Source organism: Cetorhinus maximus, chromosome 3 (assembly GCF_964194155.1).
Source record: "Cetorhinus maximus chromosome 3, sCetMax3.hap1.1, whole genome shotgun sequence".
NCBI classification, from domain to species: domain Eukaryota; kingdom Metazoa; phylum Chordata; class Chondrichthyes; order Lamniformes; family Cetorhinidae; genus Cetorhinus; species Cetorhinus maximus.
This window is the reverse complement of record NC_135881.1, coordinates 157,642,134-157,714,222: the sequence shown is the minus strand read 5'-3', so window position 1 is coordinate 157,714,222 and position 72,089 is coordinate 157,642,134.

The following is a 72,089-nucleotide window of genomic DNA, read 5'->3' as shown; positions in this document are numbered from 1 at the left end:
ACGGACATTGGCATTATGAACAGAGCAAGATGCTTGTGAGGTACTTTGCTGCTAACACTGGGACTTTATAGTCAGTCAGCTAAGCCAGAACCATGGGGAGTGGCCAGCTGTGCAGGTGTTGGTCACTAGAGATTTGATAATGGAAAATGACTTCCATGGGTCCTTCCAAAGCACCTTCCAAACCCATGACCTCCAACATCTAGAAGGGCAATGGCAGCAAATAGATGGGAACACTGCCACCTGCAAGTTTCCCTCCAAGTCACACACCATCCTGACTTGGAACGACACACCGTTGCCAGGTCAAAATCCTGGAACTCCCTCCCTAACAGCACTGTGGGTGTTCCTACAACACATAGACTGCAGTGGTTAAAGAAGGCAGCTTAACACCACCTTAAAGGGCAATTGGGAATGGGCAATAAATGTTGGCCTGGCCAGTGGTGCCCACATCCCATGAATGAATATTAAAAAATGGGTAAGCTAAGCCAACAGCAGCCTCAGGAAGGACACTAAATCCAGGGTAGGAAGCAAGAGAGGGGAGAAAAATATCTTTTTTATAATCATTTACATAACTGAGGAAAATAAGGAAGCTTTTGAGGAGAAAAGTGTAGAATAAACAAATAAAGTACTTGGGTCTTAAACAAAGACTCCAAATCCATTATTCGTGGTAGCACAAAATTAATATTGTGGAATGTAGATAACTGAAAATAGGAGGTTTTGGGGAGGGAACAAAGTTACTTGCATCTTAAACAAGTTTTACAAATAGATAGATAATTTAGTATCAATAAGGTGAGTAATATTTTTATTGGTGTCGGATATGTTGTTCCAGTAAATTTGCTGTATTACTGGCATATGTAAGGCACTGTCGCACTATATTGAGACGATAAAGAAACCCTGTCCTTGATCCATAACTGCCCATGAGCATTGAGATCGACTGGTAAAATACTTTAAAAGTATTGTTTTCTTAATGGGAAGTAAGTGTTCCTCAGGCCATCAAGCCAGTGCTACAAAATATTTCAATGATCTAAGGGGACAGGGTAAAAGAACTTCCTCTCACTGCCACGGTACCCTCAAACTGAACTCCCTCACTTCTTAAATGGAATGCATGGGTAAAGTACGGTTTGGCTATGCTACTGAACTTGTAATCTCAAGATATGCATTCAAATCCTACCATGGCAGTTTGAAAGCTTGATTTTCTTCTAAAATATCAGTAAATAAAAATCTGGTATCAGTAAAAGTGATCAAAAAAGTTACATTATTGCAAAAACCCAATGGTTCTCCTATGCCCTTGAAGGATGGAAATCTGTCATCCTTTCCCTGTCTGGGCTATTTGTGAATCCAGGCCCACACCAATGTGGTTGACACTGAAGTGGCCTGGAAAGACACAAAGTTATACTGAACTGCTGCTGTAGTAGTTGAAGAAGGCCTTCTCCAGGGAATTGGGGATGGACAATAAATGCTGGCTCTGCCAGTGACACCCATATTCTGAGAATTATCTTTTTCAAAATATCACCCTGCACAATGACCATGATTGGATTAGCTGAGTTGCTCTTGCAGAGAACCAGCACAGACATAATAAGCCAAATGGCCTCCTTTTCTGTAATCATTATAGCCATAAAGCCGTATGAGTATGATCCTATGATTTTATGGCTCTTTAACTTTACCACATGGCAAAGTCGCTTGCCAATTGTATTGGGGCTTACAATTCTGAAGACTCACTCTGCTAAGTATGGCAGAGCAGAATTCCTAGGTCAGCCATGGAGCCCAGCATAGATCTCCCAATTTGCAGAGTGGGACATCCTATCAGTGCCTGTACAGGTGCATCAGTGGCATCACCAAAATTGAGGCCAAGAAAGTTGAAGCAGTGGCATGGTGTACTTAACTAGAAAAGAAGGACTGGGCAATGGCCTCCCTGATATAAAGAGGCTCAACTCTGCAGCTGTCGAAGGAATGGTTGGGCTCTAAAGTACCTCTTTTCTGCAACTCTAGGCCTTTAAGAGGCCCATAATAGAACTTATGATTAGTTTGGACAGGCATAGATTTTGTTGGACCTGGTAAAGACATGCTACCAGAATTCTCCAGCGAAACAATGTCCTGTTTAAGAAGGTAAGCAGAACAGAAGTTCCACCTCTCCCCATAATGTCAGAAATTCCAATCATTCTCCCTTTTATAAGCACCCCCCCACCCCCCGACTACCTACATATGCTGGAGTTGAGGCTGGGGCTTGACTGAGATTTCTGTCTCTTTTTTCTTGATTGTGAGATGTGATTGGTTCTGTGAGCTATTTTTCTTTTTGTGGAGTAGTCTTCCATCTTTGCATTTTCAACATAGTTCCTTCCAGTACTTTGATTCATAATTTTTGTTTCCTTCTGCCATTTAAAATGCATTAAAATTAGGGAAAATGGCCCATAGGAAAATTGATAGGCAGGGTGTACTGGAAAGTCTGGCTATGCCTAGGGTGGATAATTCACCAGGTCCAGATAGTTTGAATGTCAGCTTGCTAAAGGAAGTGGGAATGGAGATAGCAAAAGAGCTTGTCATAATCTTCTAATCTTCCCCAGATATGAATGAGCTGCCAGAAGATTAGAGAGTGGCAAATTTGGCAGCCTGTTCAAGAAACAGTGTAAGGGCATTTCTAGTAACTACAGTAACTGTCAGTGCAACATGAGGGGAAAAAATTAACAGGCACTTGGAGAGATTAGATTAAGGAGAGCCAGCAGGGATATTTAAAAGGCAGATTGTGTTTGACTAATCTAATTGAATTTTTTGACAAATTAGGAGAAAGGTTGATAAAGAGAATGCAATGGATATTGTCTACACTGGTTTTAAGAAAATGTTTGAGAAAGGGCTATATTAAAGGCTGGTTAAAAAAATGATGTTCATAGAATATAATGTCAGCATGGATTTTAAAAAATGGCTTAATGGCAGAAAACAGCAAGTAACTGGTTATTTTTCAGAGTGGAAGATGGCAGATAGTGGTGTTGTCCACTGGGTCAGTGTTGGCTTTTTGGTTCATATAAATAACTTGGATTTTGGGATACAGAATAAAATTTCAAAATTTGCCAATGATACCAAACTCAGAGGAGTGGCAAACAATGTGGATGATACTAATCAACTACAACAGGACATATACAGGCAGCAAAACAGGTGCACATGTGGCAAATGGAATTTAGTTTCGAAAAATGTGGGGTGATCAATTTTGGCAGCAAAGATATGAAAAGGCAATCTGAATTTAATGGCACAGTTCTAAAGAACGTGCAATGAGAAAGGGACCTTGGAGTTCATGCACATAGATCTTTGAAGACAAAGAGACAGATATATTGAGAGAGTAATTAGCAAAGCACATGTGATCTTGGGCTTCATAAATAGAGGTAATGAGTACAAAGGCAGGGAAGTTATGCTGAACATTTATAAAGCTATTTATAGAACACTCTTCATGGACCTGTTCTCTGCAAACAAAAGGAATATGTTCAAGCCTTGCAACTTTTTGAATTACCGAGGAGCTTGGAGAACCTATAGTTCCTTGTTGATTTTTCCAGGGTAATGCCTCAGTCAATCAGAGTCGACTTGCCAACCAATTAGCACTCTTTTCTCCTGCAGTATAAATTGCTGTGATTGTTTGAAATTTGGTATTCTTGAGTTTGTCCTGATAAGTGCAAGACAAAAGAAGCTTTGGAAACATATCTCTCTTTCAGCAATATTCAAGGGCAGAATTTGACATCCTGCAGGCGGGCACGCGCCCGACCCAATCGGGCATAAAATAGTCCGCGATGGTATAGGGTGAATGTCTCAACGTCTTTGCGCACTCGCACAATATTACGTTCGGTAGGCACGAGTGGGTGCCAGAGCCACACCCGTCATTAATTAATAGGCCACTTAAGGCCATTAAAAAGCCAACTGACAGCGATTTTACATTGCCCATGCAATTTTGTGCTTGCCACATGGGCAAAATGGGCAAACGGGCAGCCCACAATTTCAAAAACCTTATCTGAGGTTGGGATAAAAAGGATCAGCAGCATAGCCAGTGTGAGTAGTGAGGAGTTTAGTTGATAGTTTGCTTATTGGTACTTGGCAGCTTCATCTCTGTTCAGGGCTTCATTCTTAGCATTTCCAGGCTTCATTTCAGGAATCCTGGGTGTCTCCAAAGGCCCCAGGCAGATTCAGATTGTGTGGACCCTTCCAGGTATCAGACAGCCTTCCCTTACCCTAGTAATGGGGATTGTGGTCTCCGCTGGTGGCACCTCCTCTGATGAGGAACAGGGGGGCAGAAGGGAGAAGAGGCCAGGTGTCCTAATGCAGCTTCCAGGGTAGGGAGCTGTGGGAGGAGAGGCGCAGGCATAACGGGCGCAGAGCCTACAGGAAGTCCAAAGCGGAAGGGGCCGCAGAAGACACCACTATCCTGCTGCCAGGGTTTACAGGTGGCGATACAGCTACCTCAATATGTCTGAGGTGCAATGCCGAAGGAAGCTCCGCCTCTCAAGGGAGACTGTGACCTCCATTTGTCAGATGATCGGGCCTGAGATCAGCTCCGACTATACGTGTGGACATTCCATGCCAGTGACTCTGAAGGTCACAGCGGCCCTCAACTTCTATGCCTCCAGCTCTTTCTGGGGGTCAGTGGGGGATCTGTGTGGAGTCTCCCAATCAGCTGTCCACAGTTGCGTCAATCTGGTGACAGAAGCTCTGTTCAGGCTTTATTCATTTCCGTACGGATGAAGCCAGCCAGGCTGAGCGAGCCAGAGGCTTCGCAGTGATTGCTGTGTTCCCCCGCATCCAGGGTGCCATCGACTGCACACATGTGTCCATCAAGGCGCCAGTGGGTCAGCCGGGTGCCTTCGTCAACAGGAAGGGATTCCACTCCACGAACATGCAGATAGTGTGTGACCACAGGATGCAGATTCTGCAAGTCTGTGCAAGGTACCCTGGCAGCTCCCATGACGCTTACATCCTGAGACATTCCCAGGTCCCGAGGCTCTTCAGTGCTCCAGCCCGACTGGATGGATGGCTGCTGGGTGACAAGGACTATCCATTGAAGAGGTGGTTCATGTTGCCTCTCCACTACCCAAGAACAGAGGCAGAGAAGTGTTACAATACGAGTTATGCCTTCACAAGGGCAGTGGTAGAGAGGACCTTGGGTCTTCTCAAGATGTGCTTCCGATGCCTGGACTGTTCAGGGGGAGCATTACAATACCCCCCAGAGCGGGTGTCACTGATAGTGGTTGCATGCTGCGCTCTCCACAATCTGGCACAGGCAAGGGGGGACCCACTGGAGAAAGAGGATCTTGACGCAGCTGTACAGGTCACAGATGGCGAATCCAGTAGTGAGTCAGGTGCGGAGAACGCTGAGGGCATGGAGGCAGACCTCGGTAACCTACAGGGACACAGGAAACACAGGGACGCCTTGATCCAATGCTCCTTCAGCTAGGCTACCAATGATCAGCTTCAACCTCATCCCAGGGCTGCCACCTCCATCCCGGATGTCTGAAATTACCCTTTCATTTGCGCCCAAAGTCCACTCAGTGCCTGTGCAATAAAGTTTTGAGCCACACGCATGCAGCTTTATGTACTGGTGTACCCTGCACCACATTATTTAAAAAAGGTGAAGTATACTCAGGCCATTACAACAAAAGAAAATTTATCTCATTTTGACACTTATAACAAATTAACAGAACCTTCTCTGGTCTTCAACACCAGACCAGTTAAAATAAACAAAACATTACACAACAGAAGATCACCTGGAACCAGTCCCTCTTGTGCTCATGGTGCCTTAAACTTACGTTTGTGACTGCTACATCTCAGTGCTCCCCGTCGCTGGCACCGGCATTGGAGACAGCCTGCTGACTCTGCTGTCTTATTAGCCTTGATGACCTTGGCGGACATCTTCTGGCCAGTGGAGCCTGTGCTGGCCCTGCCTGGGAGCATCATCAGATGCTACGGTTAATGGCAGAGGGCAGATGAGCTGCGCCATCATCCAGAGCGCCCTGAGAGGAGCCCACAGAGATGACAAGCAGCTCATGCACCAATGTGATGTCACTCTGGACCTCCCTGCTCGCCATTGATGGACAGGCACCTAGCTGGGATACTGACTGCCTCATCCATCTCCCACATGGACACTGACCACCTGAGGTGTGAGGGCTTACAGGTCCAAGTGCAACCCCAGGAACCCCTGACTCTGTCCGTGTAGCTGCCTCTCCATGAGGGTCACCACTCTCTCAATGGAGGAGGCAGTGCGATCAGCTATGAGGGTCAACACAGTGCTCATGGTCTGCATGGACTCCTCCATAACGGAGACCATGGCACATATACCCTCGTGGATCTCCGCCAGGTCCTCCCGGACACCTCGGTGGACATCCAGCACCTGTCGCCTAATGGACAATTCTAGGGGCTCATCATTTGCCTTCGACTCAGCACCGTCCTGGTCCCCAGCAGTCCTCTGACTGCCAGAGCCCTGGGCACTCTCTGCCTCTGCCTGCACCTCAAGCTACTGTGAAGTCCCCTCACCTGTGTGCACTGACACTTTAGCCAAAAATGTAACGCCCACTGAGATGCTGGTAGCTGCGTGGTGCCTGGTTCAGAGAGCTGGTGCGATGCAGGTGCTTCTGGAGCCTAGTGGGCCTCTGGCGCCAGGGATGGGTTCTCGGGGTCCTGTGATTGGGTGCATGGTGGCAAACCTAAGGGGGAACAATGACATGTTATAGGTTTAAGTCATCACACTGTCATGGTACATGCCAGGCACCCTGGTGAGACCATGCAGATCTGCATCATGATGCCATCCTCTTTCAATGATCAATGGGGAATGCAGTTTCGAGGCTCCCATCAATGATGGGACTACACAAGAATGTTTGCAGCATCTGAAACTCTCTGACAACCCAGCCTCTACGTGGCTGGTTGACCGATGTGTGTGGCACCTCTCCAGGTCCAAGGCGTCTTGCTTGTATCTGGAAAGGATTAGGTGGTTAGCTGGGCCTCCGCTGGTCCGTGACCTTTCAATGTTGTTATGGGTGGTCTTCTCCTGAAAGGAGAGAGGAGCATAGATTAATCCCCTCTCTACCTGCAGCGCCATTGCAGCCTGACCAACCTGAGGAACATCTTGCAGGGTACACCTGAATTGTGGCCCTCAAGCAGAAGGCGCTTAGTCCAAGCAGCCAGTGCTCTCCTCCTTGGCCAGCCCCTGCATCATTGATAATTCACACTCAGGCTCTAACACTCTTGAGTTCCACGGGGGGAGGGCCAGGCCTTAATATTTCACCACACTGATCCATGCCAACATGGTACTCATCCTTCCTGAGCGCAGCAGGTCGTTAAACCTCTTGCAGCATTGGACCCAGGTGCGCCGCACCACATCATGGCTACTGACCAGTGCTGCCTCCTCCTCCCAAGCTCTTTTCATTCGCTGTGGTGGCACCCTTCTTCCATCCCTGGGGACAAGGATGTCCCTCCTGACAGCCACCTCCTCCATGAGGACCGTGAGGCGCTCCTCAGAAAACTTGGGAGTTGAGTGCTCACCCAACCTGTCCTCCCGCCTGGCATCTGCAGCCACATTACTCTCCATAATTTATACTCGCCTGCCCATCTCGTTGTCAGCAGCCTTCCAGGGCCTGACTGTGCCGGTTTTAAACTGGCCGCCAGGTCGCCATTGGACACGGCGGTTGACAGGCCCCTGCTCCCACCTGCCGCTTGCTGACCAGTGAAGAGCCACATTTTATGCTGGGCAGGCCTTAATTGTGCCAAATTGTGGAGCATGCAGCAAACAGCTATGATCCTAGAAACCCTGGTAGGTGAGTACTGGAGTTCTCCTCCAGGGAAGTTAAGGCATCCAAACTGCATCTTCAGAATTGCAATAACCTGCTCAATGAGTTCCTGGCCTGGCCATAGCTGCTATTTTATTGACAATGGGGCTCTATCTCCATTTGTCTCATGGGGATCAGCAGCCACCTCCTTAAGGGGTACCCTTTACCCCCCAAAAGCCAACCACAGAGCTGTGGTTGGACTGGAATAACACAGGCAGCCCTAAATTCCTCAGGATGAAAGCGTCATGGCAGCTGCCTGGAAGACATGCACATACGAGTCTTGTTGGTGCATTTCCAGAAACAAGGAATTCCTTGGTGTGGTCAAACATCACTTCGACGTTGATTGAGTGAAAAGATTTCCTGTTTACAAAGCTTTTTGGCTGCTGACTTGGTGCCCTTATAGCCATGTGTGTACATAGAGTCATAGAGTTATACAGCACAGAAGCAGGCCCTTCAGACCATCATGTCCGTGCTGGCCACAGCACCTATCTATTCTAATCCCATTTTCCAGCACTTGGCCCATAGCCCTCTATGCTATGCCGTTTCAAGTGATAATCTAAATACTTCTTAAATGTTGTGAGGGTTCGTACCTCTACCACCCACTCAGGCAGTGAGTTCCAGATTCCAACCACCATCTGGGTGAAAAACGTTTCCCCAGATCCTCTCTAAACCTCCTGCCCCTCACCTTAAATCTATGCCCCCTGGTTATTGACACCTCGACTAAGGTCCCCCCTCAGCCTTCTCTGCTCTAAAGAAAACAACCCTAGCCTATCCAGTTTCTCTTCATAGCTGAAACACTCCAGCCCAGGCAACATCCTGGTGAATCTCCTCTGCAACTTCTCCAATGTGATTACATCCTTCCTATATTGTGGCGACCAGAACTGCACACAGTACTCCAGCTGTGGCCTAACTAGCATTTTATACAGTTCCAGCATAACCTCCCTGCTCTTATACTCTATGCCTCGGTTAATAAAAGCAAGTATCCCATATGTCTTCTTAACCACCTTATCTACCTGTGCTGTTGCCTTCAGGGATCTATGGACATGTACACCAAGGTCCCTCTGATCCTCTGTACTTCCTAGGGTCCTACCATTCATTGTGTATTCCCTTGCCGTGTTAGCCCTCCCAAAATGCATCACCTCACACTTCTCAGGATTAAATTCCATTTGCCACTGCTCTGCCCATTTTACCAGCCCATCTATATCATCCTGTAATCTAAGGCTTTCCTCCTCACTATTTATGACACCACCAATTTTTACGTAATCTGCGAACTTAGTGATCCTACCTCCTATAATCACGTCTAAATCATTAATGTACATTACAAACAGCAAGGGTCCCAGCACTGATCCCTGTGTACACCACAGGCTTCCAATCGCAAAAACAACCTTCGACTACCACCCTCTGCCTCCTGCCCCTAGGCCAATTTTTGGATCCAATTTGCCAAATTGCCCTGGTTCCCATGGGCTCTTACCTTTTTGACCATTCTCCCATGCGGGACCTTGTCAAAAGCCCTACTGAAGTCCATGTAGACTACATCAACTGCACTACCCTCATCTACACAACTAGTCACCTCCTCGAAAAATTCAATCAAATTTATTAGACATGATCTCCCACTGACAAAGCCATGCTGGCTATCCCTGATTAATCCCTGCCCCTGCAAGTGGAGATTAATCCTGTCCCTCAGAATGTTTTCCAAAAGTTTCCCTACCATTGATGTTAGATTCACTACCCTTCTTGAACAATGGTACCACATTCACTGTTCTCCAGTCCTCTGGCACTTCTCCTGTGGCCAGAGAGGGTTTGAAAATTAGTGTCAGAGCCCCTGCAATCTCCTCCCTTGCCTCACATAGCAGCCTGGGATACATCTCATCTGGGCCTGGGGATTTATTCACTTTTAAACCTGTTAAAACCGCTAATACCTCCTCCTTTTCAATGCTAATTTGTTTAAGCATATCACGGTCCCCCTCCTTGATTTCTTTACCTACATCATCAATCTCCATAGTGAACAAAGATGAAAAGTTATCATTTAAAACCTCACCTGTCCTCCAGTTGCCACTTTGGTCCCTAATGGGCCCGACTTTTTCCCTGGTTATCCTCTTGTCCTTAAAATATTTATAAAATACCTTGGGATTTTCCATTATCTTGCCTGCCTGTGTTTCTTCATGCCCCCACTTCGCTCTCCCAATTACTTTTTTAAGTACCCGCTACACTTCCTATACTCCTCTAAGGCTTCCGCTGTTTTTAGCCCTCTGTATCTGCCATAAGCCTCCTTTTTTTTCCTTAGCCAATCCTCTATATTCCTTGACATCCAGGGTTCCCTGGACTTGTTGGTCCTACCCTTCACCTTTATGGGAGTATGTTGGCCCTGAGCTCTCACTATTTCCTTTTTGAATGACTCCCAATGGTCCGATGTAGACTTTCCTACAAGTAGCTGCTCCCAGTCCACTTTGGCCAGATACTGTCTTATCATATTGAAATCGGCCTTCCCCCAGTTCAGGACCTTTATTTATTTCAGTCCATCTTTGTCCTTTTCCAAAACTACCTTAAATCTTACAGAGTTATGGTCACTATCTCCGAAATGCTCCCCGACCACTCCCTGAACTTATAGGATGCCAGCCGTGTCTGTGATGCCACATCTGTTGGAAAGCTGATGTGATCCCTCAACCGATCAAACAGTGCATGTGTGATGGTGGAAATGCACTGGTGGGCGGCTGATTGGGAAATGCCGCAGAGGTCTGGGGCAGACCCTTGGAAGGAGGCATCCACATAGAAATTGAGGATCATGCTAACCTTCAGTGCAACTGGCAGGGCATGGGGATCAGTTGAGCGTGGTGCTAGATCTTGCTTCACCATGGCACATATCTTTCCAGCCATTTCTCTTGAGAGTTGGGCCTTTTGCCTGCACTGGGTCTTAATCATGCCGAGATAGGACCTTCTGAGATGGTAGACCCTTATCTCAGGGCAGTATCTCATGATATCTCATGCTCCTCCTTCCTGCTGCACTCTGTGTTGACTCTGCTAACTCCTGGCTGTGTCCCCTGGCTCTGGTCAGACATTGCTGATGCTGCCTTGCCTCCATGACCCATATTTGGGATGGTGCCTCGCCCATTTTTTCGACTTTTATTGTTCATTACACATTCTTAGCCCAACTAGACTGGTAGTCTATCCTGCCTCCTACCTTTCAGGAAGACCCATTGTTTCATCCTGTTCTTGCCCCACTGAACTTATTTCTTCCTACCTTGACTCTATGTTTTCTCTCCTTGTCCAGTATCTTCCCATCTACATTTGTGATTCTTCTGATACCCTACATCATTTCAACAATTTCTAGTTTCCTGCCCCTAACCATCTCCTCTCCACTATGGATGTCCAATCCCTGTACACCTCCATCCCTCACCAGGACAGTCTGAGGGCTTTCCGCTTTCTCCTTGAATGGAGGCCTGAACAATCCACCACCCTCCTCCAACTGGATGAACTTATTCTCCCATTGAATAACTTTAACTTGTCTCATTTCCTCCAAATTAAAGGTATGGCTATGGGCACCTGCATGGGCCCTGGTTATGGGCCCTATCTTTTTTGTGGAGTATGTGGAACATTTCCTGTTCCAGTCCTACTCAGGTCCCCTCCCACAACTCTTTTTATGATACATAGATGACTGTATCACTGCCGCTTCCTGCTCTCATCCGAAACTGGAAAAATTAATCAATTTTGCTTTCAATTTCCACCCCTCCCTCACCTTCACATGGTCCACTTCCTTTCCCTTCCTTGACTTCTGTCTCTATTTCTACCTATACGTTGTTTACCAATATTCACCAACTCCCACAGCTGCCTCAACTACATCTCCTAACACCCTGTTTCCTGTGAAGACCTCATTAAATTCTCCCAGTTTTTAAAAAAATCATCCATGAGATGTGGGCGTCGCTGGCTAGGCCAGCCTTTATTGCACATTCTTAATTGCCCTTGAGTAGGGCATCCATCTCTTTCACTACCTTTCACAATGTCTTCCTTACTCCCCAACTGAGGACTCACCCACACTGCGGTTGAGAGCCCTCAACCCTGTTTGACCTATTTCCTGCACTTCTGCCCTCACACCTTCCCCTCCCTTCCAGAACCATGATAGGGTTCCCCTTGTCCTCCCTTGCCACCTCACCAGCCCTTGCATTCAAAGGATTCTCCACTGCCATTTTCGCCATCCCCAGCATGATGCCACCACCATACACATCTTCCCCCCAACTCCCCTGTCAGCATTCCAAAGGGACCATTCTCTCCTCGACACCCTGTCCACTCCTTATCACCCCCAACACTTCAACACCTACCCACGGCATCTGCCCATGCAATCGCAGGTGGCATAACACCTGCCCCTTTACCTTCTCCCTCCTCATTGTACAAGGTCCCAAACACTTCTTCCAGGTGAAGCAGTGATTTATTTGTACTTTTTTACAATTTAGTCTACTGTATTTGCTGCTCACAATCTAGTCTTCTCTAAATTGGGAGACAAAACAGAGATTGGGTGACCCTTTTGCAGAACACCTTCACTCAGTCCGCAAGCATGACCCCGACATTCCAGTCGCTTGCCATTTCAATTCACCATCTTGCTTTCATGTTCACATTTCTGTCCTTGGCCTGCTACAATGTTCCAGTGAAGCCCAACACAAGCTGGAGGAACAGAACCTCATCTTCTGAATAGGCACTTTACAGCCTTCTGGACTGAACACTGAGCTCAACAACTCTAGACCATGAGCTATGTCCCTCATTGTATATTCTTTTCCCCTGGTGCGAGTCTGTAACTTGTTCTCATGTTTTGTTTTCAGGCAGCGCTGATCTTTATTCCGCTGTTAACACCTACTCTGGACCAATGTTTTGTTCCTTTGCTACTGCCATTAACCATGCTCTTTGCCTTTTGTTCTGTAGCAATTTTGTGATTTACTCTCCCCTGCTGTCTAACCTATCTGTGAATTCCCTTTCGCTCCACCTGGCCCTCCCTCTTTTTCAACAGCATTTAACCCATCACATCTCTACCTCCCTCAGTTCCGCAATGTTAACTCTGTTTCTCTCTCCACAGATGCTGGCAGACTTGCTGGGTTTTTCCAGCACTTTCTGTTTTTATTTCAGATCTCCAGAATGTGCAGTATTTTGCTTTTATTTCTGGTGATATTTCTTCTCTTCTGAGATCCAATCTTAAGGCAACCAAGCCTTAACCCATCCTGATCTGATTTTTGATATCTTAAATATGTAGAAAATAAAATCTCAATGTAAATACAACGAACAAACCCTTTCCTGCTGGTAGGTTAGAAAGTGTGTGTGCTCACTAAGTAGTTACTGGTATACTTACCTGATGTTTAATGATTCCCATGAATTCCTGTTGTGTTCTCATCATGGTTTCAATGGCATCTTCCAGGAAGCCTGGGAAATCAATGAATGTGCCATTATGTTTGAAACTAGATTAAAATATTGCTGCAATTGACCGATTAACATACTTAAATCTATTCCCTCACAGCCAGCATGAGTCAAGACTGAAAACGGTATCCCATGTCTCCTATAAAGAATCCTTAAGTCTGGATCCTGGTAGGAAGAGAAATGGAATGCTGCCATAGTATTAAAGCATCATGGCAACTCCCAGAGACCCTAGTGTATATTTGCATGAACTTGTGGTTGTATAGCAGAGGTGCATTTAGAGGTACTAATCACTAAATTCTATGTGATGTTATAAAACAAGGAGACTCAACAACTTAATATTTTGTCAAACACCCATGTGCATATCCTTGATGAATTGTATTATTTTTCTTTTGGGCGTGGTGCCACAATATATTAGCAATATAAATTATTCATATGGGTCACAGATCAAAGGGGCTATTTTGAAGGTAAGATAATTCATTGGCATCCCTGTATGGAATATCACAAGCACGCCATGTTGCCTTGGAGATGGGCTGTGGGGTTAGAAGGTTGAATTTATCTGTGTGTTTCTCACAGGAGGCAGTTGCAGATTTGGTCTTGTTTACATTGCAGCTCACTTGCAGTTCATAAGGGGAAAGAAGCTGGAAGATTTGCCTAGCTTGGAGCTAGAGGAAGAAATCTCCAATGACCCTCACAATGAAAGGCAATTAGTCTTGTGGCTGAAAACAACCAGCTTGAACAGTTAGCTTAGAAATAGCTAAAAAGAATCTGTGGAATTGGACTTGAAAAAACCAGTCTGTCTGTCCAAAATCAGGGCAAGAAGGCAGTGGAATCCTTGTAGAGAGGCAGAGCTCTGGGAGTCTGAGGAAAAATCAAAGGGCTGTGGCATACCTTTGGGTTAGTCCCTGAAGAAGTAAATGAACCTTCAAGATTTCAAAAGATAAGGGAAATCTTGGTGTAAGTAAAAGTAAAAGTAGATTCATAGCATACCTAGTTATAAACTATAGTGCTAAGTTAGTAGTACTTGCTTTCTTTAAGTTATTTTATACAACAATAAAGCTTGTTTTTGTTTAGCAACATGAAATCTTGTGGGGTGGTTCTTTTGGTTAATTCAGGGTGTTTGGATTTCTCTTTAAACATTAATGGTCCATACTGGGATTGTAAAAGAAGTTGCCCAGCTGGGAAAGTTAAAAGGAAGCAAACCATCAGGAGTTGAGAATAATTTGACTGGCTTCTGACGGATGAATTGTCCAATGAAGGGATGGTGTAATGGATAACTGTAGTGGGAGTCTTTGGTTATGTTAAGAGTTAAATGGGGAATCTCTTTTCTGAGTTTTAAAGCTTACTTTGCCTACAAAAAGAAAATAACATTTGTAAAAGAAGTGTTTTTTAGTCATTTGTTACAGTTAGCGTTTTAAATGTAAAATCTTGACCTTTCATTCTTTTAGCTATCAATTAGAAGTTCATATTTCTCTTTAGAAATTATCAATCTCTACAGGGATTGTAACATGGTGCATGGGAATTCCAGCACCTACTAGTTTTCCACCAAGTGACATATCATCCTGACCTAGAACTATGTCACCATTCCTTCATCATCTCTGGGGCAAAATCTTAGAACTGGCAAGCTAACAGCACTGTGGGTGTACTTACACCACATGGACTGCCGCAGTTCAAGAAGGCAGCTCACCACCACCTTCTAAAGGGCAAATAGGGATGGGCAATAAATGCTGGCCTTGCCAGCGCCCACATCCCAAGAATGGATTTAAAATAAACGAGTCAACATGTCAGGTACTGTCTGAGGTAGTGCAATAGGTGAGAAATTCCCACTTCCATGTCCCCTTTCAGCATCAATCTTCTCCTGGGTCAGAGCCACATCAGTCCCACCACTCTGCTGGAAAGCGGCTTGGCAGAAATCAATGCAACATTGTAAGGCCACAGATAAAGTATCTGTCATCCTCTTTAAGGCACCAGATATCTCTTGCATTGGCCATGGTCATGGTCTGCATAGACACATTTGGGAGCTTTGCTTGAAGATCCAAGGAGGCAGGTACTCTCTCAATGGCAGACATTCTTACAATTATTGGTGGCACCAATCCACTACTGTTGTACTTGGATTCCTCTATCCTCTCTGCAATTGTGGAGAGTGTGCATGACACATTGATCAGTACCTCACAAAGTTGCTCCTTTGCTCTATCATTCTCCTCAACAATAGCCCCTAGGATCCAGCATGTGTGTCCAGCTGAGCAGAGTTTAAAGAGGATTGAATCTCCCAGCAAGGATTTCCACAGCTGTGGCTGCCCTATGGCTGCTTGTGCTCACTTGTGAATTGTGAAACACCAGATCAAAACCCAACAAACTGTTCAACTGAATCTGTATGAGCATTTACACGGGGGCATGGCTGTATGTCCTGTGATTGTGCACCCTCAAAGAATGAGGCCTTCGATTGAATCAATATTAAGTCTCAACATTATTTCTCTATGCATGTAGGCCCTGGAAGATAAAATAAATGGATATGAATTAGTCATGGTAAAGTAACGTTCTTGACAAACATCGTACTCAAGCTTCTCATAGTTCATTGATGAAATAATGTAAGCATATTTGTCAGAGATATTTTGAATTTTGTCACTAAGTATCTCCAAGTTCCCATCTCTCACTGACATTGCACTCTCTTCTCCTTCAAGAGGTAAAATAAAAGACCTGTGGCTCAGCTGGTAGCGTGCTCACCTCTGATTCACAAGGTCCTGAGTTCAAGTCTCACCTGTGGGCTTCAGCGTAAAAATAAAAGCTGACACTCTAGTGCAGTATTGAAGGGCTGTCAGATGTGCTGTCTTTCAGATGAGACGTTAGACCAAAGCCCCATCTGTCTGATTGAGTGGATGTAAAGGATCCCACGGCACTATTTCAAGTAGAGCAGGGAAGATCTCCCTGGTATACCTGGCAATATCTATCCCTTAACCAACATCACAAAGAACATATTATCTGGTCATTATCACATTGCTGTTTGTGGGAGTTTGCTGTGCACAAATTAGCTGTCATGTTTCCTACATTATAACAGGGACTGCACTTCAAAAAGTACCTCATTAGCTGCAAAGTGCTTTGAGACATCTGGTGGTCACGAAAAATGCTATAAAAATGCAAGTCTTTCTCTCTGTGAGTGATTGAAGATCATGAATTAATTTGATGGATGCAGTGCATTTAGTGAGGCTGACAGTTAGACAAATGACATTGCATAAGGATTGAAGTGAGTGGCAGCAGTGAATACATAAATGGGGAGGTCAAGAAGTGCATGGAAAGTGAAGGATGAGTGCTGTTGAAATTTAGGTGATGTGCTGGACTATTCTTGACAGGACAGATTGGGTGTGTGGTTGTAGTGCTGTAGTGCTGTACACCACAGAACATTGGTAAATCATTAACTGTATTTTCTTTTCTTAACCAGGTTACGTTAATAAACCACTTCCTGCACTGCATCCCTTTTGTCCCATTGGGCCTGCTCCACCATTCAATAAGATCATTGCTGATCGACTCTACTTTTCTGCCTGGCCCCTATAACCCTTGACTCCATTGTCGATCAAATATTTGTCTAACTCAGCCCTGAACATATTCAATGATGCAGCCTCCACTGCTCTCTATAGAAGAAAATTCCAAAGATTAACATTTCTCTGAGAGAAGAAATTCCTCTTCATTTCCATCTTATTTTTAAATTGTACCCTCAAGTTCTAGATTCCACAGATATCCACAGTGCATATCCACAGATCCCTAAAGGTAGCAGGACAGGTAGATAAAGTAGTTAAGAAGGGATACTTGCCTTTATTAGCTGAGGCATAGAATACAAAAGCAGGGAGGTTATGCTGGAACTGTATAAAATGCTCGTTCGACCACAACGGGAGTACTGCATGCAGTTCTGGTCACCACACAATAGGAAGGATGTGATTGCACTGGAGAGGGTGCAGAGGAGATTTACCAGGATGCTGTCTGGGTTGGAGGGTCTGAGCTACGAAGAAAGATTGGATAGGCTGGGGTTGTTTTCCTAGGAGTAGCGAAGGTTGAGAGGGGACCTGATAGAGATGTATAAGATTATGAGGGGCATAGATAGGGTGGATAGTAAGGCACTTTTTTCATTACTGGAGGGGTCAATAACCAGGGGGCATAGATTTAAGATAACAGGTAGAAGGCTAAGAGGAGAGTTGAGGAGAAATGTTTTCGCCCAGAGGGTGGCAGGAGTCTGGAACTCATTGCCTGAAAGGATGGTTGAGTCAGAAACTTTTAGATATTCACTTGCGTTGCCATAGCCTCCAGGGCTATGGGCCAAGCGCTGCAAAATGGGATTAGTGTAGTCAGGCCTTTGTTGACCAGCATGGACATGATGGGCTGAATTCTGTGCTGTGAACATCCATGAGTCTTAGAATAACCTCACTGATGCTCAGTTTGGCTTCCTCCAGGGTCACTCAGCTTCTAACCTCATTACAGCCTTGGTTCAAACATGGACAAAAGAGCTGAACTCCAAAGGTGAGGTGAGAGTGACTGCCCTTGGATTAGCCGGCTGCTCCAGCAGTCCCAACAGTGCCAAGAGGGCATTAGTGAGCACTACTCGGACTACAAGTGGGTAGGAAGAAAAGGGGGTATTATCTTAGGGAGGCTGTCCCCCAATGCACAAAGTATGCCCTTCCAAAGAGAGTACCCCTTTTCCTCCCCATCCTTTTAAAAAGTTTTTTCAAAAAATGGCCCACCTCCAACACTCCCGCCAACTACCCCTCAACCCCCGACCAACCCCGACCCCCAGACCACCCCATGACTACCCTCCTGATCGCCTGACTACCCTCCCAACTCCTGTCTATCCCAAAACCACCCCCATACCTCCACCCCTTAGCTACGCCCGACTATCCCCCCACTACCCTGACTGACCACCCAACCTAACAGATCCTACCCCTCCTAACCCATCCTAGCCCCAACCCATCCTATCTCCTCCCCTGAGCCATCCGAGCTCCCTCCCCTCTGACCCATACTGCCCCTCTCCAACCCATCCTGACCCACCCCCATCCATTCTATCCCCTTAGCTTACACACTTAGCTTTTCCCAAGCTTCTCTAAGTGGTTGGGACCTTTAAACATACCTGCTTTATGGCAGCCAGTGCTGTAAAAATGGGGTGCGACTTCAATTGCACTGATGCTGCTGCCCTGCACTGAAGCGTCCCAGGAGCTGGTATGCAGCACATATCTCACCAGGCACGAGTCAGAAGCTTGGGCGAGAAATGTACAGCTCCAGACTAAGATATGTAAAAGGAAGTGGAGTGTCAATCCAACTGTGATTGCCACTCCTTAGAAGTTTTGTCCCATATATCTTTGCAGACACTCTGGATGGAATTCTCCCACAACGGCTGCGGCAGGTTTAATAGTGGGCGGGAGCGGAGAATTTAGCGGGAGGCCATAAATCAGAAACCCGCTGGCATTGAAGTAGCTTGTGATTTTCTCAATGGCGGGTTGGGTGTCCCGCTGAGTAGTGGCGTGAACGCCATTTACATTTATTACCATCTCATGAATGCTAGTTAAATTAGCTTCTCGCTGGAACCAGGTGACACCTTCTAATCTTGCCAGTGGCAAATCACGTTGGTCTGGATCTCATTTGAAAAAGGGTGGCATGCACATGTCAGACCTTACTTTGCTCGCAACTGCGAGGTGAGTGCAACACAATTAACCTACCTTCCATAGCACTGCCCCAATCTTGTTGTGATGCCAGTGGAATGCCACAGTGCTGGGGCTTTAGGGTTGGTCTGCTTCTGATACTTACCTCTGTAGTCATATGGACAACACTGTGCAGTGGTACTCAGACAGGGCTGAACATTCAGACACTGATCAGCATTGCGACTGAAGTGTGGTGGGGGGGTGGTCTGCTCTTGGTTGGTGCAACCATTGTCCAGAAGGACACCACTATGCAACAGTGCAGAGACAACCCTGGTATCTGTGGAAAACAGTCAGAGTAGAGACATCCCTGGGGCTCTGTGGAAAGCAACCAGAGATTAGGGACACTTCTGGGGCTTTGTGAACCTCACAGTCAATAGTCGGACAGTGGAGGCAGTCATGGGGCGCAGCGGGCATTGGAAACTCTGGGGACGGGTTGTGCGCTCAGACAGGGCTGAGCATTCAGAAACCAGCATATCGACCAGGGAAGGGGTTGGGGAGAGGGTTGGTTGGGTGGAGAAGGGTGAACACCCAGGGGGAGCAATGCGGAAAGAAAGATTTGCAAGGGGTTGGAGGGGAATGGGAGCAATGGAAGGCAGAGGGGCAGGAAGGCTTGGCAAGGTAGTGGAGGAGGAGGGGGAATGATGGGAGACAGAGAGTAGACTGAGGGGTAGTAAGCTGGAGACCGACAAAGGTAACTGAAATGCTAACAAACAAGGGGGTGAATGGGGCACCACATGTATGAATAGGAGGGGATGTATGCAGACTCTGGAATATGAAAGGGGGGAGGGTTGTTAGTACTCACCTTGGAATTTTCTCCCAAGCTATGCTTTCACTTGGATGTCTTCAACAAGGATCCATCTCCATGGTTTCAACCTCTCCTTCTAATGTACCTCTCCCCTGGATCGCTACATGCACTCAAGCTTCACCTTCCATGCACTCTCTCAGATACTCAGCCATGCCAATAGAACACAACTGCTGCATAAGCCCGTGTTAAGGTATCACCCACCTTTGGTTGCCTCTTCAGATCTTCTAGCTTCTTGCAAGCCTATTTTGCTTTAAGTCTGCTTCCTGTAGCTTTCTCTCTTTAATTCAGAGCCTTTCCCTCTGCTCCTTGTTTTTATTTTCACTGAACAGGACCTGTTCCCGATTCCTGTTCTTGTTCCTTCACTTAACTGTTTTCCTGGGACTTTATTTTGTCCCCACTTCCTGGTTTCTGGGACTTTCTTCTGTTCTTTTGGGAAATCTGCTCTCTGCAGCGCCGTCTCCTATCTAGCTTCCTCACCCTGTGGTATCTATAGATCAACTGAACTCAAAATGCTTCACTGTTTTTTCCCTGTCTTTGTGGGCCCTCTATTGCTAGGCAACAGCATAGGTGTTTTTTATACTTTGTTTTAAATCCCTATACTACTACAAGGGGCATAAAACCTCATTAAAATGCAGGTATACAAACAAACCTGCAGACTTGCAGGTGACTTTCTAAGGTGAAACAAAAACCCAGGTTTCCCCTTTCTTAACACACGCATACAAAATATAAATGAAACTTAAACTTAAAGCTAAAGCTATTCCTAACACACAAATACACATATGACTTATTAAAACTATTCCTAGTAACTAACAGTTACTGTCAATGGGCTTCTCTGTCTCTGTACTGGGCTGCAGATGTTATGGTGATGATTACAGGAAGCATCTGCAGCCTCCCATATTTGGGAAACACATAATATGTGAAGGTTTCCAGGCTGGGGATGGGGGGTTGGGGGGGCATCACCTCATTGGTGGTGATTGTGCATACTGCCTTCAGATAGGGAGGGTAGAGGTCCACATGGGTCATGGCACTTCAGTAGTGATGGGCTCAGGGGGGAGGATAGGAATGTCCACCACAAATATGGGATCAGTATTATTGGGGGAGGCTTGAGAATTACAGGAGGGTGCCCTGCCTTCACATCATGAGGTTCCAGGCAGAGATCAGGGACACGGGACAGCCAGAGAGGGAGCATCGAAGTTTGTTTCAAAGTAGTAGTGCAGAACCACCATCTTGGTCTACTGGAGGTATTGTGCAGTTTCAATTCGAAAGTGGAAGGAATTCTGAACGGGAGGCATCTGAAGCTGTGTGAAAGGAGCGCACTGCTGCACTAAGGGGCCCTTCTTGGGAGCGCCCTTTAACTTGTTGGTGCTACAAGAGTGAACTGGAGTCTTAAAATAGAGAAAGGAGGAAGGCCTCCTTGTGAAGAAAGCCATTGGAAGTGAATGCATTTGTCAGCACCTGAAAAGGGATACTGATAATTCAATGGCTTCACATCACATTCACAGCATATCAGCATTAACACATCGGAATGTATAACTGGGAATGCAGGAAATTGGTAAGGAGGCACAGGTGCAGCATATATGGCATTCCATTAATGGAGGCCAGTCAGGTGCCCTCCAGAATTGGCACTCCTAACAAGCCAAAAGGCAGCCAGTCAGTAATTATCAGCAATTTATTAAATAGAAACGTAGAAAATAGGAGCAGGAGTAGACCATTCAGCCCTTCGAGCCTGCTCCGCTATTCATCATGGTCATGGCTGATCATCCAACTCAATAGCCTGCTCCTGCTTTCTCCCCATATCCTCTGATCCCTTTTACCCCAAGAGCTATATCTAACTCCTTCTTGAAAACATACAATGTTTTGGCCTCAACTACTTTCAGTGGTAATGAATTCCACAGGCTCACCACTCTCTTGGTAAAGAAATTTCTCCTCGTCTCAGTCCTAAATGGTCTACGCCGTATCCTCAGACTGTGACCCCTGGTTCTGGACTCCCCCACCATCGGCAACATCCTTCCTGCATCTACCCTGTCTACAGAATCACAGAATTACAGTGCAGGAGAGGCCCTTCGACCCATCGAGTCTGCATCGACACGTGAGAAACATCTGACCTACCCACCTAATCCCATTTACCAGCACTTGGCCCATAGCCTTGAATGTTATGACGTGCTAAATGCTCATCCAGGTACTTTTTAAAGTATGTGAGACAACCCGCCTCCACCACCATTCCAGACCGTCACCACCCTCTGGGTAAAAAAGTTTTTCCTCACATCCCCCCTAAACCTGCTGCCCCTCACCTTGAACTTATGCCCCCTTGTGACTGACCCTTCAACTAAGGGGAACAGCTGCTCCCTATCCACCCTGTCCATGCCCCTCATAATTTGTACACCTCGATCAGGTCGCCCCTCAGTCTTCTCTGCTCCAATGGAAACAATCCAAGTCCTGTTAGAATTTTATAGGATTCTATGAGATTCCCCCTCATTCTTCTGAACTCCAGTGAATATAATCCTAACTGACACAATCTCTGCTCATATGTCAGTCCCGCCATCCCAGGAATCAGTCTGGTAAACCTTAGCTGTACTCCCTCTATAGCAAGAACATCCTTCCTCAGATAAGGAGACCAAAACTGCACATAATATTCCAGGTGTGGTCTCACCAAGGCCCTGTGCAATTGCAGCAAGACATCCCTGCACCTGAACTCAAATCCTCTCGCTATGAAGGCCAACATACCATTTGCCTTCCTTACCGCCTGCTGCACCTGCATGCTTACCTTCAGCGACTGGTGTACGAGGACACCCAGGTCTCGTTGCACACTCCCCTCTCTCAATTTATAGCCATTCAGATAACAATCTGCCTTCCTATTTTTGCTACCAAAATGGATAACCTCACATTTATCTACATTATACTGCATCTGCCATGCATTTGCCCGTTCACTCAGCTTGTCCAAATCACACTGAAGCATCTCTGCACCCTCCTCACAGCTCACCCTCCCACCCAGCTTTGTGTCAACTGCAAATTTGGAGGCATTATATTTAATTCCTTCATCTAAATCATTAATATATATTGTGAATGGCTGGGGTCCCAGCACCGATCCCTGCGGTACCACACTAGTCACTGCCTGCCATTTGGAAAAAGACCCGTTTATTCCTACTCTTTGTTTCCTGTCCGCCAACCAGTTTTCTATCCATCTCAATATACTACTCCCAATCCCATGCACTTTAATTTTACACGCTAATCTCTTATGTGGGACTTTGTTGAAAGCCTTCTGAAAGTCCAAATAAACCACATCCACTGGCTCCCCTTCGTCAACTCTACTAGTTATATCTTCGAAAGATTCCAGTAGATTTGTCAAGATTGATTTCCCTTTCGTAAATCCATACTGACTCTGTCCAATTCTGCCACTGTTTTCCAAGTGCTCAGCTATTAAATTTTTTATAATGGACTCTAGAATTTTCCCCACTACCAACGTCAGGTTGACTGGTTTATAATTCCCTGTTTTCTCTCTACCTCCCTTTTTAAATAGTGGGGTGACATTAGCTAGCGTCCAATCTGTAGGATCTGTTCCAGAGTCTATAGAATCTCGGAAGATGACCACTAATGCATCCACTATTTCTAGGGCCAGTTTCCTTAAGTATTCTGGGGTGTAGATTATCAGGCCCTGGGATTTTTCGGCCTTCAATCCCATCAATTTCCCCAACACCATTTCCCTACTAATACTGATTTCTTTCAGTTCCTCCCTCTCACTAAACCCTGTGTTCCCCAACATTTCTGGTATGTTATTTGTGAAGACAGAACCAAAGTATTTAGTTGGTCAGTCATTTCTTTGTTCCCCATTATAAATTCCCCTTTCTCTGACTGTAAGGGACCTACATTTGTCTTGTGAAGACAAAGAATATCTTTTTCTCTTCACATAGCTATAGAAACTTTTAGTCAGTTTTTATGTTCCCTGCAAGCTTACTCTCGTACTCTATTTTCCCCTTCTTAATCAATCCCTTGGTCCTCCTTTGCTAAACTCTAAAGTGCTCCCAATCCTCAGGTCTGTTGTTTTTTCTGGCCAATTTGTTTACCTCTCCCTTGGATTTAACACTATCTCTAATTTCCCTTGTAAGCCATGGTTTGGCTAGCTTTCCTGTTTTACTTTTGCGCCAGACATGAATAAACAATTGTTGCAGTTCACCCATGCGCCCTTTGAATGTTTACCATTGCCTATCCACCACCATTCCTTTAAGTAACATTTCCCAATCCATCATAGCCAACTCGCGCTTCATACCATCGTAGTTTCCTTTATTAAGATTCAGGACCCTGGTCTCAGAATCAACTACGATACTCTCCATCTCGATGAAGAATTCTATCATATTATGGTCGCTCATCCCCAAGGGGCCTCGCACAGCTAGATTGACAATTATTCCTTTCTCATTTCACAATACCCAGTCTAGGATGGCCTGTTCTCTAGTTGGTTCCTCAACGTATTGGTCCAGAAAACCATCCCGTATACACTCCAGGAATTCCTCCTCTAAGGTATTGTTACTAATTTGATTTGCCCAATCTACATGCAGATTAAAATCACCCATAATTACAGATGTTCCTTTATTACATGCATCTCTAATTTCCTGTTTAATGCCATTCCCAACATCACCACTGCAGTTTGGGGGTCTATATACAACCCCCACTAATGTTTTTTGCCCCTTAGTGTTTCTCAGCTCTACCCATACAGATTCCACATCTTTCCTCACTACTGCGTTAATTTCCTCTTTAACCAGCAATGCAACTCCACTGCCTTTTCCTTTTTGTCTGTCCTTCCTAAATACTGAATACCCCTGGATGTTCAGTTCCCATCCCTGGTCACTCTCCAGCCATGTCTCCATAATCCCAACTATGTCATACCTTTTTACATCTATTTGCGTGGTTAATTCATCCACTTTATTGCGAATGCTCCTCACGTTCAGGCACAAAGCCTTCAGGCTTGTCTTTTTAGTATTACTTGTCCCGTTCCCATTATTTTTCACTGAGGCTTTGTTTGATTCTTGCCCTTGATTTCTCTGCCTATCATTTTTCTTGTTCCCCTTTCTGTCTTTTGTTCTTGTCCTTGATTCCCGCTCCTCTGACTCCTTGCATAGGTTCCCATCCCCCTGCCATTTTAGTTTAAACCCTCCCTAACCACTCTAGCAAATATTCCCCATAGGACATCAGTCCCGGTCCTGTCCAGGTGTAACCCGTCCAGTTTGCACTGGTCCCACCTCCCCCAGAACCGGTCCCAATGTCCCAGGAATCTGAAACCCTCCCCCTACACCATCTCTTCAGCCACGTATTCATCCGATATATCCTGCTATTTCTACTCTGACTAGCAAGTGGCACTGGTTGTAATCCTGAGATCACTACCTTTGAGGTCCTACTTTTCAACTTACTATCTAACTCCCTATATTCTGCTTTTAGGACCTCATCCCTTTTTTTACCTATGTCGTTTGTACCAATGTGTACCACGACCACTGGCTGTTCACCCTCCCCCTTCAGAATGTCCGCTCTGAGGCATCCTTGACCATAGCACCAGGGGTCAACCTACCATCCTGGAGTCTCGTTTACCACAAGAAATGCTTATCTATTCCCCTTACAATTGAATCCCCTATAACTATTGCATTCCCACACTTTTTACTCCTCCCCTGTGCAGCAGAGCCAACCGTGGAGCAATGAATTTGGCTGTTGCTGCTTTTCCCTGAGAGGCCATTCCCCCCAACAGTATCCAAAGTGGTATATCTGTTTTGCAGGGGAATAGCCACAGGAGATTCCTGCACTGCCTGTCCTCTTGCTTTGCCTGGTGGTCACCCATTCCCTTCCTGCCTGTGGACTCTTAGCCTGCGGTGTGACCACCTCTCTATATGGACTATCCACGATACTCTTCGCCTCGCGGATGCTCCACAGTGTCCCCAGCCATCGCTCCAGCTCCGAAACCTGGGCTTCCAAGAGCTGCAGCTGGAGACACTTCCTGCACACATGCTGGCCCCGGGCACTGGAAATGTTCCCGGCTTCCCACATGGAGCAGGAGGAGCAAACCATGGCTTTGAGCTCTCCTGATATGACTTACCCCTTTAAATTAAATTAAACCTTTTGGAAGATACTTAATATCAAATAATATCAATTACTCTGGGGCCCTTCTTCCCTGCTCTTTGTTGTTACAGGATATAGCCCTTACAAACGATGAACCACAAAATAAGACCTTAAAAACTATAAGCGAAAAAAGTAGTAAATACTTACCCGACCGTACTCATGGTACTCAAAGGTTCACCTCATTCCCTCCTCACCAAACTATTTCATTATAAGCCTAGCTCACCGAAATCATCCTCCCATGCTGGATCATCCGAGCATGTTGGCGTGATTGCAAGCCAACATGTTTCACAACAGCATTTAGAAGCATGAAACTGGTGAGCTGCACTTCGAGGGGAACTCAGAGGTGAGTGCACAGTAACGTTGTGCAGTGCTCGTAAGGGTTTCCTGTTGGACCCCAAGGTTGTGGTGCTGCACATTCAGGCGAGGGCACAGGCAAGTCGCTTTTTCCTGGCTGGCTGACAGTGCGGTGCTGGGGCAAGGGCTGTCCTGTGGCTGAAGCGAGTTGGAGGGCAGGGGGTGCAAGCGCAGCACTGCAGCTGAGGCGAATTGGGAGAGGTGGCAAGGGCTGCACTGTGGGTGTTGGTAGTACCAAGCACTTGCAAGGGTAGTGGGGGGAGCGGGCAGGGAGGTGGAGGAAGCGGCCACCCATTAGGGAAAACTTGTGTGAAGTGTCCATTCCTCCACAGCTGAGAAAGTTCAGGCACAGCCACCGTGACATGCTTGGATAAAGGCAAAATAGACAACGGCAAGAGGCCAAGTGTCTTTCTGTCCACAGATGCTGTCAGACCTGCTGGATTTTTCCAGCACTTTTTGTTTTTGTGACATGCTTGGAGTTGGGCCCTAGATTATCTGCCCACTCAAACAATGCAGGTGCATGAAAGTGCCACCAAATGTTCCAAAGCTTTTCACCCCTCGGGCACAGACTGCAAAGTAATGAGCATTTTAGTGGACTGCACGACAGTTGTGCGACTGCACAAGTTGTACAATCTCCTTGCTAAAGTTGGCCATGGAGCAGTCACTGATGGAGGTGCTCACAGCCCCTCGCAATGTCATCATCCCGGTTTGGACCAGTCTCCCTCATGATTCAAGCTAACAGTGCAGCCTGGCAGCGTGGGCTAAGAGAATGTCTGTGCCTGAGCTGAGAGCACAGCATGCAGTCCAGTGGGCAAAGCTGCCGTCAATCAGTCAGGCAGAGTGCGGTGGAGGTGGGTGGAATTTCGGCAGCCATGCAGTGCACTAAACTCTGGACATCCAAGTGGCGCTAGCACACTCTGAGAAGCATTAAGGAGCCTTCAGACTTAAGCAAGATAGTTTCTTAGTACACCCATGCTAACCTACGTGTCTCTCTCTTTCATCCTACAGGAGTACATCAGGAGCATGGAGCCTGGTGACCTAGCTGTATGTCTCATGGCTTACAGAGAGTGGTGACGAAAGAGAGAGTGATGGAGGTGCCTGGCTGGGCAAAGGGAGAATTAGCATCCTCAGGAAGAAGGGGCAGCTGGGCCTCCCACACATGCCGCTGAGGAAGAGCCACAGCGAGCTGTCGCTGGTTGGCACTCAGGATCTATAGACGCTGCCTTTCATTCCTGCAGATGACTGAGAACCTGTATTGCTGAAAACTGCGCATGTCCAGGGAACTGGTCGGTCACATCTGCCAGTTACTGCAGGATTTGGCACTGTGGGAACATAGAGGGCATCCACTGCCAGTTGCTGTGAAAGTGACCGCGGTGCTCAATTTTTACACCAGTGTCTCCTTTCAGGGCTCCACAGGTAACCTCTGTGGGATATCGTAAGCAAATGCATTGATGAGGTCATGAACGCTGCCTTCGTGAAGGCACACAACTTTGTGCATTTTGCCCAGGACCAGGAGAGCCTGGGAGCTGCCCAGATTTCAGGTTTCCCACAGGTGCAGAGTGCCATCTACTGTACTCAAGTGGTGCTCAGGTCTCCATGGCAACAAGTGGCAACTATGTCAACAGCAGTCACTCCCTGGTGTACAACCACCACAAACGCATCCTGCGGGTCTGCGACGGTTTCCAGGGAGTGTCCACAATTCCACATTCTCAGTCAGTCACAGATCCCTGACCTCTTCCAGGGCCCATAGTGGTTGCTGGGATGGCTCCTCAGGGACAAGGCTACCCACAGAGGATGTGGCTGATGACACCCGTGCGGCGGCCTCAGACTGCAGCAGAGCAACGCTATAACGAGGCTCATGCTGCAGCTTGCACCATGGTGGAGCAAACCACTGGGATGCTGAAAATGAGGTTCCAGTGCCTGGACCGGTCTGGTGGTGCCCTGCAATACAGTCTGCAGAGGGTGTCAAACATCATCGTCGCCTGCAACGAGGAGAAGAACTGGCTGAGGAGGAGATGCAGGAGCTGGACGTCTCTTCCGATGAGAAGGACGTTGGCGTGGATGAGGGTGAGGAGGTTCTCAAAGGCGAGGATGACAGCGATGAAGCCATCACGCTGGCCAGACGAGATAGGTGCACTTAGCTGCTAGATTTGTGGAGGATGATGACGACATGCAGTGAAGTGTCCCCTTAGATCCTCACATTACATCTGTGAACATTTGACTCCAGTCTGGCTGATGCACGTACCCTCTGTGCTCAGGCTCCTGCCATGGAGAAGTAGCAGAGGCCCTAATAGTCACTAGATTTCAGGAGGATGATGACGACATGCAGTGAGGACACTCCATAGATCTTCACATTGCCTCTGTGAACGTCTGACTCCTGTTTGGATAGAGCAGCTCGCTTGTGCTTTGTGATCAGGGTCATATCATAGAGACACAGCCGTGAAACTTTAAGTGCACCTGATCTTTTGTCACCCTTCAGCACCTGACCTCTTCAGGAGCACAGCGTCACCAGACACAGATGCTGATGAGATGTGGGGCCAAACGCACCTCAAAAGGCATTAAGAGCACATAGAGAGAATGATGGAACTCTATGACACCTATCCACGACATTCTGGCAGCAATGACAAGCACCATCAAGGTGCAAGCATCACTGATGTGTCCAGTTAGTGTGAAGCTGGACCATCATTTTGGTCTGAAGGCTGCATAAAGCACAGGGAAGAGGCCCTGGGCTGAGACACATGCCTTTATCGTGTGCTGGAACCAAGGTTTCACATCTGAGTGACATGAACACTGCTCATCATAACAAGGAGCCATAGGCAAGGAGACATACTTGGGAGTTTATTTACAGTAGTGACCTGTCCGCATGCGTGTGCACATACTAGCAGGAGTGTGGTTATGAACTGGAGACAACGCAAGAAACCTTAACAACACTTTATTTGAAATATTTTTGGTATTTTGTCGTTGGATGGAAGAGTATTTTGAATTAAACGGTATATATTCAGTGTCAAAAAAAACATCTTCTTAATGAGCTTGTTGGACTCGTTGTTGCCTCAGTTGGAGCCAGAGATTGAGGAGAGGAGGTTGTGTGTTGCTGCTGCTCCTGCCGTTCCTGCTGTTCCTGTGTCCTGTGCCCTTTGTGTTACTGCTGCTGCTCCTGTGTCCTGTGGGGCCGAAGGAGAGAGAGGGAGAGGAAGAACCATTGCTGCTGCTGCTGCTACAGGACAGGAAGGCCAGAAGGCCAGAATTGAGAATTGCAGCATCCTAGGTGCGTATTTGGACTTTCTATTTGTTCAGGTGGGGGCTGCTAAAGACTGTGTTTTGCAGGGGAGGGCAGAAGATTGCCCAAAGGACTTGGGGGAGAAAAAGTGGGGGTGTGTGTGGTTATTTAAACATCTTGCTGCCACCCCTCCCTCGCCTAGCCTTTTTCCAGTGGCCAGTGTTGGCTGGTGAAGACATCGCCCTCCCTCTACTGGAAGATCATCAAGGCCCCCACCCACCATCCATCTTCCACCCAGAGACACACACCTAGACTTCCCCCTTTCCCTCCTGTGCCTCCCTGTCCTCAACCCCGCTCCCTCCTCTCCTCTCCTCTATTAACATCTAAAAGGGGGAGGTTATTTCCACCTTTCTCCCCCCCCCCCCCCCCCCAGGGAGGAGCTTTATTTAAAAAAATTATATATGTATAAATTTAAAAAAACAAAAACAAAATTTATGGCCAACCTTTCTCGGGGTGGGTGTGGCTCAACCCCAATGGCTAGCTCACCATCGCCTGTGGCCGGGCTCTCAAAGGCTAATGTGGAGGCGGTGTTGTCACCGGTGGCAGGGCCTACTAAAAAGACCTATGCGGGGGTGGCTGCTTCTGCAGCTCCTGCTGCCCCCGCGGCCCTGTCGCCATTCCGCCTCCTAACGAGGGCCCTAGGGGTAAAGAGCTACGCTCACCCTGAAATGACTATAGAGGCCTGCGTTAAGGCTATGGCTGGGGTCGTCGGCCCCTCAGCCATTGTCGCGGCCTTGAAGATGTACGGAAAGGCGATATTTTTCCTGAGGTCCGAGCGGGCGGTGCACCTCACCCTGCAAAAGGGGCTCATTGTGGGCGGGACCTTTCTGGCGGTGGACCCTCTTGAGGCCACCGCCCAGAGGATCTTTATTTCGAACATCCCGCCCTTTCTTTCCGATAAGCTCCTCCTCCCCCACCTTTGTAAACTGGGGGAGGTCAGGTCGGGGGTAGCGCCGATCCCGCTCGGCCTCAAGGACGCGGCCCTCCGCCATGTGTACTCCTTCCGGCGCCAGGTTTTCGTCCGCTTGGCCCGGGAGGAGTGCCTGGAGGGGGCCTTCTCAATGAACTATGAGGGGACCGCCTACCGGGTATTTTGGACCGCTGAGAGCGTGCGGTGCCATGCTTGTAAGGAGGTGGAGCATGTGAGGAAGAACTGCCCCGCCTCCAAGGCCGCCGATTCCACCCATGCGGCCATGGCTGGCACTGCCCCTCCTCCCCCCACCACTACTCCATCTCCCTCCCCGCAAGGGGAGGCGTCGCCAGCAGCCACTGCCATCTCGGTTGCCGGTGAGGCGGTGGAGAGCCCCCGTGCCATAAGAAGGCGCGGAGGAAGACCCGCAACCCAGGGGTGGCCCCTGAGACTCCCCAAATCCCCCGAACTCCCCGAACCACCCAGGACCACCAAACCCCTGCAGATACTGGCTCGGGGGAAATATTAACACCTGGCCCCGGCGTAGTCTCCGCGCGAGCTGCCGGGCCCATGTGCGCTTCGGTGCCATGTGCTGGGCCCGGCATCGTCCCTGCCTGGGTTCCCGGGGCCGGTGGGGGCGAGACTCGTGAGCCCGAGCCGGTAGAACTACCAAAACCCCAGATGGTGGGGCGTCCGGGAGGGCTGGGCAAGGTGGAGGAAGCCTCGCAGATGGAGGTCTCCCTAGCCCCCAGCCTCCCTCGGAAGAGACATCACCACTCGGAGGAAGAGGAGGCGGAGGGTGACGCCCAGGCTGAACAGGTTGGGTGTGTCCCCTCCCCCGGTAAAGTGGTGGTGGCGTCTCTGCCTCGTAAAACCTCGCTCTGCCCTCTGGGAGAAACCCAAGTCCCTACCCCCACACCTATTGTTCCCCCCATAAACCTGCTGCAGTCCCCTGAACAGGGCCCCTTGGGGGTCACTGAGTGCACCTCCCTTGTGGGGATGCCCATCTTAGATACACTAAATACCCCCGAGGTATCCTCTGGCCTGTTGGGGGACTGCAGCACCCTCAATAATATGAAAAAATTAACTAGGTCATTGGGTGGCGGTGGCGAGGAAGGCCTTCCTGCTCCCTCCCAAAACTTAGCACCGGGCATCCTAGTTTTAGGTCAGGAGCTTGTCCTGAGCTCTCCGGACAACCCGGTGCCGGGAGGAGAGCGGGCATCCGTAGTGCCGCCACCCTCTGACCCAAAACCGCTAATGGAGACCAGAGAGGACCCCTCTGGCCTTGAACGGTGGGAGTGGGATCGAGGTGGAGGTGGAGCCGACTGGCAGCTCCGGACCAGCCACCGTACTCAATGCGGGGGAGGGGCTGGAAGCTGGAGCCGACAACCTGGAGGAGGACGGAGTTTCGGTGGTGAGCACCGGGGACGACGTTGAGTCGTTATCGGATGAGGTGATGGATCCCCTGGTGCCCTCCACTGACTCTCCCCTCATCCCCCCACAGGAACTCCAGGACTTTTTAGCGAGTAATCGCGGTCGCCAGTTGTCCTTGGACCGGTGGCATTCTTTTCCGCTGGTGTTCTGGTCCACTCGCGAGGCTGTCAAGGAGAGGAAGGATTAAAAGTCCTCTCCTTCTTTTACTTAAGGTGAAGGTTGTACGTACTTTTGACAATGAAGACAACTATAGCCAGCCTCAACATCCATGGCAGCAGGGACGCACAGCGCAGGCCCCGCATTTTCAGCTGGAGATCTTGGGGGTCAAGGAGCCGGTGCCAGGCCAGTTGCTGCACCTTACTGTGCGCCTGAGGGGCGCAGCGCTTCACTTTGTGAATGTGTACGCTCCCCTGGGTGCGCAGCAGCAAGTGAGCTTCTTTGAAGAAGTGTCCACTCATCTGGGCTCCATCGACGCGGGCGAGTGCATCGTCCTCGGGGAGGATTTTAATTGCACCCTTTGAGGCCTGGGACTGTCACCGTACCCAACACCGCACGCTCGGTGTGAGTAAGTTACAGGACCTGGTCAGGTCCTTCGACTTGGTGGACGTCTGGTGAAATCTCCATCCTGATTCCAGCGTTTTCACCTTTGTGTCACCTGGAGTTGGAGCGTCCAGACTTGACTGTCTTTACGTTTCAAAGGTGTACGTGTCCTGCGTTCCGGCGGCTTCTGTGCAGCAGGTGCCGTGCACGGACCACCATCTGGTATGGGCGGAACTCGCTTCGTTCTGTGCTCGGACGGGGTCGGCGTACTGGCCCTTTAACAACCTGCTGCTGGAGGACGAGCGGTTCCTGGACTCGTTTCGTCATTTCTGGGCCGGCTGGAGAAGGAAGCGGGGAGGCTTCCCCTCCTTGAGGCTATGGTGGGACGTGGGCAAGACTCACATCCGCGTCTTCTGTCAGGAGTACGCGAAGGGGTCGACAAAGAGACGGAAATCCAGGGTGGAGGAGTTGGAGAAGGAGGCTCGACCTGAAGGCACGTCTCCGTCAGCCCGACGTGGACCCGGCCCTGCGGTCGGTGTATGATGAGAAGAAGGGCGCGCTGCGGGACCTGCAACTCGTCGGGTCCCGGGGCACGTTCGTGAGGTCACGGATACAGTTCCTCCGGGACCTGGACCATGGCTCCCCCTTCTTCTACTCGCTGGAAAAAAGGCACGGGGTCCGTCAGCAGCTCCTTACGCTGCTGGCCAACGATGGATCCCTTGTCTCGGATCCATGAGGCATCAGGGCCATCACCCGAAACTATTACACTGCCCTGTTCTCTCCAGATCCATCCAGCAAGGACCTGCCACAGATCAGCCCGGAGGGCGCCGGAAAGCTTGACTCCCCTATAAGTCTGGAGGAGCTGACCTCGATGGTCTCTCAAGGGGCAAATCCCCGGGACTAGACGGGCTGACCGTGGAGTTCTTCAGGGAGCTCTGGAACATCCAGGGGAGCGACTTCACGGGGGTCCTGGGGGAGAGCATTGCTACCGGGGAGATGCCCCTTTCGTGGCGCAAAGGCCGTGATTGCCCTGTTGCCGAAGAAGGGGGATTTCCGCCTTCTTAAAAACTGGCGCTCGGTCTCCCTCCTCAGCACGGATTATAAAATCTTTGCCAGAGACATGTCTTTTCGGCTTGGCACCATGCTGGACCACATGATCCACCCTGACCAGTCCTACACCGTCCCGGACCGCACAATTTATGACAACATCCATCTGGTCCGGGACATCATCCACCATTCCCAGAGGGCTGGTCTGTCGGGCACCTTCCTGTCCCTTGATCAGGAGAAGGCGTTCGACAGGGTGGATCACGAATATTTACCTTGCCTTCACACACAGGTGCCTTCCGCCTTCAAACCCTGCAGCGATACCTTTACGTTGAGACCCCTCCGAGATGGTGTTCCCTGGCGACGTATTTCTTCCGCCAGGTGCATGGCCTGACTTATGACGTGCAGCTCCTGTTTATAGAGCAGAGGGGCCTCGGTGGCTCCTTGCAGGCGTTGCCCATCTTTTACTAGGACCTGATCAAAGTCTGGAACATGGTCGCCTCGCGACGCAGCTCTCCCACATCAGGAGTAGCAGCTATCGCCAGAGAGCCGCTGCTCAGGATTCCGCCCCTCCGTCCTTTTCAGTGGCTGGCGAAGAGGAAAGCTGTGGCTGCCAGGGTGACCAGGATCGGGGACATGCTGGGTGGTGGAGGAGTGGGATGGATGCTCCTGCAGGAGTTGGCGCGTCGCACGTCTGTGAGTGTCCAGCTCGCAGCCGATGCCAACTGAGACCTAAGGACGGTCGTGCTCGGACCCGACGTAATTTCAGGCCTCGAGGTGGCCCAGGTGCGCGGTGGTCTTCCGCCTGATCGTTCCCCTGTTCGGACGGAATTCCACATTGGCCCCAAGCCCCGAACCCTCCCTCGGGTGCCGGTGCCCCGCAATATGAGCTGCCTCGGGGACATGCCCTCCGTGTCATTTGGCACGGCGCAGAGGAGCTTTCTGTATGGACTGCTGCTGCACACTTTCACTTCCTTGCCCTCGCCCGCCACCCGGACACGCCCTGGCGTGCCTTGTTGCTGCCTGGCGGCGGAGGTCCCCATTGGGAGGCCCTCTATGGAGGTGTCCTCCCGCTTTCCATTGGGGACCTAGGGTGGAGGGTGTTGCATGCAGCAGTCCCCTACAATCGGAGAATGTGTAGGTTCACGGACTCCCAGGATACCTGCCCTTTTTGTGGTCTTGTGGAGTCCGTGGACCATGCTTATATAGGGTGTGGTAGGCTGCACTCCCTTTTCAATTACTTAAAAAACTTTTTATTACTGTTTTGTTTGCACTTCAGTCCCACGCTCCTGATCTACGGACACCCGGTGCGGAGGGGGGTCGGGAAGGAGGAGGACCTCCTTGTGAACCTGCTCCTGGGCCTGGCCAAGTTGGCCATTAACAGGTCCAGGCAGTGGACGATCGAGGGGGTCGTCCCGCCCGATTGTTTGGCCCTCTTCCGCGGCTATGTTCGCGGTCGGGTGTCCCTGGAGAGGGAGCATGCGGTGTCTGTCGGCACCCTCAAGGCCTTCCGTGCCCGGTGGGCACCACAGGAACTGGGGTGGTTTATCGACCCCTTTAATCACATTTTGGTTTGATGTTTGTAAGTTTCCTTTAAACTTTGTCCTTGGTTTTACCGCTGACTTAGGGGCTGTGCTTATTTTATCCCTTATTTTGTTAATTTAGTTTAATTGTTTAACTCCAAAAACAGTTACATCTTCTTAATTCTCTGATTTTGTTAATTTAGTTTATTTGTTTTGTAACAGAAGAGTTACATCTTAATTTTCATAACCTTGCTGTGGCATACTTAATGCTGTCTGGACATTCACAGCGGAGGTGGAGGTAGCCTACTGACTGCTATGCCCTGTGATGGCCTTGGTAGGCATCTTCTGGAGAAGCAGCATGCAGTGTTCGCTGGCACCATTGAGGCCTTCTGTGCTTGGTGGGCACCGTGGGAACTGGGGTGCTTTATTGACCCCTTTAATCACATTTTGATTTCATGTTTGTAAGTTTCCTTTAAATTTTATCTTTTGCTTTTGCAGTTTCCGTTGAAGAGGCTGTCTTTTAATTTATCCCTTGATTTGTTAATTTAGTTTATTTTGGTTCTTAACCTTCCTAACCCTGCCTCCCTGTCTTGGTGCTCCACCAAAATCCACAGTGGAGGTGGAGGTAGCCTGCTGACTGTTACACCCTGCCTGTGATGACCTTGACCTCTAGAAGGCCAAGACCTGGAGGTCCCTGGCCTGCTTTCAGGTACATGCTATGTGGCAATGGCACCCTCCTCGACCTGCAGAGCTGGAGCTGCTGGGTTCACAGGAAGTGGGGATTGGGATGGGCCGGGTCCTCCCGGAGTCACCTGGGTGGATGGCCCCAGGGTATGCACCTGCTGACCCTCCTCCTTATGGGTGCCCAATGGCCCCTGGCTGACTCCTTGAGGAGAAGGGGAAGCTGGAGTAAGATCGAGCTGCTCTGCACCCCTCTTGCATTGACACTGCTGGAGGCCAACTAGCACCATCAATGGAGTTCAGTCCGTGCAGCAGTGCAGAATGGATATCCTGGACCAAGGTCTCCATGGCAGCCACCACCCTACCCACCTGCCATCAAAACGATGTGTTTCCCAGGAATGTATGATTAACGAGGCAGGATTGGGCGATACAGCATGAAAATCCGCCACTGTGGCCGGCCAGTAAAACATTCTTTTTACCACCTGTTAACACACTTTTGCAACAATTCTGCCCATAGGTGCATAAAGAAGGTCACAGATGCCCTTTACAGGAAGTCACATCTGTCTGTGAGGTTTGAAGGTAGCCAGGCTGCGAGATTCACAGGTTTCGCAGCCATCTCAGGCTTCCTAAGAGTGCAGGGTGCCATCGACTGTACCCATGTGGCATTGAGGGCTCCATGGTAGCAGCCCCTAATGTTTATAAACTGCAAAGGCTTTCATTCTATCAATGTACAACTGGTGTGAGATCATCAGAAGCACATAATGCACGTTTGTACCAGGTACCCTGGGAATTGCCATGACTCATACATCCTGAGTCACTTCCAGGTGCCTGAGATTTGCCAAGGGCCTGAATGTCTGCAGGGATGGCTACTTGGGGATAAGGGATACCCACTGAAATGCTGGCTCATGACACTCCTGCATCCACCTCGGAATTCTTCGGAGGAGAGGTACAATGCAGCTCACAGCTTCACACAGTCCTTAATTGAAGAGACCATTGGGATTCTGAAGATGCGCTTCAGATGCTTTGACCGCTCAGGTGGCTCACTGCAGTACACTCCCAGAGGTGTTTCATGTATCATCTGTGTGTTGTGCCCTTCACAATCTGGCACTGCAAAGAGGTGATGCCTTGCCAGAAGGTGAAATGGAGGAGGATGAGAAGTCTTTAGAAAATGAAGATCTGAAGGCCCAGGAACTTCAAGAGGGTAATGAAGATCAGTTTGAATGTGACAATGCCATGGAGGAAGCAAGACTTGGAAGATGTGCCTGTGACACTTCAATTGCTGCCAGATTCCAGGAGGAGTAAAGCAAATGCAAAAGGAGATGGCCACAGTTCTCCTAGCCTTCAATGCCATTCCCTTTCAGCTCAAGGGGTGTCCAAAAATTCACATCAAAAATGGGTCCAGCATTCACACTTGCACCTTCTGGCCTCACAATTCACCAGGCCATGATCTCTTCAAAGGTCTGCAGTGCCTTGTGTAGGCACTCGCTCTGGGAAGTAAGAGTCCATGAACAATGAGAGCAATGTGAAAACTAACTTGAAGCAGTCGCCGCCACATGATTAAGAAATTACAGCAGCCAGTGAGATGAGGACATGGTTAGGATCTCCTCCTCCCATCCATATCTTGTCTTTTGCCACTACCACTGAGGAGACAAAACTTCCACTAATCCCTCAAGGCTGATGAGCTACCCTCACACAATGGTCTTCCTAGAGCAAGAAGGGTTAGGAGCACTTTCATCACACACTTCTATAAGATTTAAACACATCTCCCTGACATCACATAAGAGTGTAGAGACTGACCTTCAGTGAGGTTGACGTCACATGATGTGAATCTCACAGAGGGAGACTATCACTGAGTGGGAGGATAGATAAACCTCAAAATAAGAGGGTTCAGATGTACATAATCACAATGCCTTCAGTTGACCAAGCCATTCACATAAACTTCAAATGTCTTTACAAAAGCGCAATAGTTTTAGTGTGGTTGCACATCTGTGACCAAAAAGTGAATATTTCTTAATTTTCCTAACCCTACCACTACACCTGGATTCAGCCCTGACATCTACAGCAGAGGTGGAGGCAGCCTGCTGACTGCTACATCCTGATGTCTGTGATGATCTTGGCGGGTATCCTCTGGTGGCCTGAGGCCAGGAGGGCCTCGGTTTGATAAAGGTCTTGGGCTCAGGGGCAGATGCACTCTCCTTGGCCTCAGCAGTTGGAGTGGCTGGGAGTCAGAGGCAGAGGGGACTGTGAGTGGCTGGACACCTTTGAAATGTCCTGAGAGGAGGCCCCCTTGGTGTCTGGCTGATGCTCATCCTCCCTGTGGGTGCCTGAGGGCTCCTCCCTGATGCCTGCAGGAGATAGTGCACCTGGAGGAAGCTCATGGTGCTTCATTCCCCTGTCGTCTGCATCTTGATGGTGCCCACCAGGGTGTGTGGCCATGGAGTCCAGAGCCGAACGCAAATCTGGCAAAACCAGCTGGACAAAGATCTCCACAATGGTTGTCAACCTTCCCATGTTGATTTTGAGGCGCTCGCAAGTTGGAGCCACAACATCAGACAGAACGTGATCATACTCCTCCATCATTCGCTCTAGTCTGCCGAGTGACTGCCGAATCTCTGCCCAATGTTCCGCCTCCTGTTGTTGCATATCCAGCATTGAATTGGTGACCGCTTGCACGTCATCATCTGACTCGGACTAAGCAGGTGGCTGGTCTCCAGCAGCCCTCCGAGTGCCGGAGGCCTGGGCTGTCCTTGCGTCTGACTGCTGCGGGGATGTGCAGTGAGGTATTCTCCAGTAGGTGAGCCCGGGCCTAATCTAGAGCTATGCCCCACTGAGGTGTGTGTCTCTGCGCTGGTGGAGAGTGTGGGTGAGTGCTGTGACGGTTCTTCCTCAGTTCTTCTTCCAATGTGGCCTGGGCGCTGGGATTTACAGTGGGCACCCTTGTGGGCCTTGATCTGCTGGTGCTTATAAGATAGAGAATAGAATTTCAGTTGATGAGCATGAGGAATATAAGACTGCATGTCACTTACTCTGATTGTCAGGATGTGATGAACTGTTGGAGTCGTGATCAGTGCTAGGTTTCTGAGATAATCCGATCTCCCCTTCCCCACAGGAATGACCCCATCTTCCCCAATGATCTCGGCGGCATCCTCCTCGAATTCCGTGAGGGCAGTTATGTCAGCCATGCCTCACCAGGTCTGCACTCTTTCCCTTTTGTTGTGTGTAAGCTTGCCCTGGATGAAGACAAAAGGAAAGCAGGTGATGAGAAGGGATGGAGCAGAGGTTGGGAAAGATGCATGTCCCCTGTGTGTGGTGAGCCATCTCCTGAAGGGGCTGAGAATGAAGTGTGGGCAGCCTGATAGATGGGATGGTAGTGATGTGAAAGTTTCTGAGAGACAATCAGTGGTGATATGTGTCTTCTGCAAATGGTTGTGTGAGATCGCTGCAGAGAGTAGTCTCCTTGATTACATGATGCCATGATGAGTTTGATACTGGAGGGAGCTGAAGGATGACTCACCTGGCGGAGTGGATGAGATCGTTCATCCTCTTCCTGCACTGTATGTCATTCCCGGTGCAGTTGCCAGCTGCACTGATCTCCCTTGTGATGCCCTTCCAGGCCAGAGAGATGAGGCTGGTATGTTCCTTGGAGCCATCCCTGGGATACAGGACATTCCTGTGCATACGCTTTCCTCTTATCAAGGATCGAGGGCCTGGTGGGTGAAACGGGGCGCTGCCTCCTTCTTTTGGTTTGCAGACATCTCCAAAGGTCTCCTGAAAACAGGTGGGCTGGAGGGAATGAGATGCATGTGTTCTGGTGGTATTTAAATATGGTGGCTGGACCTTCGACCAAATGAATCAGCTCCTGACTCACCAGGCGATTCGGGGAGATACTTGCCTATGCATAATTAATGAGCTTCCAAATGTGGAATTAGATGCGATTTCCCACCAATCCAAGCAGCAGGGTATACGCCATAAACCCACCCGCTACCGCACTTGGTTCCAAAAAAAGGAAAAATTCCGCCCTCCTCATAGGTTCTCTACCTATATTTGTATCATCAGCAAATTTGGCTATAGTACAGTTGGTCCCTTAAATCACAATCACAGAAGCACACAATCACAGAATCTCACAGTACAGAAGGCCCCTTCAGCCCATCGAATCTGCACCGACACGTGAGAAACACCTGACTTACCTACCTAATCCCGTTTACCAGCACTTGGCCCATAGCCTTGAATGTTATGACGTGCCAAGTGCTCATCCAGGTACTTTTTAAAGGATGTGAGGCAACCCACCTCCACCACCCTCCCAGGCAGCGCATTCCAGACCGTCACCCTCTGGGCAAAAAAGCTTTTCCTCACATCCCCCCTTAACCTCCTGCCCCTCACCTTAAATTTGTGTCCCCTTGTGACTAACCCTTCAACTAAGGGGAACAGCTGTTCCCTATCCACCCTGTCCATGCCCTCATAATCTTGTACACCTCAATCAGGTCGCCCCTCAGTCTTCTCTGCTCCAACAAAAACAACCCAAGTCTATCCAACACAAGATTAAAGTTACACAATTAAGGTTACTCTTACAAAACATTCCCCAAAAACACCCTACTTGGTCATACCCACAAGTAAACACCTTCCAGGCAACACTCCCTTATGGATGTCTACAATAAAATCCAGTAATATTACACAAGGCAAACTGCTGTAGCTTCAATAAAGGAGTACCTCTTCCACTCTGTGGTGGAATCCACTTCAGAACAAGCCTGTTTGTTGCAGCCCGAGACTTTTCTGGCTTGACTGGATGGGTGATTCAAACTGCACCCTCTCCCAGCCCAGAGCTCCAGTTATAGTTCAACAGCTCCAGCTATCTCCACCTATCTTTAGCTCAACAGCTATATCCAGTTATCCACAGCAACTCTAATATACCTTTTTCCACTTTCATCTCCATTCTATTGTTCTCACACCCTTTTTGAAACTCAGACCCTTCAAAATAAAGGACCATTCATGTTTCCATCTTGTCTTTGTCAATAAAATACAATATCCCTGCTACTATTTACCTCTGAAAGATGCAAACATTTTTCTTGTCGCCTCTGACTCCCCCTTGATATTCAAACAAACTCTCAACTTGCCTAAAAATGGAAATGCTAGATCTAACCTATTGTACCTCAAACTTAACACCCCTATCCTTTTCATGTTTGCTAGTCCCCCAGACAACCTGACTCCTATCAATCTCTTGCCCAGCTTAATTAAATCACACACAGACACCCAGCCTCCCTTAGAGAATAACACAATATTCCTCAAAATATTAAAACATCCATTCTCACAATAAGCTACAGTTGTTTGCTTTGGAACACAGGAAGCAGACTTCCAAGTCATTAATATACCTTGCATTTAGTTGAGGACCCAGCACTGATTCTTGTAGGACTCCACTAGATACAGTTTGCTAACCTGAAGATGAGCCATTTATCCCAACTTTCTGATTCTTGGTAGTTAGCCAATCCTCTATCCACGTTAATGCATCACTCCCAACACCATGAGCTCTTATATTCTGCAGTAACCTTTATGTGGCGCCTCATCAAATGCCTTTTAGAAATCCAAATACACTACATCTACTATGTTTCCTATATCCATGCTAACATCATTAAAGAACTCGAATAAATTTGCTAAATATGATTTTCTTTGGATATTGACTCTGCCTGATTATATTATGATGTTTAAATGTCCTGATACCACCTCCTTAATAATGGATTCTAGCATTTTCCCAATTACAGAAGTTAGACTAACTGGCCTATAGTTTCCAGCTTCCTATCTCCCTCCTTAGTTGAATAGTGGTTTTACATTTGCAGCTTTTCAATCCATTGGGATATTTCCAGAATCTAGGGAATTTTGGAAGATCACAACCACCATGACTGCAGCCACTTCCTTTAAGACCCTGGGACGCAGGCAATCAGGTTGAGGGGACTTGACGGCCTTTAGTTCTATTAGTTTCCCTATTACATTTTCTCTCCTGATAATGATTTTTTTAAAGTTCCTGTCTCCCTTTTAGCTCCTGCTTTTCTACTATTCTTGGGATGCTTTTTGTATCTTCTACTGTAAAGTGTTACAATCCTTGGCCAGACCCCAAAGCTGTTGGTGAGATCCGATTAGGGACCCCATAACGTTTTGTTCAAAGTAGAAAAGTTTGAGATTCAAGACACTTACTAAGTGAATAAAGACACAAGATTCCATGGGTTTTAACAAACAAAAATAAACTTTACTATACAAGATAAAACAATTTACAATATCTATCTTATACACTAACATTCAGGGTTGATATGAGGCTCATATAAATTAACAGGCAAAAACTGTGGCTGAATATGCGACAAAAACAGATCTCTCAACAACCCACACAGATGTCAATAATACTGAAACTCTGTCTCCCTCACGAGGGATTTCAATCTTCACCTTTGAAGATCTTGCCTTGGAATTCTCTCCAAAAATCATTCCAAATCAGAAGGCTTCAACGATGGTCCACCTGGCAGTGTTTCATTCTTGTCTCCCAAGATTCTGTTCCTCTGGATTCCCGACTATGCACTCAAACACCAAATTACAGGCACAACTTCAGATCTTCAGTTGCACCAAGCAGAAAGCTACTGCTCCAGAGGGGTACCTTTTCCCTAATGGTCTGCAGCATGGACTCATGAACCTTTGGCTGTCTTTACTTAGAGTCTGCTACCTGCTGCCCTTTTCCTGCACTGGGGCCTGTTTCTCTGTTCCCCTCATTTCCCTTAGCTTAACTGAGACCTGTTTCTGTCCCCTGTCTCTGCCCCCTACCTGGATCTTCCTTTTGGAACCTCTCTCTGTCCCCTCTCCTCTTTTTGGTTCCTCTCCCTGTCCCATACATGGCACACTGGCTAGCCATGGCACTCTGTACCCAGTCACCTGACCTGGGTTTTCATATAATTTTCCATTTTGCGCTGGGCCCACAGAATGTGAAAATGTAGATCTGCAGATGTGCAGCCTGCACCAGTCTGTGCATTCATGGGAAGTCGCAGGTTTGTTGGGATTTGGAGTTCCTGACCTCCAGACTCAACATTAAGGTAAGTTTAGGTTTATAACAGAAGACAGATACAAAATACCTTTTCAAAGTCTCTGCCATTTCCTTGTTTTCCATTATTAATTCTCCAGTACATCCTCTAAGGAACCCAAACTCACTGGCACCACTCTTTCCCTTTTCAGATGCTTGCTTTTACTGTCTGTTTTTATATTTCTTGCTAGTTTTCTTTCATGCTCCAATTTCTCGCTCTTTATTTTTTAAAGTAATCTTTTGCTGGTTTCTAACATTTTCACAATCATTTAGCTCACCACTAATCTTCCCAACATTGCACATCTTTCCTTTCAATCTGAAACCATCCTTAACTTCCTTAGTTAGCCAGGATGGTGCATCCTTCTCACAGGATCTTTCTCAATGTAATATTTTCAATACTTGTTGAGACTTATGAAATATCTCCTTAAATGTCCGCCACTGCTTCTCTACCATCTTTCCTTTTAATAGGTCACAATTCTCCCGTGGCTCACCTGCTCAATCATCTCTAAGCACACCTTCTTAGTAAGAACAGCAGGTTTCTTTCCCCCATTTCTGGAGAAAATTATCTCCTTCCAACTTCTGACTGGTGCATCCAGCATTAAGTTCTGGGGAACATCATTAAATCTGGCTGCTGGCCTTTCTCATCATGTATCCATTTTACATACCTCTCACCGTTGCCTTCCAAAACCTCCTTCACTCCTTCAAATTCCATTTGTGCATTGCCCCTTTTAATCTCAAGTTGAGATCACGTCAAGTGGTGGCACGTCATACCTGTTTGTTGTAATTTGTAAATGTAAAACCAGAATTAAGAAATATAATTTGGCAATAAATATGGACGACAAAGGCCACCTAACCCAGCTCATTTCATGTTCATATGTCATTCTGGATGGATATGTATTAGGTGCAGGAGTAAGCCATTTGGCCCCTCGAGTCTGCTCTGCCATTTGATAACATTGCCTACATTATACAAGTGACTACAACTCAAAAGTATTTAATTGGCTTTAAAGTGATTTGAGACATTGTGAAAGGTGTTGTATAAATGTAGGTTTTGTCTTTCTTTCATTAAACCTGCATGCAGTAGACAGGGTGACTGTAGCAATCATGAAATTGATTGAAATTGAAATTGATCATGATGGCCCAATGCTGATTCTCTCAGGATAATTAATCACAGATCAATCAAAATCAACTGATGTTAGGAAAGGTGGCTACAAAGATATCACTACATTTACAAAACAATTCAACTCTGTAGTTAATACAACCTTACCATTCTGACTTCTCGTGTGCCAACTCACAATATACTATAACTGGCATCTACACCTTTTACACTAATAGTGCTACCCCCAAGATTTGCCAATCAGGCATCTACCAGCAACTTAGGAAAACCGTACAGTAGATTAAGTTGCTGATTTGAATTTTTCAGAGAAGGATGATACAAGGTACATAAATTCTGTATGGCCTTAATCCAAGAACTGGATTGTTTCCTCTTCCCCCAGAAACTGTCACTGTTGTACACTGTGAATTTACAGCCTTAAATAAGAAATTCCAAAAGCAAAAAAGTGACACACCCCACCTGCCACCTACCCCTCCAACATCCTCCCGATCTCCCGCCACCTCTCTAACACCCCCCAAACAACCCCCCACCTTCCAACACCCCGGCCTCCCCCCACCCCCCCCCTCCAACAATGGCCCCGGCCTCCCCCGACCCCGCCAACACTCCCGGCCTCCCCCCACCCTTCCAACAATGGCCCCGACCTCCCCCCACCCCTCCAACACTCCCGCTCCCCCACCCACCCCACCCCTCCAACACCCACCAACCATCTTCCAACCATCTCTCCCTCATCAAATTGGCTGCAAATTAGAGATTTGACTTATCATTTTTCAGCCAAGAACACACTCAGTTGCTGTGCTGCTGCTGTTGACCTTCGCCAGCTTCATGGTTTTTCTGGTGGACTTTAAAAAAAAATTGGAACAATGAAACTGCCCGAAGGTTGGAAAAAGCAGCAGCAGCAACACAGTGAAACTGACCTGACACTGACAGACCATCTTTATCAAAAAAAAAATCAGTGCTAAGCCTGACGTCTCCGGTTCTTATTAAAGTCAGTTTTTCAGGTCTGCAGCTCTGCCTCTGGCTGCTCAGGCTGGAGGTCAACAAAAAACTCCATTTAGAGTAAGGAGACCTGGCACCCCCCCCCACCGCCCCAGCCCTAGGCACTGGTGTTTGGCACCGTCTGCAGCCCCTCTCCCGGGCCCTGCTGTATATACAGGATGTAATGACTGTATATATCAGTAGAGGTCGTGACTCTATATATTGGAAAAGGCTGGCAGTGATTCTATTTTGTGTCAGTAGGTATCGACTGCGATCAAACAGGTCAATCAGTTCCAACAGTGATTACACGTGTCAGCATGTGTTAACAGTGACCATATTGTATAGTCATTGCTCTACACTGGAAAGACCAAATCCAGATTGGTTCTTTGTAGAAGAACACCTCCATTCATCCTGCAAACATGGCCCGAGCTTTTGGTCGTCTACCATTTTTATTCTCTACTTGCTCCCACTTTGACTTTTCTGTCCTCAGTCTTCTGCAGCATTCTAATGAAGCTCAATGCAAGCTGGAGGAACAACATCTCATCTTTTGATTAGGCACTTTACAGCCTTCCAAACTCAACATGGAGTTCAACAATTTCAAACTGTAACCTTTGTTCTCTTTGTTTTTGCTTTTTCTTTGCTGGTTTTGATAGCATTTTCTTGTTAACTCTTTTTTTGCTTTCAGAGGGCAACTGTTCATCATTCTGCCGTTCACATCTCGTTTAGACATGTATATTTTGTCTCTTTAAATTGTCCTATTACCATTCTTTTTAACCCTGTACTTCCAACTCTTTTGTTATTTAAACTCTTGTCTTTCACCCTCTCACAGACCTTCCGTTTTGCTCTTTTTCTCACTCTCTCCTTCAATAACTTATAACATATTACATCTTTAGCTTTTTCCAGTTCTGATGCAAAGTTAACTCTTTCCACAAATGCTGCCTGACCTGCTGAGTATGTTCAGCATTTTCATGTTTTTATAAACAATGATCATACAGTGAGTTGCACCACTGTCAGGTCAATGAGAAAAGATTTGGAAAAAATGTCTGGAAAGGTAATGAAACAAAGGTTTCCCAATAGAATAATGCTCAAGTAAGTTCAAGTGTCTTGCAGGAAAAATTAAAATTATTTTGTAAAACAAAACTGTATTCAAAATCTCCAAATACCTCTATGACAGGAGCTCGACATTTATGCTTTGATCAGTTGATCCTAGCTGCTGTGTCTTGTAAATCTCATCCTAAGTCACAGTACTTTGAATGGAACAAACGGGGCTGAAGTGGTCAGTGAGGACGGGACTTGAGATACGTGGGCTGGTGTGCCTGTTTGCCCGCCGAGCCATTTTCAAACAGCCCTGTTTTGAGGTGAAATGGCTACCTGCCCACAAGCAATGGTTAGCAAATTTTCCAGCCAGCAGGTAGGCCTCCTGCGGTGGCTGAAACACGGCCTTGTGGCAGCAGGGTCAAGTCTTCCAGAACATTTAAACCACCCCCTGCCCCAGTTCCAATACTGAAAGGTGGCCGCACCTGCGGCTGCAGCCCACACATGGAGGGGCTCTCCCTTCACAAGGGTGGTCTGACAGCTAGACATTTTTGAAAAAACTTTTGAACATGCTGAGAGCATACCCCCCTCCTATCTACCTTGAGGTGTTAATTCTCTCTCTCTCTCTTCCCTCCACTGTCAGGCTGCTGTTCTCTCAGTGCTGCAGGACACTCCAGCATTGAGGGTCTGCATGCCGTCCAATGAACGTACCCATCTAGCTATTAATTGGCCATTTCTTCGAAAATATGTGGGTTGCTTGTTCTGACATGATGCGTGATCCCGACTCCAAAACAGAAATCCTGCCGCAGGAAACTGGGAGCTGCGGCGCCACTGGGCCTCCTTTGCCTTAGGCAATGAGGGGAATTGGAGGGTGGATTGCAGGAAGATTCAAAAAGAATAAAAAGTTTCACTGGGAGCAATTTCACGGAAACTGTTTCCACCCGATTTTCCTGCCTAAAAGAATTCCAGTACTGTTTATACATTAGTAATACACTGAAAACAGCAAAAAAAAAATCACCCCCATGAGTGTATCTGTTTTCAGAATATTTACCTTCAAATACCAAGTGCAACTTGCCAGAATGAATTTTCTTCTTAACAAAAAAAAAATTTGAAAAGGCCTTTAATGGATTAGAGCTGTGCTAGGCCCATATTGAGAGCACTGTGAGCAGCAGGCCCAGTCCAGCCCACAGCACTGTGGAGCACAATGTTCTCTTCATGCACCATTATTACGTTGTGAAACAACAATCACTAAGTGTTTTTCCCAGTCACAAACCACCTGTGACTCGTGCATCACTGCTATTAAAAGGATGCTGAGGGAAAATACCCCCTTTTCTTCTCAATGTCAAGTCTCTGAGAAATGCAGTATTTCGTTAGTTTATGGTTTACAATGGCATCAGTTTTAGAGCAACATTTCTGAATGATGTGCTGTGTTGTTCCATTCAGGTTAATTATTGCATTGTTATGAGAAGCTGCAGGCCAGATGTGTTCACATTGCTTTCGATGTTTTGAAGCTCTGTTCTATTCAAACTAGGAATGAAACGTTGCTGGTTTATGTGTCTCTTTAAACAAGATGTAAGCTAATGCAAACATTCTGCCTGACAAATACTTGTACATTTTCAAATAAGGATTATAGAACCATTGAATGTTTTGCCCTGTTTTTCTCCAAATGTAGCCTAGCTCCACTCTCCTGCTTGCTTTCCATACCTTTTAATATACCTTTTTGATGTAGCTATCAATTCTCTCTTTGAAAAAATATGGATTTTGCTTCAACAACTATTCATGGCAGATAACTATACTTTCTAACCATAGTCGCAGAATGATACGATACAGAAGTAAGGCATTTGCCTCTTTTGTAGAGCTATCCAATTAATGCCACACCTCTGCTTTATCCCCATAATCCTGTAAATGCTTTCCCTTCAATTATTTATCCAATTCTCTTTTCAGTGCTACGATTGCATAGACCATAAGACCATAAGACATAGGAGCAGAAATTAAGCCATTCGGCCCATCGAGTCTGCTCTGCCATTCAATCATGGCTGATAAGTTTCTCAACCCCATTCTCCCGCCTTCTCCCCGTAACCTTTGATCCCCTAACCAATCAAGAACCTATCCATCTTGGTCTTAAATACACTCAATGACCTGGCCTCCACAGCCTTCTGTGGCAATGAATTCCATAGATTCACCAATCTCTGGCTAAAGAAGTTTCTCCTCATCTCTGTTCTAAAAGGTCTTCCCTTTACTCTGAGGCTGTGCCCTCGGGTCCTAGTCTCTCCTACTAATGGAAACATCTTCCCCACGTCGACTCTATCCAGGCCTTTCAGTATTCTGTAAGTTTCAATCAGATCCCCCCTCAACCTTTTAAACTCCATCGAGTATAGACCCAGAGTCCTCAAACGTTCCTCATACGTTAAGCCTTTTATTCCTGAGATCGTTCTCGTGAACCTCCTCTGGACCCTCTCCAGGGCCAGAACATCCTTCCTGAGATACGGGGCCCAAAATTGCTCACAATATTCTAAATGTGTTCTGACCAGAGCCTTATAAAGCCTCAGCAGCACAACCCTGCCTTTATATTCTAGTCCTCTCGAAATAAATGCCAACATTGCATTTGCCTTCCTGACTACCGCGTCAACCTGCAAGTTAACCTTAAGAGAATCCTGGACTAGGACTCCCAAGTCCCTTTGCACTCCAGATTTCTGAATTCTCTCCCCATTTAGAAAATAGTCTATGCCTCTATTCTTCCTACCTAAGTGCATGACCTCACACTTCCCCACTTTGTATTCCATCTGCCACTTCTTTGCCCATTCTCCTAACCTGTCCAAATCCTTCTGCAGCCTCCCCACCTCCTCAATACTACCTGTCCCTCCACCTATCTTTGTATCATCTGCAAACTTAGCCAGGATGCCCTCAGTTCCTTCATCCAGATCATTAATGTATAAAGTGAAAAGTTGTGGTCCCAACACTGACTCCTGCCGAACTCCACTAGTCACCGGCCGCCATCCTGAGAAGGACCCACTTATCCCCACTCTCTGCCTCCTGCCAGACAGCCAATCTTCTATCCATGCTAGTACCTTGCCTCTAACACCATGGGCTCTTATCTTACTGAGCAGCCTCCTGTGCGGCACCTTGTCAAAGGCCTTCTGGAAGTCCAAGTAGATAACATCCATTGGTTCTCCTTTGTCTAACCTGCTCGTTACCTCCTCAAAGAATTCTAACAGATTTGTCAGGCATGACCTCCCCTTGATGAAACCATGCTGACTTTGCCCTATTTTACCATGCACTTCCAAGTATTCTGAAATCTCATCCTTAATAATGGACTCTAAAATCTTACCAACGACCGAGGTCAAGCTAATCGGCCTGTAATTTCCCATCTTTTGCCTCACTCCCTTCTTAAACAGGAGGGTTACATTAGCAATTTTCCAGTCCTCTGGGACCCTCCCTGACTCGAGTGATTCCTGAAAGATCACCACTAACACCTCCACTATGTCTTCAACTATCTCCTTCAGAACTTTGGGGTGTAATCCATCTGGTCCAGGTGATTTATCCACCTTCAGACCTTTCAGTTTTCCTTGCACCCTCTCCTTGGTAATGGCCACCATACTCAAATCTGCTTCCTGCTGTGTAAAAAAATGTTTCCTCATGTCACTTTTGCTTCATTTGTCAATCACTGTGTGCAGGATTTTCCTTGTGGGCTTCTGAACCCCAATGTCAGGCTCAAATGAGGACCGGAAGCATCCACATTGTGGAAAACAGTGTTTTTCCCTGTAGCAGCCAATTAAGGATGGCAAAAGGGTTCTTGAAGCTGGAGGGCCTTCCAACTTAAAAGCAGCAGCACGATGCAGTGGTGCCCTCACTCCAATTTTTTTTAATTTTAAATAAAAAATGGCTTTTGCAACCAGGCTGTCATTGTGGTGGTGGAAACCCTCTATAGGGTGGCCTGCAGCTGCTGCTCCACCCATATAGTCAGGAAGAAGGCCTTTACCTATTTGGCATGCTGGCTAGCCACCAGGAGGCTGCCTCCAAGAAGCTAAACTGATGCCCACCACCTCCAGAAACCTGGAAGCCAAATGGAAAATCCTAATTGGCTTCCTTTAATTGCCCTTAGGTCGCCCTTAACAAGCTTGATTGGCTACTAGGTCTGCTATGTCCTCTTCATCTGCCTCCACAAAAATAGTCCAGATGAATGGATGAAGCCAGAGAATAGGCATACTGGCCAACTCCACACTCAGTCCCAGCAGAGGCTAAAAATCAAGTCCCTTATGTCTGTGTCTTCTGGCTACCAACTCTTCTACCACTTGAAACAGTCTCTCATTATTGTTATGATTGTGGTAGAGACCGATGACGTTTAAAAAGAAATTCAAATTACCAGTATTGAAAAGGATGACACAGCAAGATTTCACATTGTAAGATTTTTACTGTATCAAATAACTAAAAACACTTAACTAAATACTACTTTTGTAGGAAACTTATGCTTTAAACTACAGAAAAGATTTTTAACTCAACCAAAAAAAAACACTATCAGGTATACATTACACTGCCCTTTGAAGGTGCAGAAAATTTGGATTTATTTTAAAATGCCAGCCAGGACCAGCAGCTAGGGTGCCAAAGCATACACAGACAATCACAGCCTTACATGAAAGCTAAAAACTTGTACAAATTTGTATAAATTTACAATTAGAAAATGGGAGACACATGCAAACAAGGACATGGGATAACTCAATCAAGAAATGGGGAAGGCCATTTCACACCATCTGATGGCCTCGAACCACATCCAGTCAGCCCCCATAAACCTTTTGTATAGAACAAACATACATTCTTTGCTGTCTCCAAAAGGACAATACCCAGTCTCTGCACTGCAATTACTGTACAAGAACGCAATTATCAGCCCACCGGGGGCGGGGGTGTCATTGTGCTGTGGCCTTTGTCTAACTAACACCATTAAGTTGTAACTGATAGTAAAAAATATATAAACTTTGCTCATTTGAACCTCGGTGGAGAAGTGCCTGGATTGCCCAGGGTTTGCTCCCCGCATGCGTAATAAAGGAACCACTTGAATATTGCATCTGGACTCCGAGTGTTGAACTTTTCTACTAGAGTATTCCTCGGACCTTTCACCTTTAAGTAGACATTCAATTTTCCCAAAATCAGTCCAAAATTATTCTTAACTTACAAACATATAAACATACGAATTAGGAGCAGGAGTAGGACATTTGGCCCCTCGAGTCTGCTCCGCCATTCAATAAGATCATGGCTGATCTGATTGTAACCTCAACTCACCATTCCCACCTAACCCTGATAAACTTTCACCCCCTTGATTATCAAGAATCAATCCACCTCTGCCTTCAAAATATTTAAAAATATTAAAAGGGCCGCATTTCCCGCCATCGGATGTCGGGAACCTCATTGCAATACATCTGCATATCATTATAAGGCCAGCCCACAAGATCCATCCCCCCACCCACCCCCTGCTTGCTGGATCGTCCATCCATGTTGACGAGATTGCATGACAATGTAGAACACGTCTTGACAAGTGTGACGTGTAGAAGTCGGGACTTACCGCCAGGGCCTTGCTCACATCGCTGACATCCGAGGAGCAGAAGATGCTGGAGCCAGACAACAATGGGACCCTGGAAGAATATCCATGGCATGTTTGGTGAATTCTCATGGACATGGCTCTGCTGTGAAGCAGCTCACAGAAGTTGGAAAGTCACCGTTGAGGGCCTGCCAAAGGCCTTCATTGCCTATATGAATTTTAACTTTAATGGCTTGTTTATATGATTTAGAAATATCAAGGTCCAGAACACAGCTCGAGACATTATCGGAACAAAGTGAATTCAGGTAGGAGGTCTCTTGCGTGTTTTGAGTGTTGAAACTTTGTGGTCATCTTTTAACTTTTTGCAGGATTTTTAATGCTACCTAGAGCTTTTGACAGCTCTGCAAGTTTCTTCCAGCTGTTTTAGAGTTAATTTAGCTCCAAGTTGCAGTACCTTTAGTAACGACTGTCTCACTTGGGCATAGGTTGCTGTCTGACTACTATCGTCAAAACTTACACCAAAACACAAGAGATAACAGATCCCGAGACTTTATTTTATGACTCCAGGTTTGCAATGTAACAAAGCAAAGCTGTCAATACCAGTTATTCACAAGTGAAGTGCAAAAGACTACCTTCTATTAAATATCAATAGCTTTTGACTTTGTGACTGAAACTAATTCTTTATTACTGAAAGACAACCACTTGCCTTCTTTTGTATATCAATGACCATTAATCATCTGATTGAAACTGTTTTATGATACTGAAAATCTTTTATTCCAACACCCAAAAGAGAACTGGGCAGTCTCCAGACTAATATCAACATTGCCAGAACTGCAGAGAAAGGTTATGCCATTTTGCCTTCCTAGAACTGCGAGGCTCAAAGGGTCCTGTAAAAACCCCTTCAAGCCTGTTTCTGAAAAGCTCCGAGTGCACCCATAAAGACATTTGTCGTCCAGTTACAACAGGCACCAGTGCCTGTCTACCTGACCTTCTGAGCAGTCTTCCCTTTGAAGGAACCCTGCACTTAATCTGGATCAGACCCCAGCCATCTGAATTTAGCTGAATTCCAAAAACGTAGTGGGAAAAGCTCCCCCCTTCTGTGGAGTCTCAAAGACATGTGAACTGTTAACTGTTCTGTTTGGTTTTAATACTTGTAGAAATGCATTACCTTCTTTAATTGTATCTTTCTTAGGTGTGCGATGTGTGATTGATGTAGCATTAGAGTTTCCAGGGTGAGTGTGTGAATAAACGATCCTCCTTGTTTAAATCCATAAAAGTCTGCTGCTGGTAACTTTTAAATTAACCTCACACTAATGGGGGTTTGGGAACTCACACATTAGCCTTTTCAAAAATAAACTACACGTGATTACGGATGGAAGGGAAGGGGAATTGGGGTTTTCAGTTTACCTCTCTCTCTCCTGTCCAGAAAAATATTATTTTGCCTCCCCTCATACATCCTACCATAATGTATCACTTCACACTTCCCTGAGTAATATTTACCAGCCTGTCTATATCCTCCTGAAGTCTGTTAATATCTTCCTCATTGTTTACCGCATTTCTGTGTTTTTAGTATCACCTGCAAACTTTCAAATTATGCCTTGCATATCCAGGTCCAGGTCATTAATATAAAAAAAGAGTAGCAGTCCTAACACCAACCTCTGGGGAACACTGTATATTTTTCTCTACTCTGGTAATCAACAGATTGCCACTACTCTCTGATTTCTGTCCCTCATCTCCACAGGAAGCCCAGACCCGTCGTCCACTAGCTCCCACACACGTCATGTCGCCCCAGCCAGCCCCTAGGGCTACACTTGTTACTATCAGACTGCATGGAGTCCTTCATAAACCAAATTAATCATTTATTACAATGATCATATTAGGCAGATAATCATTACATTTAAAAGCACCTTTGAGGCTCAAGTGCAACCAGAATGATTTCTTAAGTCTCTTAAGTGTGCTTCATGTGGTGCTCTCCCTTTGCTGCCGGCTACAATGGAGGCCTTGACATTGCTGCCCTGTGGCTTTGGTGACCTTGGTGGTTGTCCTCTGGCAGCCTGAAGCCTGGAGGGCCCTGGGTATGTTGAAGAACTCCTGCACTGATGCAAAGCCCTCTTCTATTGTTACGGTTATCTGCGATGCTGTTATCATTGACTGAGGGTCTGAGAAGCCACTGTCCACAATAGGAACATCCTGCCAGGAGACCCCAGATGCCAAAGTCAGTTTCAATTCACCCCCTGTGAGACACACTGTTGACCTGAGAAGGACAAGGACCTGGTGGAGACTCCAGGTCTCTCATCTCCTCTCACCTTGCTCCCCTGAGTTCAAGGACAAGGCATGCAGGCCTGCATGCACCTCCAGTATTCACTGCTCTGCTTGATCTGGCTCTCCATGACAGTCACTAATCTCTTGATGGAGGAAGCCAAGCGCACACATCCCAGAGGCATGCCAGCACTTATGGCCTGGATGGACTCTTTCACTGTCCAAGCCAGGGCGTAGATACCCTCTGGAAGCTCTGCCAGATCTTCACACACCTCACGCTGTACTTCCAGCATCCATTGCTTCATGGACGTCTCCAGATTTACGTCATCAGTCTGCAGCTCATCAAGGACCTCCTATAGTTCTTCTGGTGTCAGTGACCTCAGCTGTCACAGCCTCCAACAGCTGGTCAGGCATGTGTGTGTGTGTGTATGGTGCTCAAACCAAGTTGTCACCCCGTATCTACTCCCAAGCATATACCAAGGTGACATCTGGAGGGTGGGGGCAAAGCATCCTCTGAGGTCCCCTGCTCCCCTTCAGAGGTAAACAATTGTCCTTCAGAGACAGCAGCCCCCTGATCCTGCTATTGACCTATATGAAAAAACAGAATTATCAGGCCCATTCGCCCCTCCAGACATGAGCCCACAGGGTCGGCTGCAGTTCAAACACGTGTCTGTTACTTGTATGACACAACCATTTCTCATTCTCACCTGATGCTCATTTCTAAGGCAACTCACTCTTCTCTGTTTGGGCTCCAGCTTCATCATCCACGGACTGGCCACCCTGGTATCATGTCAATTCTAACCGTCCTTCTTCATTGGGATCATCTTTGAGATGAGCAGAACACCACGACCCTGTCTGTGCCCTCTCCATGGTATTCTGGGCCATTTCTCTTGTAGAAACACAGGAGATTAATGTTAATATATTATGTCTATTTTTCCTCTCCCTGTCCCTTCTGCCAAAATACATCGCTTCACACTTCTCTGTTTTAAATTCAAATTCCATCTGCAGCTTGTCTGCCATTCTGCTCATCTATCTACATCTTCTTGTAGTCGATTTGATATCATCCTCACCATTTGGTATCATCAGTAAGTTTTGAAATTTTGCTCTGTGTTCCAACATCCTAGTCATTTATATATCAAAAAAGCAATAACCTGCTCACTGATGCTCAGTTTGGGTTCCGCCAGAGCCACTCAGCTCCTGACCTCATTACAGCCTTGATTCAAACATGGACAAAAGAGCTGAACTCCTGAGGTGAGGTGAGAGTGACTGCCCTTGACATCAAGGCAGCATTTGACCAAGTGTGGCATCAAGGAGCCTGAGCAAAACTGGAGTCAATGGGATTCAAGGGGAAAACTCTCCACTGGTTGGAGTCATACCCAGCACAAAGGAAGATGGTTGTGGTTGTTGGAGGTCAGTCATCTCAGGTCCAGGGCATCACTGCAGGAGTTCCTCAGGGTAGTGTCCTAGGCCCAACCAACTTAAGCTGCTTCATCAATGACCTTCCTTCCATCATAAGGTCAGAAGTGGCGATATTCGCTGATGATTGCACAATGTTCAGCAGAATTTGTGACTCCTCCGATACTGAAGCAGTCCATGTCCAAACGCAGCAAGATCTGGTTGGGCTGACAAGTGGCAAGTAACATTCGCGCCACACAACTGTCAGGCAATGACCATCTCCAACAAGAGATAATCCAACCATCACCCCTTGATGTTCAATAGCATTACCATCACTGAATCCCCCACTATTAACATCCTGGGAATTACCATTCATCAGAAACTGAACTGCACTAGTCATATAAATACTGTGGCTACAAGAGCAGGTCAGAGGCTAGGAACCGTGCGACGAGTAACTCGCCTCCTGACTCCCCAAAGCCTGTCCACCATCTACAAGGCACAAGTCAGGAACGTGATGGAATACTCTCTACTTGTCTGGATGAGTGCAGCTCCTATAACACTGAAGAGGCTGGACATCGTCCAGGACAAAGCAGTCCACTTGATTGGCACCACATCCACTAACATTCACTCCCTCCACCACCGACGCACAGTAGCAGCAGTGTGCACCATCTACAAGATGCACTGCAGGAATTCACCAAGGCTCCTTAGACAGCACCTCCAAAACCTATGACCACTACCATCTAGAAGGACAAGGGCAGCAGATAGATAGGAACACCATCACCTTCAATTTCCCTTCCAAGCCACTCACCATCCTGACTTGGAAATATGTTGCCATTCCTTCACTGTCGCTGGGTCAAAATCCTGGAACTCCCTTCCTAACAGCACTGTGGGTTATATATACCACATGGACTGCAGCGATTCAAGAAGGCAGCTCACCACCACCTTCTCAAGGTAACTATGGATGGGCAATAAATGCCGGCCCAGCCAGCGAAGCCCACATCCCGTGAATGAATTTTAAAAATGTAATCCCTGTACTGTCCCTTGGGAGAAACCACTGTCTACCACTCTCCAATCAGTTATACCATGGCTCACTGTTTTGAGTTCTTAAGCCATTTTTTATCCAAGCTGAACAGTGACCTTCCTATTCCACAAGCCTCAGTTTTGTTAACATGTGACACACTCTGCAGGGCACTCATGTTAAAGGATTGTTGTAGCAATGGCTGCATTCTGTTTTCTTTCAGTCAGAGAAAGTTACCAACAATGGTAACAAGTTGACTGACTTGTGTCAAGGACAGAATGGCTTGGAAGGCAGGTGCTTTCTTCAATCTGCCCTGAAACTTAAACTTATGATGTGTTTCTATGGTGTTTTTCAGTCCAGTCAGAAATTGCTGAAAAAGCTTCATCAATGACTTGTGCCCTTCACCCAAGCCAGGAATTTTAGTGCCATTCATGCTTATTGATTGCAGGGTACTAATTACTCTGGAATTGGCTGAGGATGACTAGGAGGACAGTCTGAGAAGTTCTACAGAAAGCTAAGTCAGTTGCTACTGACATCCCATGTGTCACATGCATCATTTTCAAGCATTCATCTGGGGATGATAAATGAAAAGTGCCTCAGAAAGCTAAGGCCAAGTAGGAAGGCTGTCACTGAATTATGCCAACTGCTGCTCAAAGACCCCTAGATGACTGATCGTTGGTGCAATATAAGCAAAAATCACCACGTTCCTGAATTTATATGGATTATTCAAGATAAACACTGGTACAATAAATTTCTTATTCAAATATTCATTACTAAGGTAACTGATCCATGAATTCTAGAGTTTAGATTGATTCTGATTCCTAGGATAGCAGGATTGTCCTATAAGGAGCGATTGAGGATGCTGTGCCTATATTTTCTAGAGTTTAGAAGAATGGTGAGCACCATTTGCCCAATATAGGTAGCTGTCTGGGACAAATGGAAGTGATGTAAGTGCTGAAGACTGATCCATTTGAACATACAAAATTGTTGGTGCATCAAATTAATGGATCTGTAGCCTTGGTAATGAATATTTGAAAAATAAATTTGTTGACTCTACTTATTACGCCAGTGTTTATCTTGAATAACCCCAATCTTCTTTGCACTCCCTCTATGGCAAGTATATCCCTCCTTAGATAAGGAGATCAAAACTGTACTCAATACTCCAGGTACGGTCTCACCAAGGCTCTATACAATTGCAACATTAGACTTCTTTACTCCTCTACTCTAATCCCTTTGCAATAAAGGCCACCATAACATTTACCTTCCTAATTGCTTGATGCACCTGCATGTTAACTTTCAGTGACTTATGAAAGCTCCCTTTGGTCATCAACACTTCCCAAACTCTCACCATTTAAGAAATAATCTGCATTTCTGTTTTACCTACCAATGTGGATATCTTCACATTTTCCCATGTTGTATTCCATCTGCCATATTCTTACCCACTCACATCTTGTCTAAATCCCACTCATTTGGCGCTCAGATCTCCGTTGCAACACACAGTGGACTACATCAACCACAAGGGGTTCCATTCGCCGAATGTGCAACTGATTAGCAACCACCAGAAATGCATACTTCAGGTGTGTGCACGGTTTCCAGGGAGTGTGCACTGCGCCTACATCCTGAGTCACTTGCAGATCCCTGGAGTCTTCCAGGGCCCACAGAAGCTGCAGGGATGGCTCTTTGGGGACAAGCAGAGGCTGTGGCTGATGACACCTGTGTGGCAGCCTCAGGCTGCAGCAGAGCGACGGTATAACGAGGCTCATGCAGCAGCTCGCAACTTGGTGGAGCAGACCATCGGGATGCTGAAGATGCAGCTCTGGTGCCTAGACCAGTATGATGGAGTCCTGCAATACAATCTGGCTTATGGCAGCGTGAATACCCTCTGTGAGAATGTTCCTGTCATGGAGACGCAGTGGAGGCCCTAATAGTCAATTGCAGGAGGAGGATGACGACATGCAGTGAGGACACTCCATAAATCTTCACATAGCCTCTGAGAATCTCTGATTCCTGCCAGGCCAAGGGCAGCTTGCTTGCACTCTGTCGTCAGGGTCATATCATAGAGACGCAGCCATGAAACTTTAAAAACATCTGACCCTTTGTCAGCCTTCTGCACCTGGGTCCTTCAGGAGCACAGTGTCACTGGTCACAGGTGCTGAAGAGATGGGGGCCAGCCCTTCGTTAAAGGTGTTGAGAGCACAGGGAGAAGGAGAGAACTCTGTAGCACCTGCCCACTACATTCTGGCAGCAATGACAAGCACCGCCGAGGTGCAGGCATCAGTAATGTTTCCAGGGAGCGTGAGGCTGGACCATCACTTTGATCTGAAAGCTGCAAAAAGCATAGGGAAGTGGCCCTGGACTGAGACACCTGCCTTTTATCTTGTGCAGAAAGGTTTCACATCTGAGTGACAGGAACACTGCTCATCAGAACAGGCTCTTGGGAATTTATTGACAATAGTGAACAGTATGTACAGGTGATTAACACCCATGCCCAGGCTGTGCAACTAATTCTCCTTAACTCTCCTCACCCTGCCTGTCTTGGTGCTCCCCAGACATTCACAGTGGAGGTGGAGGCAGCCTGCTGACTGCGACGCCCTGTCTGTGATGATTGATGACTTTGGCGGGCGTCCTTTGAAGGGTTGAGACTTGGATGGCCATGGCATGCTTTCATGGTTCTGCTGTGTGGCAGTGGCACCCTTCTCGGCCTGTGGAGCTGGAGCTGATGATATCACAGGAAGAGGGGAGTCAGATGGACCGGACACTCCCGGAGTCACCTGGATGGAGGGCCTGGAGCGGGCACCTGCTGATCCTCTTCCTTGTGGGTGCCCAGGGGCCCCAAGCGGACCCCCTGAGGAGCAGGGGTAGCTGTAGTGAGATCAAGCTGCCCGTCACCCCTCTCGTGTACACACTGTTGGAGGCCAACTATGGCATCAACGATGGAGTTGAGCCTGCGCAGCAGTGCAGGAGCGAAGTCCTGGACCACCTTGGCGGCCACCATCTTACCAGTGTTGACCTCAGTGCATTGGCATGCCAGCGCTATCACCTCAGAGTGAAGGCGGACAGACTTCTCCATCGTGCCTTGCAATCTGAGGAGTGGAGTGGACATCCCTTCCTGGTGTTCCCGAGCTTGCCTTTTCAGCTCCAGCAACTGAGGTATGACTGAGTCCAGAAGCTCATCATCTGACCTGGACTCAGCAAATTTCTGGCCTCCAGCAGCCTTCTGAGTGCCAGAAACCTGGGAAGTCCCTGATTCCAACTGCTGTGGATCGGACGGTGCAATGTGCTCACCAGATTGTGATCCTGTGGCTACTCTAAAGCTAGGTCCCACCGAGGTGTGTGTCCCTGCGCTGGTGGAGGGTGTGGGTGAGTGCTGTGATGGGACTTCAGGGGGGCTGCCTCCAGATTCCTCTTCAGAGGTTTCTTCGGGGCTTGATTGGAGGCCCTGGGCCGTGGACTCTGTCAGCCGTTTCTTAGATGTGCCTGTGAAAGCGAGGAGAGATAATTAGTGCATGGCAGTGGCCTGTGAAACAGGACACATCACTCACAGCATGGTTGTCTGATGGATGTTGCACTGCTGGACCCTCACGTGGTAGAGCAGCGCCGACCTTACTGTCAGCACAGGGCCGGTCCAGGTCATTGCCGGCCAGCTGGATAGCTCTGTTTTCAAAGTCCATGAGGACCTTGACTACCAACTTGTCCTGCATGAATAGAGATGGAGAAAGAGTCAGCAAGATACCTGCCAGATGATAAGTATGCCTGGCCTGTGTGAATGGTAGGTGGTCCCATGGATGGGATGAGGACAATGACGAGTGTGAGAGTGTGAATGGCGGCGATGTCCCTTGAACCAGCAGTGAGTGAGGGCCCTGTGGATGTGTGATGGGTTTGTGAGTGTGTGAGTTGAGAGTGATGAAAAGAGTGACTTACCCTGGCGGAATGAAGGAGATCATTCGTCCTCTTGCGGCATTGGGTGGCTGCCCTCTTTTGAGGGGTGTTGGCACTGACTACCACTGCCACCGCCTCCCAAGGCAAGTTAGTGCTATTGCTGCTCATTCTGCAGCTAGGGCAGGGGTAGAGGACATCCCAGTGGGCCTCCATGGCATCCAAAAGACAATCAAGGGATGCGTGGCTGAACCTGGGGGCTGTAGCCTTCTTCAGTTTCAGGGCCATGTCTTCCGTGCAGCAGTGGTGAGTTCGAAGCACTGAAATGTGTGCTTGCAACTGGGCTGTAAATATGGTGCCCGGTGTGATGCAGTGGCGAGGTGGTGGCAAGTAGACGAATGAGAAGCTGCCTTCCATGGAAGTGGTGTGTTTCCCGGGAGTGCGTAAATAATCTGGCAGGTTTGGGATGATACGGCATGAAAACCCGCCATCGCGTCTGGTGGGTAAAACGTTGTTTTACCCTCCCACTACTGCACTTAGTGCAAATCTGGGATGATTCTGCCCTATAGAATTTTACGACAACCAATGAATCTACTATCTCTACAACTACCTCTTTAAACACTCTGGGATGTAGAGCATGAGGGCCAGGGGATTTATCAATTTATAGTCCCATTAATTTCTGCAGTACAGCCTTTTTACTAATTTCTTTCAGTTCCTCATTCTCACTAGTCCCCTGGTTCTCTAATATTCATGAGAAGTTTTTTTGTATCCTCTGTAAACAGTATTTGTTTAGTTTCTCTGCCATTTCCTTATTCCATGTTATAAATTCTACTTTCTCTGCTTGTAGTGGGCCCACATTTATCTTTGCTAATCTTTTCTTTTTTACATAGATATGGAAGCTTTTACAGTCCGTTTTTATGCTTCTCGCTAGTTTACTATCACATTCTATTTTCTCTTTCTTTATCAGCTTCTTGGTCCTCCTTTGCTGAATTCTAAAATTCTTCCAAACTTCAGGCTTACTACTTTTTTGTTATTTTTATAAGCCTTTTCCTTTGATCTAATACAATCTCCTCTTGTTAGCCATGGTTAGACCGTCTTTACTGCTGGGTTTTTGTGCCTCAAAGGAATGTAATTTGTTTTAAACCATGTATTAATTCGTTAAATGCTAGCCATTGCCTCTCTATCGTCATACCTTTTAATATAGTTTCCCAATCTACTACAGCCAATTTTCCCCTTATACCATTATAGTTTCCTTTGTTCAGATTTAATACCCTAATTTCAGATTAATCTACATCACTTTCAAACTTAATGTAAAATTCCATCATATTATGGTCACTCTTCCCCAGAGGCTCCTTTACAATGAGATATGGTCCTTTCTCATTGCACAATACTGGATCTAAAATCACCCATTCTCTAGTTTTTTCCTCAACATGCTATTCTAGAAAACTCATATACGTTCCAGGAATTCATGCTCTACAGCATTAGTGCTAATGACATTTACTCAGGCTGTATGTAGATTGAAGTCTCCCATGATTACAGTATTACCCTTGTTACATCCACCTCTAAGTTCCTGCTTTACACGAGGTCCTACATTATCACTACTGTTTGGTGTCCCATAAACAGCTCCTTTCAATGATTGCTGCCCCTTGCTGTTTATAGGCTACCAAACAGTAGGAGTAGGTCAGGATATAAAGATGTGGAATCATTTTAGGTGGAGCTAATAAACAGCTCCTACCCATGATTGCTGCCCCTTGCTGTTTCTTAGCTTCACCCAAAATGATTCCACATCTTTATCTTCCTATCTAAGATCCTTTCTCACTAATATATTGATCTCATCCTTTATTAACAGCGCTACCCCATCTCCTTTTCCTTTTTGCCTATCCTTCCTAAATGTTGAATACCCTTGAACATTTAGTTCTTTGGTCACCCTGCAGCCATGTCTCCATAATGGCAATTAGATTATGCCTGTTTATTTCCATTTGTGCTGTCAATTCATATACCTTGTTGTGAATGCTGTGTGGATTCAGACAGAATACCTTTAATTCTGTCTTTTTATTATTTTCACAACCTCTAGCCTTATCTGCTGATGTACTTTTAAATTTGCGTGTTCTGTCCCTTCCTAGCACGCTCAGGTTATCATTTCTCTTATTGCTACCATGCTCCCTTTCCTTATCCTCTCTCTAATCACATCTTCACACCTTAACACATCTTCCCTCACCTGATCCCTTGCCCCCTACTATTTAGTTTAAACCCCTTTCTACTACCCTAGCCATTTGACTATCTGGAACACTGGTGCCAGCACAGTTCAGGTGAAGACCATCCCAACAGTACAGCTCCTATTTTCCCCAGAACTGGTGCCTGTGCCCCATGAATCAAAACCCATTTCTCCCACACCATTTTTGAACCACAGTTTAATTCTGTAATTTTATTTTCCTTACTCCAATTTGTTCGTGGTTCAGGTAATAATTTAGAGATTGTTCTGATTTTTAATTTAGTCCTAGCTGTTCATATTCGCTAAGCAGAACCTCTTTCCAAGTTGTATCTCCATAGATCATGACAACTGGACCCTCCCACTGCAAGTTCCTCCCAGCCCAGAGTGGATCTCCTGAGCGATGGCACTGGGCAGACAACACAGGGCTGCAGAGAAACAGTTTATCCCCGACTATACTCCCCCTGCTACCACTGCACTCCTATTAGCTCCCCTAGCTTGAACAGCTTCTTGTACCACGGTGCCATGGTCAGTTTGCTCATCCACCCTGCAGCCCCCACTTTCGCCCAGGCATACTGCAAGAACCTCAAACCTGTTGGGCAATTGCAAAGGCTGAAGGTCCTCTCTACCTTCTCAATCCCTATATCTGCCTCACCCTCTCAGTCATACCCTCCTGTCCCTGACCATGGTCCAAATCAGACGATGTTATCCTAAGAGGGGCGACCATCTCCTAGAGCAAAGTATCCAGGTAGCTTTCCCCCTCCCTGATTTGTCGCAGTGCCTGCAGCTCGGCCTCCAATTCAATGTCCCGGAGCCAAAGTTTCTTCAGCGGCAGACACTTACTATAGACATGTTTGTCTTGGATCATGCTGGTGTCCACGAGCTCCCACATTCTGCAGCCGCTACATATCACCTGTCCAGCCATCTTTATAGTGTTTAATTAATTAATTAGTTTACTGATTTAATTTTAATTAACGTCTCTAGTCCTGTCTGTGCTGGTGTTTTTATTATTTCAATAAACGTTCTACTTACATTGAAATTGCCTAGTTAAGATAAATAGGAAATACTCACTAGCCAATCTAATAAGCTTTACTACTAGTAGTGACCCTTACCATTATTAATAGAACCTTACAATTACTAAAATTACCTGAGTTTTGAAAGATAAATGAGAAAAATACTCACCAACCAGCCAACTACCTATTTTCCAGTGACGTCACACTTTGATTTTTCTCAGAATGCAATCTGTCTGCTCTGGAGCCACAGGCTGGACTGGATTGGTTAGCTCTTACTGGATTGGATATGTGCTGCTGCCTGTCTCTGGGTCCTGCTCTCTCCTGCTCTGTCACAGCCTCTGTCCTGTTTCTTTAGCCACGGTATTTACGTGGCTGGCCCAGTTAAGTTTCTGGTCAATAGAGACCCCAGGATGCCGCAGGTGAGCCTAGTGGGGTGTGGGTTACAGATCAGTATGTCTTAACAAAGTCTACTAGAACTAGTTACACATGTACAGTAAAGGGTACAAGCTAGGTTCTGTGTCCATGTACTGTACTCAGTCCCACATTAACCCTATATGTGCCAGACCCTTACACAAACCTTCCCCTAGTCTTTATCCAAAGTATTGGGAGTTATACTAGTTTACTTCATGTCTTACATCATTATCACTCCCATACATTTAACTTGTTGTTGCTATGTTATCACTACCACTGCGTTATTATTACTACATTATCACTACCCCATTTCCTGTCTTCAAGTCCTCGCATTTAAATGTTTATGCGGAGTGGAGGCCTTATAACCTTTCCATATGTTGTTTGTAGTTCTCTCGGAGGAGTGGTAGGCTTTGTCATTGCTGGCTCTTCCTGTTGGTTTGGAGGTTGAGCTGGCATCTGAGTATGCTTTCATTCTTTTCTTCCATTCCTTTGTGTTGAACCGTACTTGGTCGGTTCGGTTGTTGTGTTGATTGGTGGTTGCTGCTACTTTAACTCCTTTCTTGCAGGGATGAACATTGTGTTTGTCTCCTTATTGCTGCTTTTGCTTTTTCAGTCATCATGTGGGTCGTCTCAATGTCCTCTGGCTGAGCAAGAGCGTTCCTCTGGTGAGAAGAAGGTTTAGTGCTACGTTCTCCTCTGCTTTTTATTGTCGACCATGGACAGCTACTACCAGGTTCCAGCATCTCTTATGGCTTTGGCATGCCGCTGGGAGTTGCAGCGTATGCACAGTGGTTGCAGTGTTGACCTGCTGTACCATTGTTGTAGAGGCTCCTTGGACTGCTGATCAGTCTCTTTCACCTCTTCCACTGGAGGCATCATGGTTACCTCCTGGGTGGTTGGCTGGTCTGACTACTGAGGGCTTTTCAGGAGCTAAAATGAGAATGGACAAACCTACTCCACAAAAAGAGAAGGTAGTTCAAAGCTGAAGTCCCAGTGGAGATACTCTTTCTTGTTTGAGTACTCGGAAATGTGCAGTTCTGTTTGGTTAACTACGGTTTGTCTTGGATCATGTTGTCTTGACATCATCTGTTATTTTGAGGAGATCCAAGGCTGAGCAGGCATCCCTGCTCAGGAGAGTGAAAGGCTGGTTAAGGATGATGTACGTCAGCTCAAAGATCTGTTTGCCGCCATACTTCAGTGGTTCCAAGGTCATACCAATGACTGGAAGTTGGATTCCTCAGGCCCATAAAGTGGCGTGTCCATTGTTCAAAGCCAAAGGTCTTTCAGCTAGGGTTCTGTGTCTGACAGGACTGTTACATCGGCTCCTGTATCTCATTTAAAATCTGTTAGATGACCTTTGACAAAAATGCTTGCATTCCAAAATGAGACACCAAGATCTTTGGCCTCATCCTAGAAGCATGGCTGTATGTCTGCTGGGTTTGCACTTTTGACTTCGTGGATCATCTTTACGGCTTCAGTGTGTTTCAGAGTTTTTGTTTTGCACAGTTTGCCATAGTGTCCAATGCTGCTACATTGAAAGCATTGGGCTGCACTTGTAGGACCTTGATCTCGCCTGTGAGGGTGCTTCGCTCCACAGCACTGGCATGGTTGCTCCATTGGCCTATTTGGGAAATGCTTTCCCTGACTTAGGGCATGATTTTCTGGCCCCTCTCACCAGGGGGATCTTCCGGTCCCGCCAAAGTCAACAGAGATTTGAATGGCTTGTCGCATCTGCCGTGGGGGGACCAGCCATGGCGGGGCCAGAAAATCCCCACCTGTCTCTGTTCCCTTATAGCCTAACAAGCTGGACTGAGTGTTGGCCTCTGCACCATGTTTTATTTGCTCTCCTTAAGATTGTTCTGTCCTGCTCATGGAGTTCTGACTTTCTAACTGTCTGGGTTGCTTTATTCAGCATTAGATCTTCCTTTGCTTGCAGGAGGTCAGAAGCACATCATCTGTTACTCCTACCAACATTTTGTCTGATGAGTTCAGACTTAAATCTCCGTATTCACAACGTTCTGCCATCCTCTACAGATCATTGACGAATTAATCGACTGGTTCCCCTGGCTGTTGGACTCTCTTATTGAGTTTAGCTTTCTCAATATTCTTTTACTTCTTAGATTAAAATAAATGTTGAATGATGTGAGTACCTATTTGAATTTTGTGATGACTCATTAATTCCCTGTCTTGCAATGACATCGTCAGCAATCAGGCCTATTGAGTAAGGCACCTGTTCACCTGCTCTTCTTCTGACTTTTTATTTTAACCTGAAGTGATGTTGTATCTTAAGAATCCTTTCCTCCAAAGTTCCTGATTTTGTGACTGGGCTGGACCTTGGATTAGTCTGAATTTATTTTTATCCATTTATAGAATGTGGGCTTCGCTGGCTGGGCCAGCATTTATTGCCCATTTCTTGTTGTCCTTGAGAGGGTGCTGGTGAGCTGCCTTCTTGAACCGCTGCAGTCCATGTAGCGTAGGTACACCCACAGTGCTGTTAGGAAGGGAGTTCCAGGATTTTGACCCAGCGACAGTGAAGGATCGACAATATCTTTCCAAGCCAGGATGGTGAGTGACTTGGAGGGGAACTTGCAGGTGGTGGTGTTCCCATCTATCTGCTGCCCTTGTCCTTCTAGATGGTAGTGGTCATGGGTTTGGAAGGTGGTGTCTAAGAAGCCTTTGTGAATTCCTGCAGTGCACCTTGTAGATGGTACACACTGCTGCTACTGTGCGCCGGTGGTGGAGGAAGTGAATTCTTGTGGATGTGGTGCCAATCAAGCAGCTGCTTTGCACTGCACAGTGTCAAACTTCTTGAGTGTTGTGGGAGCTGCACTCATCCAGGCAAGTGGAGCGTATTCCATCACACTCCTGACTTGTGCCTTGTAGATGGTGGACAGGCTTTGGGGAGTCAGGAGGTGAGTTACTCATCACAAGATTCCTAACCTCTGACCTGCTCTTGTAGCCACAGTATTTATATGGCTATCCAGTTCGGTTTCTGGTCAATGGTAACTCCCAGGATGTTGAAAGTGGGGGATTCAGTGATGGTAATGCTATTGAGCGTCAAGTGGCGATGGTTAGATTCTCCCTTGTTGGAGATGGTCATTGCCTGACACTTGTGTGGCGTGAATGTTACTTGCCACTTGTCAGCCCAAGCCTGGATATTGTCCAGGTTTTGCTGCATTTGGACATGGACTGCCTCAGTATCTGAGGAGTGTGAATGGTGCTGAACATTGTGCAATCAGCGTCTCATGGATACCCAGTTTTGAGTTGCTAGATCTGTCTGTTCGAAATCTATCCCATTTAGCATGGTGATAGCGCCATACAACACGAGGGAGGATACCCTCAATGTAAAGGTGGGACTTAGTCTCCACAACAATTATGCAGTGGTCACTCCTACCGATACTGTCATGGACAGATGTAACTCTTTTGAGTCAAAACAATAAACTAAATTAACAAAAACAAGGGAGAAATCAAGCACAGCCCCTAATTCAGGTCAGCTGTAAAATCAAGGCAAAAACTTTAAAGGAACCTTACAAACATCAAACTAAGATGTGATTAAAGGGGTCAACAAAACACCCCAGTCCCCGCGGTGCCCACCGGGCACGGAAGGCCTCGATGGTGCCGGCAGACACCGCGTGCTCCCTTTCCAGGGACATCCGGCTGCGAACGTAGCCGCGGAAGAGGGACAAACAATCGGGCGGGACATGGACAGATGTATCTGCGGCAGGCAGGTTGGTGAGGATGATGTCAATTGTTTTTTTCCTCTTGTTGGGTCTCTCACCAGCTGCCGCAGACCCATCCTAGCAGCTATGTCCTTTAGGACTTGGCCAGCTCGCTCAGTAGTAGTACTACAAGCTGACGTGGAAGTGTGGAATTGTGATCCATGTTAAAAATTTTTAGGAGTGTATGTTCAGCTTTAAGAGCTTTCTGAATTTCAAGATTGCACCACCATTCACCTAGAGGCAAAGCAATTTCCCATGTTTGCCAGTTTTGGCAGAGTTTGCACAATTGCGCTCTTCCTGAAAATAAAATTAACAGCGGCTGCCTAGATTGGCTGCCTGCAAACTTCTTTTAAACTGTCAAGTTGGTCGAATTGATGCTTCTGCTTGTTTTTTTTTTACTGAGCTGGACAGTCATGACATTCCCAAAATATTTAATTAATTCTTTCTCTTTTTTTTTCAGACAAGCTTGGATGCCATGTGTTCATGCTCAAACTTGAGGATAAGGTTTTAGTGATGGGTTTCTTTCAAATGGCACTTCTGACCCTAATTACTTTAAAGATATCTCAGGACTTGCTGCAGCCTAGAGTTTTAAAAGATTTAACTCACCCTGCTGACTCTGCACTCCGGAACTTGAAACTGGTTTTTCAAAGGAGCTGCAATGAAGTTTCCACTGCAAGTAAGGAATTTTAAACCTCTTCTTTCAGCTTCTTTGGAGCTTGCTCCTGGTGACATTTCCTCTGTGCCTGTTTCTGGAGCTTCTTCAGGTCAGAATACTTTGCTGAATTTTTCTCAGTCTTCTAGTATTCGGGTTTGTCTCTGAAATTTAGCAAAGTTCTGGGGTTTTATCCCCTTGCTACCACCATTTTGTGGGGTGTTGGTTACAGATTGGTCTGTCTTAAAGAAGTCTTCGCAGACTTCCGTAGGTTAACGGTAAGTTTTTATTAACTACTGGAACACATGTACAGGAAAGGGTACAAGCTAGGAGCTGTCTCCATGCTTAGGTCTGTACATATTTCACTGACCCTTGGGCCTGGGTCATGTGTCTTCTTACGTCACTGTGTGGACAGTATGTACTCAGTGCCACATTAACCCTATACGTGCCAGACCCTTATACTACAGTGAGGGATTTGGTGATAGTAAAGCCACTTTATTTTAATGGGAGGTGGTTAGATCTCTCTTGTTGAAGATGGCCCTTGCTTGACACTTGTGTGGTGTAAATGTTTCTTTTAGCTTATCAGCCCAAGATGAATGTTGTTCAGCTCTTTTTGCATGTGGTCACAGACTGCTTCCTTATTTGAAGAATTGTGGATGAGACTACATTGTTCTATCATTGACGAGCATCACCATTTCTGATCTCATGTTGGAGAGAAGGTCAATGATGAAGCAGCTGAAGATAGCTGAGCACTGCTTTGACAAACTTCTGCATTAAAGTCCTGAAGCTAAGATGATTGGCCTCCGCAAGCACAACCATCCTACTTTGTGCTAAGTATGACTCTAGCTGGTGGAGACCTTTCCTGCAACCCAGACCACCCCCTCCCCCTGACACCCCCAGATTCCCATTGATTTCAATACTTCAATTTTACCAGGATTCTTAGTGCCACACATGTCAAATGCTATCCTGATGTTAAAGGAAGTTACTCACACCTCGCCTTTGGAATGAAGCTCTTCTGTCCATGTTTGGGCAAAGTTGTGATGAGGTCTGGAGCTAAATAATCTTGGCAAAATCCAAACTTAGCATCGGTGAGCAGGCTATTGATCAATCAGTGCCACTTGATAGCGCTGTCGACAACAACTTCTATCAGCTTGCTGATGGTTAAGCGTAAGTTGATGAAGTCTTCAGCATACAGTTGGGATGTTGTCAGGGCTCATTACTTTTGCTGTACTCAGTTTTTTCAGGCATTTTTTTATAGCATGTAGAGAAAATTGAAATGGCTAAAGACTGGCACCTGTGATGGTAGCAGTTCAGAGAAGGTTCACAAGGTCTGGGATGAAAAGTTTATCCCATGAGGAAAGGTTGAGCAGGTTGGGCTCAAACTCATTGGAGTTTAGAAGAATGAGAGGTGAACTTCTGAGGCTACTTGACAGGGTAGATGCTAAGAGAATGTTTCCACTCATGAGGTCGCAATGATTTTGCAATTTGTATTTTATTTTGAGATGTGTGTCTTGAATTCAGTAATAATAAGTCCACCAAGACTTAGAGACTTTTTATAAAATGAAATTAAACATTTATTAACAACGGAAAAGATTTCAAGCATATACATAAGCTTATAAATTACTACTATAATAATCCTAAAAGCCCTAATTAATCTGGCTTCCAGTTACACCCCCGTTAAGGCAACAGTAAAAACAAATAGATTTAAACAGACCCAAGCAAAGCAACACAACACCCTGGACAGTGGAATTCAAAGTGAGTTTTCTCAGCTTTGGTTCCTGTAGACAGCAACTTGGTGCACAGAGACTGGAAGCTTTTTACACTTATGTTAGATCTTTGAATCCCTTCTTTCTCTGACACATAGCCTCATCTCCTTTATAATGCAAATTCCATTGTTCCAATACGCCTTTGGAACTTTACCTTTTTCATAATATAAATGTTTTCATATTACTAATTTGGGTAAACTTTGGGAAAAATAAACACACTGTTCAGCTTAGCTCCTTCTGGCTAGGTGTAACATCTTACCATCTCTTTGAAATTCAAACCACTCTGGTTTATCTAAAAATGCAAATTTTCCTTACACCTGATATTCTAAAACTTCAGCTATGTTTATGTATTTAGCATTTCAAACCTAGCTTCCTTTTTGATGACTCAAAGCCTCCAGACCAGCTGTCTCCAGTCCAGTTAAATCCCACACACACATACACAGAGAGAAACTATCCAAATCCCACTATTAACCTATCTTTACAATAAATCACAATAATATTATGAGAATTATTATGTTTTCATGACAGGGGAAAGGGCTGCCCTGTGCTTGAGGTGACTTAGGGGAGGGCCAAGGTCTGCCCTGCAGTTGAGGTGACTTTGGTGGGGGCAAGGTCCACCCTGTGGTTGAAGGTTGCACACAAGCACCTGTGGGGTTGGGGGAGGTTGTGAGGGAAGCGGCCATGCATTAAGGAAACCTTATATCAAGTAACCACTCCTCTGCAGCTGAGATAGTTCAGACATAGTCACATTGATATGACTGGAGTCGGGCCTGTTGCTTATCTGCCCACTCAAGCAATGCAGAGGCGTCTAAGTGCCACCAAACGCTCCAGAGCTTTTCACCCGACGGGCACCGACTACAAAGTAATGGACTGCAGAACAGTTGGATGACTGGGGACGTTGTACAATCTCCTTGCTAAAGCTAGCCATGGAACAGTCACTGCTGGAGGTGCTCACAGCCCCTTGCAATGTCATCATTCAGGTTTGGATCAGTTTCCCCCATGGTTCAAGCTAACAGTGCAGCCTTGCAGTGCAGGTTAGGAGAATGCCTGTGTCTGAGCTGAGAGCACAGCATTCAGTCCAGTGGGCAAAGCTGCCGCCAATTGGTCGGGTGGAGTGGGGCGGAGGAGGGTGGGGTTTTGGGCAGCCATGCAGCGCACTAAACTCTGGCCAGCATTCTCCAGAATGCGTTAAGCGGCCTTCAGACTTAACCAAGAGAGGTTCTTAGTACACCCATGCTAACCCACGTGTCTCTCTCTTCTATTCTGCAGCAGGGTACTTCAGGATCATGGAGCTGTATGCCTCGTGGTGAACAATGTGTGAAGACGACGGAGAAGCGAGTGACTGAGGCACCTGGCTGCGCAGAGGTAGGGGCAGCACCCTCTGGAAGAAAGGGTGGCTGGGGCTCCTGCACACGCCGCTGAAGAGCCACAGTGAGCTGTCGCTGGTTGGCACCTAGCTAGACCTGGGGTCTATAGACGTCTCCTTTCATTCCTGCAGATGACCGAGAAACAGTGTCACCAAAAACTGCGCATGTCTAGGGAACTGGTCGGTCACGTACGCCACCTGCTGCAGGATTTGGTGCCATGGGTTTATGGAGGGCATCCACTGCCAGTGGCCATGAAATTGGCAGCATCGTGCAATTTCTATGCCAGTGGCTCCTTTCAGGGCTCCACAGGTGACCTTTGTGGGATATCACAAGCATCAAATATATTCATGAGATCATGGATGCCATCTTTGAGAGGGCACACAACTTTGTGCATTCCGCCTGGGACCAGGAGAGCCAGGATGCAAGAGCGATTGAATTTGCCCAGATCTTGGGTTTCCCACAGGTGCAGGGTGCCATCGACTGCTCAGGCCTCTGTCACAACAAGCAGTCAACTATGTCAACTGCAAGGGATTCCATTTGCTGAATGTGCAGCTGGTGTGCGACCACCACAAACACATCCTGCAGGTCTGCACACGCTTTCTAGGGACTGTGCACGACTCCTACATTCTCAGTTGGTTTCAAATCCCTGACATCTTCCAGGGTCCACAGAGGCTGCAGGGTTGGCTCCTTGGGGACAAGGACTACCCGCAGAGGCCGCGGCTGATGACACCCATGCGGTGGCCTCAGACTGCAGCAGAGCGACGCTATAATGAGGCTCATGCTGCAACTCACAACTTGGTGGAGCAAACCATCAGGATGCTGAAAATGCGGTTCCGGTGCCTGGACCTGTCTGGTGGAGCCCTACAATACAGCCCACAGAGGGTGTCACGCATCATCATCATCTGCAGCACTCTTTACAACCTGGCGCTGCAATGGGGAGAGGAGCTGGCTGAGGAGGAGATGGGGGAGCTGGAGGTCTCCTCTGATGAGGAGGATGCCAACGGGGATGATGATGAGGGGTCCTCAAAAGCGAAGGCGGCAAGGATGAAGCCCTCATACAGGCTAGACGAGGATGATGATGATATGCAGAGAGGAAACACCATAAGCCTCACGTCGCATTTGTGAACATTTGACTCCAGACTGGCTTATGGCAGCACACATAAGCTCTGCGATAAGGCTCCTGTC